Source organism: Meles meles, chromosome 1 (assembly GCF_922984935.1).
Source record: "Meles meles chromosome 1, mMelMel3.1 paternal haplotype, whole genome shotgun sequence".
Lineage (NCBI taxonomy): Eukaryota > Metazoa > Chordata > Mammalia > Carnivora > Mustelidae > Meles > Meles meles.
The window spans coordinates 18,501,256-18,573,344 of NC_060066.1; the positions used below are offsets into that span (position 1 = coordinate 18,501,256).

Genomic DNA, 72,089 nt, shown 5'->3' on the forward strand with positions numbered 1-72,089 from the left:
CTCATTTGTCTAAGCTGGTTTCAGATTACACATAGAAGGAACGCCTCTGTCAGATGACTGCTGATTTACCCAGAAACGAAACCTCAACTCTCACAGCTAGTTACCTTCCTGTTTGGTTTCACATTCTGTTACTAAGAAATGCATGTCTCCATACGTGTTAATCATGGCAAAGCGGATGGAAACTTGGCTGCCATGTCTAGACACTGGGTAAGCCTGGTTCTGGCTGAAGACCTGGTCCAGTTTGAACTTAGATTATTTCTTGACCCTGAATTGTCTCTTCCCACTTTCCAATTCTGAGACAGCCTGATACAGACAGGCTGCCTATTGTCTCAACTTCGACATCCGTGCATTATCAGTTAGGTGTGGAGGAGAGAAAGCAGACCACCCAGCGTCAGATTCTGCCCAGTAGATACGGAACGTCATGTTGGAATGCGGATTTCCGAGGAGCCCTAAGATGTGCACTTACGTGCCCTTCCGCAGATGAGCTTCTTAGAACTTTTTCTTATCTCTTAGGAAAAAGATAATTTTCTCTGTTGTGTTTCCGGTTTTCACATGTGATGATTTGTGAAGAAGCTAGAAAGCCATGAGATCCAACTTACTGTTTAGGACAGTAGTCAAACAGGGCAAATTGATAAGCTCATGAAGTTAGGGAGCATAAAGATACCCAGGAACTTGCATCTCACTCTTGAGCCTGAGAAGCCCTTTAAGCAGAGTCTCAAGGAAGAAAGGAGAAAAACCACCCTTGCAAACAGGAAAATGCTCCTTGATTTAGCCAAGTCTCCAGAAATCTCAAAAATCGAGAACACCTGATGGGTTGAGATGTTTGGTCCTGTGAACAATGGAAGATGGGAAGCAAAGAGTGAAAATATAACAGAGCTGCCCCATACCTTAGACTTCAAATTCAATACTCTTGTGTTCGAGATGGCGAAGCCAAGGCCTGGAGAGGTGAGGTCGGTGATTTCAAACCTAGTCCCAGGATAATGATGTGCTCACGAATCTAACACCTATCTGAGCATCTCAGTAAACTCAGTTATTTATGGCCACCATCAGCAGAAGACAGACTGCATGATAACTAATTTATTTGCTTTTGACTGGAGTTACATCAGCTCAGTGTGGGCCACTGGTTTCCCATGCTAAAATCAAATAATTCTAATGAATTCAAGATGGCCTAATGGAAGGAGTCTGAATTTAATCCTGTCTCTATTAATCTGTAGTAAACTGAACAAGTTACTCACTTTTTAAAAAAAGATTTTATTTATTTATTTGGCAGAGACACAGTGAGAGAGGGGGGAGTGGGAGAGGGAGAAGCAGGCTCCCCACCGAGCAGGGACACCCCCCACCCCCGGCCCCTGTTCCAGGATCATGATCAAGGCAGATACTTAACAACTGAGCCACCCAGGCACCCCTGAACAAGTTACTTAAACTCTGAGCCACAGTTTTTTCATCTATAAAACAGAGATAATTCTCACCTGCAGGGATAACAAAAAGATTTCAGATAATGTATGGAAAAGATCCATTATGGTGTTTGGCACTGTCTGTGCTCAATAAATGGCAATTATTATTATTGCTGTCTTTAAATAATAGACAAATTCCCAAGTTGAAGGTGAGAGGCCAGCTTATTGAATCATATCTCTACGAAGAGTCAAGTGACTCGTTGCCAACTTCTGCCAAGAAACTTTTATTCTGTTTATTAAAAGCCTTAGCTTTTCCACCTGGCAGTTCATAAGAAACCTCCACTTAAGCCCCTGAACCCCAGGAGGGGGTGCCCCTCAAACCTTCTTTTCCTAAATTACGCCGTGACCTTGGATATACTTCCGTCCCACATATATTTGTTGTGTTCTGAATACTTCTGCAGTTGCCATGGTTTCTAATACTCATTTCTAATCTGCAGCAGAATGTCTGAACCAAGAGGTTACCAAGTAAGGTAGGGAAGAGGCAGGCAAAGGTCATGCCACACTTTTTATATTATTTCATACAATGTGGTCTCAAATTACCGGTCCATCCTCGTGTTTTCTTTTTTTATTAAATGGGATCACTGTACCTATTTCACAAGTTGGCTGTAGGAATTACACGGACAAATGCATGTGGAGACATGTGGCTTGCCAACATATCTGTGTATTTATTCTTTATCCCCAGGCTGTCCCATTGTAAAGAGGACAATCCTACCGGTCTGGTAGGCAAACCTGTCCTTGGCACACAGACATCTTTTCCCCTTTCTTCTACTCTCCTCTCAAGTGGTTATGCCTCCCCTTCTTTTGAACTGCAGAATTATATGTAACTGTAGCAAGGAATAAGGGGCCTTTTATTTTTTTATTTGACAGGCAGAGATCACAAGTAGGCAGAGAGGGAGGCAGGGAGAGAGAGAGAGGTGGAAGCAGGCTCCCCGCTGAGCAGAGAGCCCGATGTGGGGATCAATCCCAGGACCCTGGGACCACGACTGGAGCCGAAGGCAGAGGCCTCAACCCACTGAGCTACCCAGGCGCCCCAAGGGGTCTTTTATACCTGGCTTTTTGCTCCATCTAATTGAAGCTGTTGAAATCCTTTGATGAGCAAGAGGAGGTCCCAGAGAGCAGGACTGTTGTCCCTTAGTCCCTTAACTCCAGAGCTGAGACAACGGTTCGGCATACGGTGGGCACTCCGTCTGTGTGGGGAGTCGGCCTGTGGCTCTAGAAACTGAATTTGCAATCCTAAGCTTTTCTTGCTATCCTTGGACTTGAGGCAAGTCACTTAACCTTTGTCTGTTCCATTTCTTCACCTGGAGACTGGAGATAGCTCCTTTGTGTTCTGTTGAGGATAAAATACAAAATGCCCATTTTATGTGTTCAATACATTTTACCTCTTTATTGACAGTTATAATGAAATAACTATTAAAATAGCACGTGAAGATCAAATAACTGGCAATCCACAAGTAATTTGATATTATTTAACCTGTAGATCGAGCGTTAGGATGATTAACGGTCTTGGGGACCTTTGACTCTTTTATCAAAGGGCACCCCAGCCAAATGACATTGTTCTCTGTCCCCGCAGGGTGTCCTTCATGCTACCATGACATTACCTTTGTTGGTGTACTTCATTCCATTTTGAACGCCTCTTCCTTTCCAGCTTTTAGACATTGTATCCTCCTTTCAACATACGAACCTGCACGCAGAGACCTGCTGATGGCTTCCCCGACCAGCTGCCTTCCAGGTCCCTTGAGCCCATTCTTTCCAAATGCTACAGGTCACAGGGCTCCCCATCCTCCGTTACTCCCAGCAACCCACGCACACCTCCCTCCCGGCACTGCAGGGACTTGCCGGATTGGCTTCGACGGCTTATCTCTATTAGATTGTGAACTTCCTGCCAACAGGGTTGACTTCATTTTTTATCTCCCGGAGTAGGGAACCTGGCAAGCCTCTGTTCCATTTGATGGGATCATATTAGATTGGATTAGTTGGAACTGACTGCTGTTTGTGAAATCATTTGCGGCTGAAGCTTCTTAAGTCCTTGTGGATGGTTTACTCTAATTACCTCTTACGGGAACTAGACTGTCAGTTTGGTTTCTTGAGAAGGGAAATTAAAACAACAAACAGGATCCAGGGGGGTGGGGCTGCCTTAAGGGTGATTAGAAAGGATTTGAAAGCCATACTGTAGAGACATGTAAATAAGAACCCTCCCCACCTTATTAGCACAGTTTTGCAGTTTCTAGACTTTTCTTTTGGGAGGAATCAGTCTGGCGCGTTGAGCACAAGGGCTGGTCTAACAACAAGCGGACTGGAAACATGTGTGAATTCCCTAACTCTTTGGATGAATTTAAATTGTGAAAGTGTCTTCTGGGAGACCCCAGCCTTATCCATAGGTTTGGTTTTGAAAATAAGCAGGAGGACGAGAAAGCTGTATTGTTCACATGTGTTTGAGTTTATGTGAGCTTAAACTTTTTTTTTTAAAGCATTTTATAAAGGAGATTTTAAGAACATAATCATTTTTTGTAAAAGGATACTTAAAAGGAAAATGCTTAATGATTAAGAAAAGCTTAGGAAGGGGTGCCTGGCTGGCGCATTTGGAGGAGCGTGCATTTCTTGATCTTCGGTTTTTGAGTTCAAGCTCCATGTGGGGTATAGAGATTACTTCAACAATTAAAAAAAAGCAGGGGGATGGGTAGTGCCTGGGTGGCTCAGTCAGTTAAGCATCTATCTTCAGCCCAGGTCATGATCCCAGGGTCCTAGGATCGAGCTCCGCATCAGGTTCCTTGCTCAGGAGTGAATCTGTTTCTCCCTCTTGCTTCTTCTCTCCACCTGCTTGTGCTCCCTCTCACGAATAAATAAATAAAATCTTAAAAAAATTTTTTTATGAAAAAAAAAAAAAAGGGACACCTGGGTGGCTCGCTCAGTTAGGCGTCAGCCTTCAGTTCTGTTCAGGATCTTAGGGTCCTGGGATCAAGCCCTACATAGGGCTCTCTGCTCAGCGGGGATCCCCTCTCCTTCCCACTCTGTGTTCTTTCTCACTCTCTGTCAAGTAAATAAATACACTCTTAAAAAAAAAAAAAAAACCCTCTGCCTTCAGCTCAGGTCCTGATCCCAGGGTCCTGTGATCAAACCCCACATTGGGCTCCCTGCTCAGTGGAGAGCCTGCTTCTCCCTCTCCCACTCCCCCTGCTTGTGTTTCCTCTCTTGCTGTATCTTTCTCTGTCAAATAAAAAATAAAATCTTTAAAAATAAAACAAAATTAAAATAAAGATTAATGTGCTACTTGTTCTGTAAATATGCAGTTTAGAGTATCATGTCTAACTATATTAATACATGTATCCTTATTACACATGTTGTTTGGCATTCACTAAGGATTGCCTCTTAAGGAACCTGAGAACTAGGTTTTAAGTCTGTCACTAATTATGTGACCCGGAGTATGTTGCTTAATCTCTAGAATTTTGTTTCTTTAGCTATAAAATACTAATTTGACTATGTAACTAAAAAGTTCTTTGGGGGCTCCCAAATTCTGAGTTTGTAATTGTAACATCATGTAAATTAAAACGTGCAGTTTTGTTCTCCCCTTATTTCATTTAATTAATTAATTTATTTTTTAAAGTAGCTCTAGGTCCAACATGGGGCTTGAACTCATGACCCTGAGATCAAAAGTCAGGTGCTCTACTGCCTGAGCCAGCCAGCCACCCCGACTTCTCTTTATTTCAAAAATTAGAAAAGCAGAGCTCAGAGAGTATTAGCACTCTTCATGGTATTTAGGAAACAGAGCGTGTTGTTTCAAGGGATGGGCTCTTGCGATGGAATGCCTCAGTTTGACTATCACTTTCCCTGCTTGCTGGCTCTGTGGTTTTAGGCAAGTTCTTGAAACGTTGGGTGCTTCTTATCTGTAAAGTGGGAGATGATAATATCTATGAGACAAGGTTGATATAAAGATTTATTAGTTGGCATATGTAAAGCGCTAAGAGCTGTGCCCAACTCATCAGAAGTATTAAAGGTCCGTTCCCACCCTTAGCCAACATCTCACACCAGTTAACAGAACATGGGGTCTAGGAACCCAAGTCTCCGGCCACACAAACAGCGCATTTTACGCGGTATCACGTGCTAACAGAGGGCTTGAATGAACGACCCACACAAGCACAGAGACTGAGTTCACTGTGTATTCTGTGCTGTGCTAAGCACCTTACTACATTTTCTCTTTATTTCTCACAGCGATCCTATAAGGTGAGTGTTATCAGTCTGCAGTACCTTTCCGGCAATTCCAAAATGAACTGAAAGTGTTTCATTAATCATTGGAAGACTAGACGTGAACTGCTTTAGAGGCAAAAATCTGACTTGAATTGACATAAAGCTATGAGTAGGCTTTCTTCCATTTAGTGTGAGCATGAGTATGATTCACTATAGAAATTTAATATTTTTTACAATGGAGTGCTGTCTCAAATCCCCTGAGGCTGTTAATATACATTATTAGGTTGTTAAGTAATATATAGTGTTTGTACTGCATTACATTTTATTATTCAAAACTTCTAAATTGTTTCTTTCTAGGATGATGGAAATGTTTTATAACTGGATTGTGAGGACAGTTGTACAATTCTGTCAATTTCCTTAAAAAAAATCATTGACTTGGGTACGCCTGGCTGGCTCAGTCAGTGGAGCATGCAACTACTCGTCTCGGGGTTTTAAATTCGAGCACAATGTTGGGTGTAGACATTACTGAAAAATAAAATATGAAAAAAAATAATTGCATTGTGCACATAAAACAGATCAATGTATATAATATATAAATCATACCTTCATAAAGCTATGTTCACAAGGCCATTACAAAAAGAAAAACATGTATCATTATTAGGAATATGAAAGTTAATTAAGGAACACCTGTAACAGCTGACTGTGGTGTTTGGGGTTTTAGACTGAAGTGGGATCTAGCTGCTAAAAATACTTGAGTGCTATTTACACAGGATTTAAATCTATAATGACATGTGAGTGAGTAGTGTAGCAGTTTTTGCAAAAGGGAAGGAAACCACACGCACATACACAAAATGAACTTGAGTAAAAATAATTAATGAAAAGTTAATTGAAATTGAAGAATAAGTCCAAATACAATCTCTTTTTATAATTTTTCTTGAATCACCACATTCCATCAGAATTCATTTTTCTCCCTCTGAGTTTCCTGAGACTTTTATGACTCTATAAGGAAACTTAATCATGCATTCTAGTCCATCTGCATTTGTTATACAGAATCCTAAGCCCCTAGACAGTGAGGATAGTTTCATCCATTTCTGTATTACTCATGGTGCATAAAAAATGCTTAACTAGGAGTCTAATGAATATCTGAATTATATTGAACCACTTCCTCAATAAAAGTTTATACATAAAGGGTTGCCTGAGTGGCTCAGGCAGTCATGACCTTGGGGTCCTGGAATCCAGCCCCTGTAGGGGTTTCCTGTTCAGCAGGGAGACTGCTTCTTCCTCTGCCTCTTCCTTTGTTTGTGCTCTCTCTCTCTCTGTGTCGAATAAATTAAATATTTTTTAAAGAAGTTTATACATAAAAACTATATATTTTACTTCTAAATTCACAGCTGATTCTGGGTTTTGGTTAAAAGATTATAAGCCATTATCACCACATCAGTTTTACAAAAATAAAAGGTTGTAAATGTTAAGTTACTTGCCCAAGATGACACAGCTATTACATGGTAGAGCTGGTATTCCAATCTGTGTCTGGTAAACTTAGAACTCAAACTTTCATCCGCTTCTCTTGAAGAAATTTCTAACTGTGTGTACAAAGCTAACAAAGAAGTTATCTCTTGATTTAAAAAAAAATCTCCTGTAATATATCAGTCAATGTTACAGAGATTTAAAATTTTGGGCGCCTGGGTGGCTCAGTGGGTTAAGCCGCTGCCTTCGGCTCAGGTCATGATCTCGGGGTCCTGGGATCGAGTCCCGCATCGGGCTCTTTGCTCAGCAGGGAGCCTGCTTCCCTCTCTCTCTCTCTCTCTCTCTGCCTGCCCCTCTATCTACTTGTGATCTCTCTCTGTCAAATAAATAAATAAAATCTTAAAAAAAAAATTTTTCTAAGAGTTGAAGATTTTCTTAATTTTTTTGGTTAGAACAGTGATCAACCTACTTTCTTCTCTTCAGAACCTACAGACTCTATCAGAATAGTCAAAACTACTTAGTCAGTATTCTTTTCTTTGTCGACTGTCTTCAAACCGTGCTAACCTCAACAGCCAGAATTAGAGAAGATAGTACAGAAAAAAAAAAAATTGAAACATTTATCACCAATTGGGTTTTCTTTTTTTAATCCAACTCTTAAATAAATTATCTCCCCAAGCCCATCTTCGCCTCATACAACTGTGTCCCTTACCATGATGTGAGGCCACAGGATGAACTGTCAGATTTGAAAAGCAATAAATACAGGACAGTCCAGTTTCCTGGGAAAGATCCAATGTTTTGAGTTTGACTTCCTCTCTATCCCTAAAAAACATTTCAGAAGAAAAATACTGATGGATTCCTCATTGGTCTTTTTCCTTTGTATGTTTTGTTAGATTTTTTTTTTTTTTAAGCCAAGCTGTGAAAAGTTGTTGTTCATTAATGAAACTCAGAAAGTCGTCAAGGCCCTTTGAAGTTTAAGACAGCATCTGTTCCACTGTCCAAAGAGAGTAGAGAAGTTAACGTCTCCATCACATGGGTTTCAATGTAATTCAAGTTATTACCACCCAGAAGTTGCAGGTGCAAGGATATAGCTAGCTTTGTTTTATGAAGCATTTCCGTGTGTGTGCATGTGTGTGTGCATACATGCACGCGTATGTGCACCCCTGTGCAACATAAGGACCACGTCTCATAAAAGAACAACTTTAAAAGGTAAGTTACAGATACATTCATATTAAGTTAAAATTGCTCTTTGGGTGGATTTTTCTCAGTTACCTGTAAAAGCCATTTACCGTTCAGGCAAGAATGATCTAGGTCTTGTAGGACAAATCTAAATTTTCTAAGGGACAACTTCACTTTTTCAGTCCGGCTAATTGAAAGGGATACATTTAAAGTGGGAAATCAAATTTGAGCAGCAAATAGAGAATTCTTATCTCACTTCTCCTTCCCAATCAAGATTTAAAAAGTTGAAGTATTAAAAAATTAAATAAATATTATATTTTAGTTTAACTTTGCATGTAAATGCACTTAATTTGTCAGTCTTTTGATGTATAGTTATGGCATTTTGGAGAAGAGAAGAAACATAAGTCAACTCATCTATACCATCTATCTTTTATGAGCCATAACAGTGATGCAACTTCTATAATTTCAGTTTTGGTTTCCATAGGCAGAGCAAGAACTCTAGAAACACTTGGAACATGATCTCAATGCAGAAACCTTCAAAACTTTTAGTAGCTTCTCATCCATACCTAATTTGATGGCCATTATTTCAAACAATGTTAGTTTTTATAGATCCATTTATTACCCCTGACATATACAATGGTCTGTTAATTTATGTATCATTTATTAAAGTAACCACAAAAATAACTGCCAAAATAGGGTAAGCTTCTACTTCTAAAAAAGATAAAGTAGATAAACTTTTCTTTATTTTTCCTATGATGTACAACTAAAAACCACTGAAATTATATGTAAGACAAACAAAAGAAGACCTTGAAAAGTCTGTTTCTGGAAAACAGAGGGAATATAGGCAGAAAAAAATAAAAAGAACAGAGACTTAGCAACCTGTGGGACTATCACAAAAGATTTAATATTTGTGAAGAGGAAATGTTTATGACAATTATAAAATGTGGAAGTTAAAGGGACACAAAGTAGAGGTAAAGCTTTTACATTTCACTCAAGCTGATAAAATTTCAACACCAGTATTCTGTGATAAAATTACACACACACACACACACACACACACACACATATATATATTCTAGTATCTACAACAACCGTATATAGATATGAACCAGGGCACCGGTGGCTTAGTCGGTTAAGCGTCTGCTTTCAGCTCAGGTCATGATCCTCCGGTCCTGGGATCCAAGCCCCTATCAGGCTCCTTGCTCAGTGGAGTGTCTGCTTCTCCCTCTCCCTCTGACTGCCACCCCTCCTGCTTGTGCTCTCTCTCTCTCTCTCAAATAAATAAATAAAATCTTTTTCAAAAAGATATAAACTGAAAGAACTATAAATGAATCAAAATGGAATTAAAAAAAATGTTTAAGCAATCCATAGGAAGGAAAGGAAAAAAGACAGAAGTGAAAAATAGAACAGGAAGATAAAAAAATTTCAAATGGTGGACTTTTAGCTCCACCATATCAATAATAACGTTAAATGTAAATGGTTTAAATACATCAATTATAAGATGCAAACAAGCAGAGTAGGTTAAAAAAAACATGGTGCAAGTATATGAACTGTATAAGAAACTTACTTCTAATATAATGATATGGGTAGGCTAAAATTAAATGGATGGAAAAAGATAAATCTTATAAATAGTAAAAGAAAGCATGGACACCTGGCTGGCTCAGTTGGTGGAGCACGCAACTCTGGATTTTGGCATTGTGTATGAGCTCCACACTGGGTAGAGATTACTTAAAAAAAAAAAAAAAAAAAAAAGGAAAGAAAGCAGAAATAGCTGCATAGATATCAACTAAAGTAGATTTCAAAGCAATAAAAATTACCATGTAGTAAGAGGTATATTACATAATGATAGGATCATAGAAGAAGAGAGGAAAAAATAAAACCAGAGGAAATCAGAGAGGGAGACAAACCATAAGAGACTCTTAAGCATAGGAAACAAACCTGGGTTGTTGGAGGGGAGATGCATGGGGGGATGGAGCATCCTAGTGACCAACATTAAGGAGGGCACGTGATGTAATGAGCACTAGGTATTATATAAGACTGATGAATCACTGACATCTACCTCTGAAACCAATGGTACATTACATGTTAATTGAGTGCAAATAAAAATAAATTTTTAATTATAAATAGGTCAATCTACACAAAAAAATTAATTCTAAATGTGCATGCATCGAACAACAGAGCTTCAAAATCTGTGAAGGAAGGAATAATAGCATTGAAAGGGGAAACCGACAAATTCACACAGAAACTTCCAATATTGCTCTCTCAACAACTGGGAGAACCAGACAGAAAGTCAGAGAAACAGTATAACTCAACAACACCATCAGCCGACACCATTCACACTCCATTCACCAAGAGTGGAACGTATTCGAGCGTCCACAAAAAGTATTGCTAGGTGGATCGTATCATGGGCCATTTAAAAGAAATGAAATCACACAGACTGTGTTTTTCTGCCACAGTAGAATCAAACTAGAAATTGATAACAGAAAGGAAAGAAAATCACCACATACTTTTAAATAATCCATGGGTCAAAGAGGAACTTCCAAAGTAAATAAGAAAATATACCAAATGGAATGAAAATAAAAATACAGCACATCAAAGCATGTGGGGAGTAGTTAAAACAGTGTTGAGAGGGAAATTTATAGTTCTACACGCCTGCTTTAGAAAAGAAGAAATATCTAAATAAGTATGAGAGAAATCTTGAAAAAAATTCTTACATATTAACTTAGATTCATTTGCATGTTCTTAAAATCCCACCAGTTGCTAATTTATTTTACTATTGCTACTGATTTACAAATTTGTATGACCAAGAGACAAAAAGGATATTATTAATTGCCACAATAAATAAAAAATATAGGGAATATAGAAGTAGCTACAATTTTACTACTAAATCGAATAAAGTAGCAACTGATATTAAATTGCTATTATGGCTTTCATTTGGTGTGTATTATCCATCATTTCCAAATTTCTATTAGTTTTCTTTCTTTCTTTATTGGGTTGGCTTTTTTTGGTGTCACTGAAAATAGGTCTGTTTCAGGAAAAAAGTGGTAGAGGTGTGTGTGTGTGTGTGTGTGTGTGTGTGTGTGTGTGTGTGATAGGCAAAATGGAAATCTGGCTTTTTATCCAAGTAAATCTAATACACTTATGTATACTATATTGCCATTATAATTGGACTTTTAAAAATATGATTGGATTTATTTTTAGCTCTAGTTTCATATGTTCTATTTGTCACACAATTTTATTTGTGAAAATAAAAGACCTATTTTTATAACACTTTTTAAAAAAATTTTTACTAAATCTAGTTGATTTTTTTTAAGTAAGCTCTATGCCCAGTATGAGGCTGAACTCATGACTCCATGATCAAGGGCCAGCCAGGTGCCCCAGAAAAATGACATTTTAGATCTGTGCACTTTGCATGCTTCACATTGGTGGCTATACATGGAATTCATCTATGATCGGAAGACCTGTTTGTAAGTACTGAGAACCTGAAGGAAAGGACCGGTAGGTGAGTTATAGAGGGGAGATTAGATCTGAGAAATGTCTAGAAGGGAAATGTATGAAATGAAAATAACTTGAGTGTTCATTGAGTGAGGGAAGTAGCAGACAAAAAGATGACTTTGTAAACTCTAGCTGGGAGGATGTACCAGATGGGATCACTGGAGTATACTTGCACCAAACGTTGCCATTCCTCTCCCTAGAGGTCCTGTCCTTTGGGAGGCTCCCTCCCTGTGGGAGAATTATACTTTCCACCCATCTGATGTCAGTTTTGTCCATGTGACTTGTCTAGACCAATGAATTATGAGCAAAAGCACTTCTGAGCAGAAGCTTCCAGAATCCAGCCTCCTCTGCCACCTTCTCTTTTTCCTTTAAATGTCCCAGGCAGGAGCACTTCTCTCAGCCTAGACACCAAAAATAAAAAGCCAAGAAGCAGAGCCTCAGTCAATGACACAAATACAGAGGGAAATAAACCTTGGTTTTCACAAGTTTCTTGTGATTTGGGGTTGTGTTTTGTACTGTAGTATAACTTAGTCTCAGGGGACTGATATATGCAAATGAGTTTACTTATTATCCTGTCGGAGCCTGTCATTTCTATCAGCTGTAGGTACTGACACGACTTTTCTCCTAGACTCAAGACTTGCATGAACTACCGGTATGATATGCATTAAGTGAATAAAGGTTAGAGTATTTGAAATGGGACTGCCTAGTAAGTTCTCCCTCTACAGTCAGTTTAGTTAAAGAATGTGGATACGTGTGTGGTTGGGGAGAAAAAAATCTCTATATATCTGTACATATTTCTTTATATATTATGTTTATATTGTTATACAAATTTATATTATTTATTATATAATTATATGTATTTCAACTTGATATTATTTTTATAGCAATAGAAAACATTTTTGTGTTAGTCTCTACAATGAATAAGAATATTTGTGAAATTCAGAAGAAGCACGATTTATGCCGATTTGCTTAAACAATCATTTTTAAACCACAATCATTTTTTCCCCACTGATCCTAATGTCACCATTTCCCCCAAAATAAAAACTCTTAGTCTTTTAGATTAGAGCCCCATATTTCAAAATATAAATAGGAGTATTTGGAGAGAGATAAAAGAACAAAGAACCTTTGAAGACTGATCTAATCTTACTTGGGTCAGTTACTATGGATATCTGGGAATGATGAAAATTTCATCTATCAAAATAAAAATAAACCAGTGACAGTTATTGTTAAAAAATAATATTTTGTAGAAGATATCAGCATTAGACTTCCTTTCTTCTTTGCTCCTTCCCTCCTTTTATATAAATATGTATATTTTTAGGATCTAACACATACCAGGCAGTATGCTAGATGCTAGGATTTAGTCAAAGAATAGGGCAGAATCTGTCCCTGCCTAAAATGAATTACATGTTTTTACTTAAAAACTAGTTTGGGGCGGGGGAGGGGGGCGGTGCGCCTGGGTGGCTCAGGCGTTAAGCTTCTGCGTTCAGCTCAGGTCATGATCCAGAGTCCTGGGATCGAGTCCCTCATCCAGGTCCCTGCTTGGCAGGAAGCCTGCTTCTCCCTCTCCCACTCCCTTCTTGGGTTTCCTCTCTCTCTCTCGCTGTCTCTCTCTCTTTCTCTCTCTGTCAAATAAGTGAATAAAAATAAACTCCTAGGGGGCACCTGGGTGGCTCAGTGGATTAAGCCGCTGCCTTTGGCTCAGGTCATCTCTGCTCTGTAGGGAGCCTGCTTCCTCCTCTCTCTCTGCCTGCCTCTCTGCCTACTTGTGATCTCTCTCTGTCAAATAAGTTAAAAAATCTTAAAAAAAAAAAAAAACTCCTAGTTAGGCAGCACACATTGCTTCCTCATCTGAACAAGTGACAAGATTTTCCACAAACTTGCAGTCTTCACCCACTGAAAAAAAGGAGTCGCCCTCAGGTGTAGCTGCTTATGTTAGAGGCCATGGAAGATACAGAAGGTTGTTTTCCAATTTGTGTTTCCCCACTGGCAAAAAGAGAGACCGCCTGTACAGAAACAGTGATTCTAAGAAGCCAGTGCCTGTTTTTCATTAAGTTGCAAAAATGGTGGAAAACCATTATTTAGTTAAAAGGCAAAGTGGTGTATTTGAGAAAACACTAGACTGGAGGGAAAACAGCGGTTGGGCAAGTCAGGTCACTGTGGGCAAATCCTTTCTTCTATCTGAATTCACGTTCTTCATCGGCAAAATAGAGGCAATGAGGTCAGCTTAATCTTTTCATAGCATTGGTAGGAAAAGCAAATAAACACAGGTAATGGGGACACCTGGGTGGCTCAGGCAGCTGCGTGTTTGACTCTTGGTTTCAGCTCAGGTCATGATCTCAGGTTCGTGAGGTGGAACCCTGAGCAGGAGTCTGCTTCTCTCGCTCTCCCTACCCCTGAACCTACACCCCCTTCCCCCTGGCTTGCCTGTTCTCCCCCCAACTCCAAATAAATAAATAAATCTAAAAAAAAAAACAAAAAAAAACCCAAAAAACAGCCCACAGGTAATGAAGTGTATCAGCAAAGTTACGTTGCTCTTTTGGTTTTAAGCCTTACTATTGCCTTTCTTTTCTTTCATTTATTCCCGTCTATGTAAACAAGTAGCATAAATCCAGATGGTTCCTCCCAGAACGTCCAATTACAGGACTGTATTAGGTCAGTTACATAAATAGATATATTAAGTAACCAATCACAATTTACTAATGAAGTTATGTATGTAGCCAATATTTATTTAATATCCATTATTTTTTAGGCTTCACATCGGGTGCTCTAAGAGATACAAAAATGAATGGCACAATTGCTTTGACAGGATAGAAACTCTAGTTTTAAGAATTTATCCAAGGGGATAATTGTACATGACTGGAACTGTTTAAAATGAAGAACATGTCTTATAATATATTTTATAATAGATAACAGAGCATAAATAAACAGTGAACAAGAGAGATTGGTTAAATCAATTCTCAAGTAATGCTAAAGCATAGAATAATAATTAGTCACTTAAATAGACTATGTAGATCTCTATCAATAGAAAAGAAAAGGCACAAAAGATCACCGTTCCTCTCTATACAACTTCTATACCTCAATCCATGATTCTACATGAAAAAACTGGCAACATTTCTGGGTTTTTATTTTCTTTATGCTCTCTGTTGTGGTGTGATTTGTTTACAACAAATAAGCATAATTTCTACAAAAACAAAAGAAGCTCTTTTCAAAGAACTGAAAGAAAGTGAACAGTATTGGACTAGTCTTTGACTTCACAACCAAACTGGTTGAAGCACACAACTAGAGACTTAGTAAGGGATGTCTGATGGAAAGAATAGCTTGGAGCCTCCTAAGGGGATAAAGAGGGATGAGTACGCGTATCAAGCCAGGTAGAGACGGAAAAAGTAGCCAGGAAGGACAAAGAGTAAGTTGCCATGATGGAAACTTGTTTACCATGAGTCCACTGGTGTTAAAAAACAAAAAGTCAGTGAGTACATTTAAAGATCTAATCGGATTTATTAAGTGACTCGTGAAATGGGGCAGCATCCCACCAGCAAGCAGAGGGGAGTTCTGGGGAGGTCTACAAAGCAGGATAAAGGGGCACCTGGGTGGCTCAGTGGGTTAAGCCTCTGCCTTCAGCTCAGGTCATGATCTCAGGGTCCTGGGATGGAGCCCTGCATAGGTCTCTCTGCTCAGCAGGGAGTCTGCTTCCCCCTCTCTCTCTGCCTGCCTATCTACCTACTTGAGATCCCTCTCTCTGTCAAATAGATAAATAAAATCTTAAAAAAAAAATAGGGAAGAGGCTGGGGTGAGAAATTATTAGGCAAAGAAAGGATTGTTCCAGGCAAGACCACATTCCCTTAGGGAGAAGGGCAGGGGTCAAAGGAATGATGCAGGGATGCCTGATGTTGGGAACTGTGGATGCACTTGGATGTGTAGTTCAAGGTCATTGTCACTACATAGTCTCCAGGACCTGACATTTACTGTCCGCCTGCTTGTAGCCACTAACACTTGTTCTACCTTTTTCCTTAAGATCTTGACAACCTACCTCTGAACTCAGGCAAATGAAACCCGAAACCCCCTCAGGTGATGGTGGACTGTCCCGACAAGACCTCCAGCGTGTCCCCCCCCCCCCCACCTTCTGAGCTATACCTGACTAGCACCTGTACAGAGGGACCATGGAGTGACCTCTGGAATGATCCACCCTTACCTTTACTTCATTATAATACTAAAATCTCCACCCAAGGAGAAGCCTCAGCCTCATTTACATAATAAAGAACGTAGGTATAGGCACGTTTTTCTAAGGTGCCTTCCGAACCTTCTGCCACCTCTATCTGCAAGGACAAGGCTTCCCTATCTAAATATTCATCCTCCCCCTGAACAAAAGGAACCCATTCCTCCTCTCTTGGGAACCCTTGGCTTTGGAAGCCATTCTGTGATCTCCTTATTTACTGCAAATAGAAGTTTTCTTTGTACGACTCAACCCAGGGCAGTTTCTGACTCACCAAAGAATGAACTCATATGGGTTCCGGTTCACGTCACATTAGAGAATGCAGCCTATAGTGGGAAAAAAGAAGTCACTTTGACTACAACTATTAGGCATTCAGACCTATGGCATGTAAGCCTGCCTTAGTACCCTCGCGCTGTCTTGCAAATGTTAGTGGCAAGACTTTACAATAGCCCATAGCAGATAATGAGACACTTTTGGGGAATGAATACTCAGCAACAATGATCACAGTAAACTCACAAACGGAGGAGTTAGACCGAATTAGACCAAATTGGCCAGAATTTCCAAGACAAACTCTTCTCCTATACTTTCAACTCAGTATAGTCAAACAGCATAAATTTAGTTATTTGGAAGATGGCTGGGAAGCCATGTTTGAGTTATTATATTTAGAAATATGTTTTTTAATTTTATTTAGAAATTTAAATTTAATAAAGACACAAAAAAATAGCAAATGTATCCTTTTTCTTTGCTCTAAAAACAGAAGTGTAAATATTTGTCTCAGTTAACCATTTATTTGTGGACACTCCTACCAAAGAAATTTACCAGAAGCTGGGGGATAAAAATCCTTGATTCAATCAGGCCTGAATCACTGACTCGTTGTGTGTGTGACCTGGGGCAAGTCACTTGACCCCTCAGCACCACAGAACATTCCGCTGGAAACATAGATGTAAAGCAAGGGTGTGCTGAAAACCAGATGCTCCCTCTGAACTGGCTTCTTTTGGTAAATATATCATGGGAGAAAAAGAACATTCAATTCTTTCACAGAAGTATTTTAAATTTGGCTTTCAATTCTTAAATGTGGGGCTTCAGATAATGTAGGTGGATTTGGTTAATACTTGCCTAGCAAATGCCTTAAGAACTGCATACTTCCTTCTGGTTCTCAGTCCCTTAAAAGGATTTTCTTCAGCAATTAAAAACCAAATCTACAGCTTTGAAATCTTCCAAGATTTGACCAGTTTTTAAATGTTTTGAATTCTGAGCAAATCTAGAAATAATACAGGAGCAGGAAGCCTACTAGGAGGGTATCTCCATACCAATGAAGGGACAAATTCTTGGCTACTTGTCTTTCAGCTTAAAACTGTTTTCCGGGGGCGCCTGGGTGGCTCAGTGGATTAAGCCGCTGCCTTCGGCTCAGGTCATGATCTCGATCTCAGGGATCCTGGGATCGAGCCTGGCATCGGGCTCTCTGCTCCGCAGGGAGCCTGCTTCCTCCTCTCTCTCTGCCTGCCTCTCTGCCTACTTGTGATCTTCTCTCTGTCAAATAAATAAATAAAATCTTAAAAAAAACAAAACCAAAACACTCTTTTCTGTGACACCAATAATCATGGTTAAAATTGCCTGCACACTGGGGCACCTGGGTGGCTCAGTGGGTTAAGCCTCTGCCTACGGCTCAGGTCATGATCTCAGGGTCCTGGGATCAAGCCCTGCATTGGGCTCTCTGCTCAGCAGGGAGCTTGCTTCCTCCTCTCTCTGCCTGCCTCTCTGCCTGCTTGTGATCTGTCAAATAAATAAATAAAATCTTAAAAAAAATTGCCTGCGCACTTATCAGAGCTTAAGATGGATAATTTTATTTACTTCCCACATGAACTTCTGAGGTAAAGTTTTACTACTATGCCTGTTTGACACGGAAACTGAGGCCAAGAGCGATTAAGCAGTTTGCCCTAGACTAGACAGTTTTGCCCCAGACAGGCAGTGTGAGGTTAGAACTCTCCCTTTGATACTCGATAATTGCCTCGATTGTGGTAGAAATCACTGGATTCAGACGCAAGTGGACGACATACGGATGATATAAACCTCTTGAAAGCCAAGATGCTGCCATTCAAAGAGAAATTCTTTGGAGTTCACAATTCAGTTGTATTCTGCAAGAGGCATTTTCACTCTTGTTATCCAAGGAGAGTTAGAGACAAAAATCTGAATCTTAAAGAGCTATGTGTACAAAGCCCAGGAAACGATCTCCCCACCTAACCACATCTCTAAAGCAGAAGCTTTCGAGAGTCAGAAGGTGCCAATACTTTTTGCCATCACCTTTGCAGTTTTCCAAATTAGGCACATTCCCAGCACTCGCTGCTATAGATTCGGATGAAGGAGGCCTGGGATTTGGATATGGAACCTACAGATATTTTAAAGATTTTATTTATTTATTTGACAGAGAGAAATCACAACTAAGCAGAGAGGCAGGCAGAGAGAGAGGAGGAAGCAGGCTCCCCGCGGAGCAGAGAGCCCGATGTGGGACTTGATCCCAGAACCCTGAAGTCATGACCTGAGCCCAAGGCAGCGGCTTAACCCACTGAGCCACCCAGACGCCCCCTACAGATATTTTAAAAGCAGCCAACTAAATGCCATGGAAGCCACCCTCTTAACCACATGTGCAGAGAGTTTTTAAAATTTTTTGTCACGTCAGACTCTCGGAGACACCTGCCTTTTCAAAATAAACAATAAGTCTACTTCCCAAATTGCCTAATTAGAAGCTTGACAAATTCGGTGCGAACAAACACCAGGTGCTATCTGCAAGAGGTGAGTCAGGACCCGAATCAAAATGTGTCCTGATTCTCGGTCTCAGGGTAATACACAGATGGAACCATGGCCTACTAAGTTCTCAAAACCGTAAGATCTAGGCTGAATGCCGTAACTTTAAAACTCTAGAGAGAAAATTCCGTGGGTGAAAACATTTGCATCATTCAGAAAAACGTGATTTTTTTCAGAGTAGCAGCTCCGGGGCTGGGTTTTATCCCCCAATTGTCGGATACCTACTGCAGGCAGGAAGTGACTAACTCCATGCGTGGAGTCACACCTCTTAATGGTATGTTTAGGCCTGATAGCAGCAGGACCAGCCCTCAGGTGCCATTGGGATGGTAATTCGGCTAATTGGGTCTTGGAGCTAACACCTCTCTTGGAGAAAGGTAGGAAGTCTCACTTCACTGAGTGGGTTCAGGGGTTTTCCTCCCAAAGATTCCAGCACCTCTATGGGAAGGCAGGCTTCTTATCAGGAAAGTCTGCAATCACTTTTGGGATGTTGTTGTTTTCCTAAAGATACAAAATCAGGTGTCAGTGCCTGAGGAAGGCTAGATGTGATGGATTCTTGAAAACCTTTGTATGTCCAGGTTCCTATTCCCTTGGAAGTGCTTTCTCCCAAATGCCCAAGATTCCTTTAACTTGAGACGTCCTCTCCCTGCAATTTATGATTTAAAAAGAATATGAGTGTGAATCATTAGAGAAAAGAAAGTTTGCTTAGTTTTTTTCCACCTTTGTCATCATTGTCAACTTTTAAATATAGGGTGTGGTTTACAATGAATAAGGAAAATGTATTTCCAAAGACTGAATAATACTTCGTTGGAAGAAGGGGATTTTCAGTTCCTCTATAAACCTGTTCATAGAGGAACTGAAAATCCCCTTCTTCCCCTTCTAGGAATCCCCTGAACTAGTATGAAAAATTTTAAGTGAATATTCACTTTTCTGGGAACAAAATCCCTTTCTTTTTATTACAAAAAAAAGGGGTCCCCTTACCTAGAAAACTTTAACTAGTAAGAAATAAATTAGTTTATAATAAATAAGAATAAAGAATAAGAAATAAATTAGTTTCTAGAAATTGAGCAAATCCGTTTAAAGATTTTTTTTTTTAAAGGCTGGGAAGTTTTTTAATCTTTTCAGGAATAAGTTGAAATCTCCAAGGCAGATAATTTAAATATTGTGACGACTTACTCTAATTCCACAATTAAGACTTTTAGCAACTGCTTGTGGACACAGACATTGTAACATCTTCTCGTTAGTCATTCTGATTAAGACTGCTAAAATATTGGGGCACCTGGGTGGCTCAGAGGGTTAAGCCTCTGCCTTTGGTTCAGGTCATGATCTCCGGGTCCTGGGATGGAGCCCTGCATGGGGCTCTCTGCTCAGAGGGGAGCCTGCTTCCCCCTCCCGCCTGTCTGCCTCTTTACCTACTTGTGATCTCGCTCTCTGTGTCAAATAAATGAATAAAATCTTAAAAGAAAAAAACAAAACCCTACATCCTCTTAAAAAAAAAAGCTACTAAAATATCAAAGGACAATTAGACCACAGATTTCCCCTTGTGTGGCACTTTCTGCTTTTATTGATTTGTCATGTAAATTACAAACCCCTGTTGACAGAAATCGTTGGCATTTACATCAAGGAGGTTAAATAGTTTTGTCCTTTTCTGTAACCCGAGTCAGAAAAATGCGAGTGATAAAAGTGTCCTTTAGGCTGTGGAAAAGAATTTGCTCCCCCTCTAATCTGAAATACATAGGAGTCTGGATGTAATTTTTAAAATTTAAATAGTCTAATAATAGGAAAGTAAAGCTCCCCCATATTCAGTGATTTAAGGTGAAGTTCCAAAATAGAAAGCTTTCCTTTTAATTAAAAAAAATGTGTATGTAAAAAAAAAAAAAAAAAAAAAAAAAAAAAAAAAAAAAAAATGTGTATGTAAACATATATTAAGTGAACTCCACACGTAATGTGGGGCTGGAAGTCACAACCCTGAGATTGGGAGTTGTGCGCTCTACTGACAGAGACTGCCTGGCACCCCTCTTTCTTTTCTTTTCTTTTCTTTTTCCTACCTCTCCCTCCCTTTTTCTTTTCTCTTCATTTCTTCCTTCCTCCCTCCTTTCCTTCCTTCATAAATCATCCAGATGGTTGTATTTGGGCGATTTTGTTGTCAATCAAATTGACAATCATTAATCTCAAGTACTTTGTTGAGTAGCCACCTTTCAAAGTGTAGACTAAGTCATATATTATTTTATTTTTTTAAAAGATGTTATTTATTTATTTGACAGACAGAGATCACAAGTAGGCGGAAAGGCAGGCAGAGAGATGGGGGGGAAGCATGTTCCCTGCTGAGCAGAGAGCCCAATGCAGGGCTCCATTCCAGGACCCTGGGATCATGACCTGAGGCTTAACGCGCTCTGCCACCCAGGCGCCCCAGTCATATAATATTTTAAAGCCAGTTTCCTCACCCGTGGAAAGAAATGCTAGAAGACAATTATAAATAGTGTCTGATGAGATACTTTTATCCCTTTTCTTTCATTTGAGTAATCCCTAAAGCATACTTCTATTAATAATTCAGTATCTAATCTAAAATCATCAACAATTGATAATTTACTACTCTGATATGGTGAGATAGCCAAAAGGTAAAATTATAATAAGAAATAAAGTATCCTCTTCTATATCAATGAATCAATAGGCATTTTGATCTCTTCCAATGTGTTCATTCTAAAACCTTGGGTGTCTGATAGATGATTCTGTATCTCCCTCTATCCACATCTTCAAATTTAGTCATTAGCGCAGATAACCATACCTTCTTCAAAAGGTGGTCTGAATTAATACTAGAACCTCAAGAGTTTAGCCTGGAATTAACACTGAAAGTAAGAAGTCCAATTTCTATGCGAGTACTGGAAACTCTTTCACATAATCCAAACAGGGATCTAGAAAACAAAATTTCAGGTCAATCTCCTTCCATCTTTGCACAACTCAGACTCACAGAGTTCCATTTCTCGTAAAGCTGAAAAAATGTTGTGTTTTAATCCCCACAGGGGTACAGTCTTAGGGTTTAGAGAAATGCTACATCTCACATGTACATGGAATAATGTAATATATCAACATCTGGAAAATCTGCATAACTCAGTGAAATGGTATTTTCCAAAGAATCAATTCAGGATATAAATTCATGAGTGGTTGTAAAGATGCGTTTAAGGTTTAAGATAAACCAAGATATTTTAATGGAACAGAGTACACACAGTTCATTCCTGTTGTTTTAGATACAACACTGCCAACTTGTCTTTATAAAATTACTGTGTTGGGGCAACTGGCTGGCTCAGCGACTCTCAGAATCATGAGTTTGAGCCCCATATTGAAGGTAGAGTTACTTTAAAAAAAATTAGTTTGTCAAGTAGCAAACTTGTCCTATTAAAAAGACTAGGAAGATACTTCTCCATTTTTCCATTACATACCTGTTTGAAGCCAGAATGTTTTTTTTAATATTTCAGTCAAAACAACTGATGATAAAGAAAATGTGAGAATCCTGCTGTCTTCTATTAAGCCAGCTAGTAGAGATTTGCAAAAATGGAAAACAATGTTACATTTCACGCAAGTGTTACTGACAGGCTATTGTGTTTGTTATTGTTTTAAATGAACTAATAAATGTTTTTAAACTTTTCAGTCAGCTTTTATTTCTAATGTAAATATTAATGGCTATAACCCATACAAACAACTTTGTGAAGTCCTCAATAATTTTTAGGAATGTAGAGGCCCTTGACACCAACAAGTTTGAGAACCACTTAGAATATATAGAATTGTGAAGGTACTAAATCCTTTTTCTGGAAACTGCCTCTCAGATGATGAGAACTTCTTTTGTGATGTGGGAACGAGGAGATGGGCAACACTTTACTGCTACCTTACCTTAACTGAAGTAACTCTTACCTCCCAAGCTCTTTGCCACATTGTCTTGTAGAGTTGAAAACGTTGGATAAGGTAGGAGTTAGGATGTCAAAACCTGAAACATCTGTCATCTTATGACCCATCCAAATGGCTCATGTTTAAAATAGAAATTAAAATTTAGGTTATCAAATGTTGTTCAATCAGTTGGTGTCATAGCTTGTTTGTGAAACTCGATCTCATGTCCCCTAACCTTTTGCTTGCAAATTAGTACTGGATGGCTGGTGGCCATAATGCAGGCCTGTGACTCAGAAAGGAATTCTGGTTAAATGTGAAGGTTTGGGTATATCCACAGGCACATAGAATAGGTCAGTCCAAGAGAGTCAGAGAGGGGACAGCGGAAAGCTGAAGTAGGTCAAATAAATGAACATGGGACAAAACCTCAGGGAATGCTTATCAAGAAAATATAAAGAATAGAAAGCCAGGAGAAGGTTACTAATGCTTTTTGAATACACACGGTGGTTCTGTGAAAAACCACTGGGTTACCCAATGGCTTACATTACCTCAGAGTAGATGTTGGGCCCTATGCTAATCTCCTATGAGTACTGAAGAAACTGTATCATCATAACTGTGTAAAGCAGGTATTTTCTTCATCTATCAACTAGGAAATACAGGTCTTGAGGGTGAGTACACTTCCAGGATCACACAAATGGATTCCACATCATCACACAATGCCACGTCAAAGATAGGGTTTGAATTTCAGGTGTCTCTTATCCTGGATCCTCTCTAAGAAAATCATTCATATATATATATATATATATATATATATATATACACACACACACACACACACATATATATGTAGATATATATGTATGTAAGTAAATACATATATATTTAAAATATATGTAAATAAAATATGTAAACATATATATGTATGTTTATATATATAATATATACATATATATGTATGTATGTATATATAATATCTACCCGCAAGAACTTTCATGTCTGGCTTTAAATTACACTGGCCTCTTTCCTGTTCTCTTGAGGTGGGGGAGCTCACAGAAATGCATGGATGTGTAATGAGCTTTTATAGTCATCCATAGGCAACATTCTACTTTTTTTTTTTTTTTAACATTTTACTTTTTCTTCATGGGCCATGAATTGCAAGTACAAGGGGACAAACAGCAACTGTGTTTGTTTAATAAAGAAACCCCATTTCACTAAATGCCCTCATTGCTGGAACTATTAGCACAGGGACAGCTAAATGTTACTAAGCAAGAATCCGCAATCCTGCATTACACATAATACCATGGAAATTCAGAGCCAAGGTTAAGTGCTCCTGTGGGGACCCACAGCTAGACATTTGACACCCACGATTTTCACCCTACCCCTAAATAAGGTTAATGTATAGTATATGCACGAGTGCGTAAGTTAGATAATATATTTTAAGTTACAACTTAGCATTTAAAAGCTACCATCCAACTAAAATTCAAGAAAGAGGAATCTAAGGGGATGAAATTGAGCTCTGGAAACTTAAGCCAGTTCCTCAAGAGCTGAATCACACCTAAGGCAGTGTTCAAACAAAGGCTGAAGCCTTGAGGGTGTGTAGGGGAAAATTAGTAAGTGGGTTTCCCCAGAGCAGTGTGAAGTCATCAGGCCAGGGTAATGCTTCCCAGAGGTGTAACCTCGTGGGGGTATGTGTGTGGTGGGGGGGGGGGGGGAGGTGTTGGCGGAAATGCGTGGTACTTTGCAGGTCTGCCCCTGGGGACTGTGTTGGCTGCCTACCTGGTACTGCCATAAAATTCTTGACCTCCAAGCACATCCCCTAACACCACACCCTGCGCGACTCCTTGAAAAGCACCGTTTCAAATTTCACTCGACTTTTCTGTTTTGACTTGTTCATTATTATCCAAAATATGTGATAAGGAGCAAAAACCCACTTTTTAAGGCCTAGCCGAGTTCCAAAGAAGTCCACACTTCAGAGAAACCTTGGAAGAGAAGGGAAAAAAAGAAATAAATCTCTTGTTCCCCTATAATAATTCCAGCGGAGCCGTCAATGGCCAAAGCGGTGCCTTTGTAAACTCACTCCCATTTTTTCCTAAACAGTGCCACCTACTGTCCATTTTAAGTCATCAGGAGCCGTGTTGGCGAGGACCAAACAAATAAAGGGGAGATCAACCGGGAAAAGTAACTCTTCCCAGCTTTAGGGCATTGGAGGAAAAAAAAAAAAAAAAAAAAAGATTGAGAAAAGAGCGCCTCGGAGCAAATGGAAACCTTCTGACTCGTCAGCTTCATAGAAGGCTCGCAAGAAGCAAAAGCCATTCATTCAAGCCATTCTCTTGGAAATGGCTTTTTCTCATGGCGCTGCCTCCGAGGTCTCCAGAGCACGGTTTTCATTTTATGCTTTGTTTATAATGCGTGCTGCTTGCGTATTTTTACATTAGGGGTTCAAGTTAGGAAAAAAAAAATACGATCATGTTTTCACTTTTTCCGTTATCCAATACGGAAACGTCTGTGTAAGGAAGCTCTGACACTTGACATCTGCCCAGAAACTTTTGAGCTCCTGGGAAGAAAGGGTTAACGTGCGGTAGACCTGTAGCTGATTTTACTTAGAGTCGCAGACGGCTTTCAGATTTCCAGGTGTGTGTACATACACACACCTCCCAGCTATCTCTCCCCTTGGCTGTTCCTTAGCCTAAGGGCACCATTTGGCCTTAAAGTGAATTAGCGGAACAGTGTGGGGAGTTCTTTCACGAAGAGGGAATCCTTGTAACTCACGCTGGAGTTCTGGGATGTCTGCAAAGCGCGACCTCCCCGCTGCACCGCTGGAGGGAAGGAAGGAATCAGGTGGTGACCAGCATCTGTGCAGTGAATTTCTCTGCACACGTTAGCAATCAAGTTAATTGAATTCATTGGAGTTTAGAACCGGCCTCTAGCTCAGAGAGGGCTTTGAATGGCCAATTTCACGTTCTTCCTCTCCCCCTCCCCGCCTCCCGCCCGCCCGCCCGCCCGCGCTCCCAGTTCCCTCCCCTCCGGGTTCCCCAGTCCGCACCTCCCTTCTCCACTCCCCTCACCCCCACTCCCTCCTCCGCCCTATTAAAACACCCACCAGCTCCCTTGTTAAGACCCCCTTAAGTTGGAGGAGGCAGAACGGCAACAACTGCGAGGAAGGAGAAGAGAATTACCCAGTCCTGGCTTCCAGCAGCCCGTTGAACCAGGGACTTGAACCAGCCCCAGCCAAAGACTTGCCCCTGATTCTGCGCTTTCTGGGTTCTTCTGAGTCTTCACCGGGCTTTTCTTGATCCGAATAAGAAAAGAGACTTTCCGATATCAGGGGAGGGGGAACTGGAGCAAAAAATAAAGTAAAATAAAATAAAGTTAATTTATTTTTAAAGGACAAATTTTTCTTTTAAGAACTAGACTGAAGTGCAACGTAGATATTAAAAAGAATAGTAGTGATATTTCCTTTTAAAGTGGGGGAGAACCAAACATTTAAGACTCCCCCATCCTTTTTAAATGTTGTTTTTAAATTTTTTATTTTTTTTGGCCGGTCGTCTCAAATTCATCTGATCTCTTATTACCTCAATTTTGGAAACTGCCCGCCACCAACCCTCCGGGACCACACAAACAGGCTGAAGACAACTTTATGACCAAGAGCCGAACAAGGTACGTTACACTGGCGCGATATGGTGAACCAGGAGGGCCCCCCGAATAGGCCAGGGAGAGGGAAGAAATTATCCACGTAAGTGTTAAAAAATTGTAAAGCTGGTTTTCGACAGATAAGTTTGAGGTCTGCCAATTTCTAACAGACTGAAAATCAGGGGCTATTTCAGATCACTGTCAGGCTTGGCAATATATTCCTGTCCTTTCTCATCCCTGCGGCGCTCGCCAGAAATCCGTTGCCTTTCTGGGAACACAGGTAACCTCTCGGCCTGGGAAAAGACTGCGTGTCCCGGGATGTACTTTTCCACTCCTCATCTTCCGGAGCCGCAGAGGGGCTCCCAAGTTGGGAAACAAGAATTTCCACTGTGCAAGGAAAATGCATTCCGCACAGCCCCCCCCCCCTTCCCAACCCCCACCCCCCAACCTCCCCACACTGTACGTGGGGAGGAAAACCCTGGAACAGCCCAGAGCCTTTTACTTTCAAGTGGGAAACCCGCTTCTTACTTGGAAAGCAAAGGGTTAAAGCGATCCGGGCTCCCAGCTCCGGAGAGCCGGGACCCCCGAGAAGGAGGGTCCTTTGCCACCTCCTCGCGGCTACCGGCCTCGCTCGGCCACTCCCACTTTCCCGGGCTTCCCTTCCTTTGCTCTCCTCCGACCCCAGGAAAGTGTCAGGCTGGGTCTGCCCGGGCTCTGCCCGGCTCCGGAAGCCTTACTCGGGTCGGGGGTCCCTGACGCGGACGGTGGCACTCAGGGATCCCTGAGGGAGGAGGGCGCGCGTCCCTCTCCCCGCCGCCGCCCGGGGGCAGGGCATGCGTGGGGACCGCGCGCTGCGGCGCAGGCAGCTGCAACGTCCCGGGAGCCAACTCCGACGTGGCACCGAGCACGCTGGCGCTTCTTTCCGCAGCTGCAGCGCGGGGCCGAGCGGGTGGGGGGCCTGGGGGTGCCGTCCCCAGCGACCGGCCGGGAGGTGGGAGCCGTGGGGGGGGGGGGCGCCGCGGGAGCCCGGGCGAAGTGGGAGGCGAGCCAGAGGTTGGGTCGTGATGCATAATCAACACCTTGGGCGGAATTCGTCACGCCGGTTCCCGCCCAGCGTGAGCGAGGGCTCCGAAGTGGGTCCCTGCGAGCGGGAGGGCGGGTCTGAAAGGAGGGTCTGTGTGCGGGCGGGATGGGATGGGGACAGAGCCTCTTCCCTCCGGCCAGGGAGACTCAGCTGAGGGGGAGCGGCGCTGAAAGAATAATTAAGGCTGGAAAGAGGGGCTGGGAGCGGAGAGGCGGTGCCTGGGGAGGAGGGTTTACGAGACCCGGGTCCTGTTACACCGGCTTAGGTGCCAGCGCCTCTCCCTGCATCCCCCACCCCCCCAACGCCCTCGCGGTGTACTCGGACTCAGCGGCCCTGCGCGCCTCCCGGCGAGCGACCAGCTACAGCCGTGCGCCCCGAAGGTGCGTGTCGGAGTCCTGGCGGCTCCTCCCTGGCCACTTCCCCCCGCCTGGGGACCGTTGCAGCTGGGCGTCTCCCGAGCAGCTGCCCAGAACCGCTGCACCCAACCCACGTGGTTGGCCTGGGATTGCCTTTGACGTCACACCCTGGGGGGTGTGACGCAATAGATTGGGAAGCTCTGATTGGCTACAAAGGGCTTCCCCGAACTGGCAGCCTGAGTATATATAGACTTTCAGCTCCGGGTTAGGAGTAAAGAGAAAGGGTATTGGTAGTTGGACTTTGATGGGGAAGTGAGAGTGACGATTAAGAGAGGGGTAGATTTCAGGCTTTTCTCCTCTTCGCAAGTTTTTCATTGCAGTGAAGGGGTAGGATAATGTATTTTGGGAAAGCGTTAAACAGGATTATGATTTTTTAGAAATCATAAGTTACCTTTCTTTAGAAAGGTGACTTTAACTTTTTAAAAGGTCACTATTCAGACACATTCAATGTTGAAAGGCTTAAAATTAAAAGGTGTATTTATATAAGTTTGGCTAGGACAAATATTTATGCCCATTAAACTATTGTAGATACGGTTTTAAATCTTGAGACTAGGATTGAAAAGAACACTTAAGTTCTAAACATTTTCTTTTCATTCCAATGTGTGCAAATTGACTCATTCATTGTATTTTCACTGAGTTTTTCTAGATGCTAAATAAGATTACTCAAACTACTGAGGTACTGCCCTTTTATGTTTACTTTTATTTTTATTATTTACTATTGATTGATTGTTACTGCATTTATAATACCCATCATGGCTCATTGCAGGTCTTTTCACTCCTTGGCTCTTTTACATTTTCAATAAAAGGTTAACTCTTTAAAGTTACCTGTTACAGTATTTATATTATGTCATGTGTGAGTTTGCAGTTTTGGAACAAGTATTCAGAATTCTAGGTCAACATTTTTCAATGATAGCATTGGAATTAGAATATGAACACTCCTACTCACTCTTTCTTAATGTTACTTCCTGAGGTGGGAGAGTGGGAAAATGTCTTGTAGATACATTGGCAAACGTATTATTACCTAGAGCTAAATCTTTACCAGAGAAAGTTCTGCAGTTTTGATAACTTAAGGTCTTAAATTGGTGATTAGCCTCAAATTTGAATGTCACCCTCCAAAGCAAAGGAAGTAGCTGCCTTCCTGGAACAGAGGAATTGAGCAACAAATGAATAAGAAACTTCCTAGAAAGTAAGTCAGATTGAAACTAACTGTTCTTGTTAGGTTTATAGAAGCGCCTCATAGTTTTGAATTTCGTAAACACTTTTATACATGGTTTCCGTACCAGCTTTCTTTTATTTTTTTTTTTTAAGATTTTATTTGTTTATTTGACAGAGAGATCACAAGTAGGCAGAGAGGGGTGGGGAGGAAGCAGGCTCCCTGCCGAGCAGAGAGCCCAATGCGGGGCTCGATCCCGGGACCCTGAGATCATGACCTGAGCCGAAGGCAGATGCTTTAACCCACTGAGCCCCCCAGGTGCCCCACCAGCTTTCTTTGAAAACATTTTTTAAAAAAAGATCTCACAGAGGGAGAGAGAGCGCGCGCGGCGAGCATGAGCTGTGGTGGGGGAGGGGTAGAGGGACAGAGAGAAGCAGACTCCCCTCTGAGCCGGAGCCTCATGTGGGAATCAGTCATAGGACCCTAAGATCATGACCTGAGCGGAAGGCAGACATTTAACCAACTGAGCTACCGAGGTGCCCTTAATTCTTTTTCTTGAAATTTTAGGCACAATCTGCTCACAAATTTATTTATTACCTATTATAGGAACTATGGGGAAAGCCCTTATGGATAATGTGTAGGACCCCTTTGGCCAAGTTATATTACAGTGTTACATTTTTTTAATTGAAGTGTGGTTCACACACAATGTTACATTAGTCTCGGGTGTCTAACACAGTGATGAAACAAGTTTGTTCTTCATGCTATGCTCTCCCCCAGTATAGCTACCCAACCCTCCTCATCATCCGACAGTATACAGTACCATGGACCGTTTTCCCTAGGCTGTGCCTTTTACCGCTTGACTTACACAGTTACATTTTTTTCAATCTAAGAACAAGTGGTTTGTTGAATTATTAGCTTCTTGACTTTTGTGTAATGTGGGAGTGCTGAGTTAATTAATGTTAATTGGAGAACAGAGCATAAACTCCACTATCTCTTTCTGGGTTCTGGTGTTTGTTTTAATTCAAATTCACTCAGGTTGTGTCCCCCCAGGAGGCTGCAAGGACCAAGCCAGTGGCAGCTGGTATGACAGTTGAATGGGAAGACAGCTCCTGCAGAAAAGTCATTTCTGCCCTAAATTGGTTTTAATCCTTTCCTCTCGAGGAGCGATCTGCATAGAATAAGTATCACCCAGGTGCATAGACCTTAAATTATTCAAGTATATTTTGAATGTCATCAGTGTATACAGATGTATAGAGTTTGTGTGTCTGTGTGTATATATATATGTCTGTGTATATACATATACATATATGGCCTTGTCTACAATCTGTCTTTCCAAGTTAGTCCCAAGGTGGGCCTTGAACTCATGACCCAGAGATCAAGAGTTGCATGCTCTGTTGGCTGAGCCAGCCAGGTGCCCCCTCAACAATCTAGGAAAATGTTACTGATAAAGGACTCAACATTAAATATAATGAGGTTACACTCTTGAATATTTTTTTTTAAGATTTATTTATTTAGGGGAGAGAGTGAGCATGAGTGAGCAGGAGCACAAGCTGTGGGGAGAGGCAGAGGGAGCAGCGGGTAGAAGAGGGAGAAGCAGGCTTCCCACCGAGTAGGGAGCCAGATGAGGGCTCAATCCCAGGACCCCAGGATCATGACCTGACCTGAAGGCAGACAGATACTTAACTGACTGAGCCACCCAGGTGCCCATCTTAAATATTTTTTTTAACTTAAATAACAAAATAGAAAAGAATGCCTCTTAAATGCATAATTTTTACTGCAAAGTTTTAAAAAACAAATAAGATGCAGTTTGCATTTTAATAGAATTTGTCATACAAAAAATACACTCAGAGAAGTCTTTATAAATAACCATAGTGTAAGGCAAAATATAATGGGGCCCATAAAAAAGTAAAATGATAGCTGCTATTTATTACATCTAATATGGATCAGGCACTGAATTAGATACTTTATATACATTATGTCTAATCCCAACCCCCCATAAAGAAGATTCTGTAATCAAAGGAACCTTGCCTCAGAATGATGAAGCAACTCAGTCAAAGTCACAGTGTTTAGAGAGGAGTGTGAATGTAATTTAACCCACTAATTCTTGGGTTCCTGGGTGGCTCAGTTGGCTAAGCGGCTGCCTTCGGCTCAGGTCATGATCCCAGAGTTCGGGTATCGAGTCCTGCATTGGGCTCCCAGCTCCATGGGGAATCTGCTTCCTGCTATGACCTTCTCCCCTCTCATGTTCTCTCTCACACTCTCAAGTAAACAAAACTTTTAAACAACAACAACAACAAAAAAATCCAATAATTCTTAAATATAAGGCCCCTGAACTGGACTATGCTGAAGTTGGACTAGTCAGATTTCATGGGGGCTAGCGTTGAGGAGAAACCACAGCTGAGAGAGAGGAGAAAAGATTTCCTGAGGACACTTGGCATTTGTGGTGCCTGGGGCTGCATGGGGTTCTGACTGGTGAAGATCGTGCCCAAGAGCCAGTGGGGGAGGAACACAGAGAACTAAGATTCCATGCCAAGTCTTTCTGCAAACTTTCCCCTTTGCCATGCTGAATTTCAGGATGACGTTTATGATGGTGAAGTTCAGGAACCAATAGGGCAGTTGGGAGAACCAGCATCTTGGGAGTGATCGATCAGTACTGATGGTACAGATGGAGAGAAATCTGAAACCCGGAGCTCTGGATCCAGAAACAGCTGGAGTGACAAGGCCTTTGAAAGGCCCGTTGCCTACCCTTGCAAGTGTGGCTCCAGGGTCTCTGCTAGGATCAATGCAGTGGGACTGGAGAGACAAAGGCCAACTTCAAAGCCAGAGAGGGAGAGGAGGTCAGAAGGGGACAAGATGAGGGTCATGTGCTCTAATACGTCCCAGAGGGGAATGTACTATAATGTGAAGTCTGTGGAGAGGCTCTATTTGGGCACTTGTTCCTCGATTTCTGGTTGAGGACAGTGGCAGAGGCAGTACAGGAGGGATGTGGATGGATGCAAACAAATCATCGAACTTTTCTTAGACTTTAACCCAGTGATTGCCAAACTTTGTTGCAATTAGAGTCACTTAAGGAGATTTGAAAATTACTGATGCGCTTTTAGCAGTCCATACCAGTGAACGCAGGATGTTGTGGAAGGCGCGCATGGGCAGTTCGTACAGACCCCCCAAGTGATGTGCATATACAGGAAAATTTGGGAATCCATGCTTTTTCTTTGCTCACTGTGCCTTCCTAACCCACCCTTAGCAGGCAAATGGCGAAAAGCAGGGTACTTCTTACATGACAAAGAAGCAGGTTTCCACGCTCCTCGCTAGGATCTCCTGCCCAAGTTAATATTCTTTTTTTTTTTTTAATATTTTATTTACTTGACAGAGTGGGATCACAAGTAGGCAGAGAGAGTGAGAGGGAAGCAGGCTCCCCGCCGAGCAGAGAGCCTGATGCGGGACTCGATCCCAGGACCCTGAGACCATGACCCGAGCCGAAGGCAGCGGCCCAAACCACTATTCTAATCATTCTACCTATGACTGCAGGCCTGGCCGCCCCCACCCCCTGCAATACAACAAGTTAGGGGTTAAGAAAACCTGTGTTCCAGAGCCAGTTCAGCTGTTTATGAGATGTGATTTTGAGCAGTGCATTCGCTAAAGAAATACTCTTTATGGATCTCCTTTTGGGCTCTATATGTGTAGGTATTGGCTACACATTAAAAAGACAGCAACCTAGTCTTCCGTGGGTTTTGGAATATGATGAGGAAGAGGGACCAGTGTACTTTATGATTTAAGTTACTCTTTCTTTACATTAGGACATTAAAGCTATTAGTATCCCACAGAAGCTGGGATATATATATATATTCCTTGCCTGCATACAGCAAGCCCACAAAAAGTTGCATTCCTATTTTGCAGATGAAGAAATAAGGGACAGGGAGTAGATAGATACCAAAAGGAATTTACTCTCTGTACTCTTCCCAGGTGAAGAGCACGTCCCCTTTGCAACATACATTCATCCTCATAGACACTCTGCTATGGGCAGTTGTGATAGGAAAATAAAGTTTCAACCCTGTCCCCAAAATGTGAAGTTCAGGGATATTGATTGTCTAAGGACACATGGCTCATTCACAGGAACCCTCAGGTGGTCAGAGAGCTAATATGAGGCAGAATTTGGGCTTCAGTGCATTTCTTCCCAGTCCAGCTGTGCTCACTGTGTCATGCTTACCCCTTAGTAACTAACAGTAGATCAGAGGGAAGGAGAGTCTGGCTGATGGGGTAGTTAGCGGAAGGACAACAAGTGGCCGAGGTTAGCTGAGCTCTGTTGGTCATTTTTTTTTTTTTAATATGCTTAACAGTGTTTTTTTTTTTAATTAAAAAATCTGTGAAATCAACATGATTATTCCCTTTTATCTTAGATGGAGGAACTGACGATGTCAGGTATTATGTAACTGGTTCAGTGTGTACCATGCCATTAAAAGGAAGAGCCCTGAATCTGGCCCAGTTCAGTCTGGTTCCAGAGACGTGTAAGCATGTGTGCAGCACACAAGTACACACACACACACACAAACACACACATTAGAACTAAACACCAAACAGTATATGGGTCAACGGACAGTAAGTAGTGTAAGAGTACCAGTATGCCCTGTGCCCCAGACTTGACTCCTGAATTCATAAGTTCTTCAGACTGTAACTTGGAATTTCTGGAAATGCTTTCAGAAGGCTATTTGCCCTTTTCTAACTTCATTATCATAAGGGCTTCTACAGCTGGTCTGGTACTCCCTAAAACCATTATATTTAGGTAGGTGGGCAAGAAATCATTCAAAAGTAAAGAAAAAAAAATTCTGCTGGATGAGGGGTACCCTTAAGGGTTCAACATATACCCATCGCCCCTGCAGCAAAGATAGCAGAGGGACCTGTTCTTATTTCTGCATTGACCGTCTGACTCCAAAAGGACTTACTCATTTACTCAGCATGCCTACTATGTGGCGGACCCTGTTTTGGGTACAAGAACACACAGTTGGCAGATCAAGTCCCTGTAGCCATAGAGTGTACACAGGGCTCGTTAGAAAGTCAAGTAGAATCTGGGGAGTGGGACACGGAGTAAAGAGAGGGAGGAATCATTTTAGAAGGAAGTGGTAGGCTAAGACCTCTCAGAAGAGGAATCCTTTGGCGCTTGTCTCTGTAGCCTTTCCCAGATGCTGACGACTCATTTGAACTCACTTCCTCTTCTCCCACATCTTCCACATAAGGACCCCTTTGTGAAGCTATGGGAACACAGTTCTTGCCACCGAGGTAGTGCTGTGGGAGCAGCTGTCATTCTCGCTCATCCCATGTTACTTTCTGGTTAATAACAGGTCAAGGGGGGGGGGGTAAAGGTTCTGATACCCAGTGACCTGTGGAGCTAACAGCAAAGCTGCTCTTTGCTCTACAGATGGAACAGTGAATGCAGGAGTGCCTTTCTCATGGGAAAGCAGGATTTGGGTTGCAGACATGAATGGATGCAACCACCAGCTTTCTTTGGGATAACAAATTTCTGTGACTTTTGGCTGCATCCACATAGTAGAGTATAGGAGCCCAGAAATCCTCCCGGAGTGTTGGTTGATCTTTTATCTGTCCCTGTCAGTTCCCCATTTTTCCATAATAGCAGGAAAAGAGTTTTTGAGGTTCATTGCTAAAATTTCTTTTCACAGCATGTTGTATTAGCCAGAGACAAAGGGACGGTGCCTGTTGCATCATGATGAATCATATCTATTCAGCAAATATTTACGGAGAATACTTGAATCTGGTATTATGCTACCCCGTGGGTCCTACCCCTGGTTTTGGGACCATTGACAAGTTACTTCTGTACTTGAGAGTCCTGGGTTTCCTTGTCCTTTGTGTATGTTACTTGTAACATGAGATTAAGAATACATGTACCATTTAAAGCTGTTAAGATTAAATAGGATCATGGTACTCAACAAAACAGACAAGACTTGCCCCGGTGCCTGGAACCGAGTGAATGGGGAATGTTAGCTGGTAGAACAATGATGCCAAGGACAATATTGATGGGTAAAGTTACAACCATTCGCTCAGCAAATATTTACTTAATACCACCCATAAGCCAGGCAGTGTTTTTATGCCCTTGGGGTACATTAGTGAAAATAGATTAAAAAAAAAAATGTGTTGACTTTGCGGAACTTACCTTATGGTACATCAAGATATTCGTTAACACTCGGCTTAGCTTAGAATTTACTGTGAAGACTAGTACTCAGTGAATTAACTGGTATGAGGTCTAATAGCAGCCTAAAAATCAATTAAAGTTTGATTTGGGCAAAAAAAAAAGAAATCCAAGTTTTATGTTTTAAATGCTTATGGAAGGTGATTTCTAAGTCCTTTTTCCATGTAGCAATAAACTCTTAGGATCCAGGATGGAACTAACCATATTTTCCAATTTAACAATAAAGCCGTATGTCTTACAAGGAGACTTTGCTTATGGAACAGAGTATCTGAATTGAGGATTGTCTCAGACTCAGAAAGTCTCACACATATGGTGCCCATATCTATGAAATTGCCCTGGGGGGCGGCGAGGGGGGGCGGATTATAAAGCAACACACACTGTGTGTCCCTCCTGGAGATCAATGCATCTCAGTAAAGCTGGCTCTGAAATGTGCCTTGTGCCCTCTGGCCCGGACCGACATGCTGCATGTATCATCACGGGCAGCAGTACAATACATTGCAGAAATAGAAAGGTTCGATTTTTAACTGTGTTGCTGCGGTTTACTAGCAACTTTTCCCAGGCTTCAAAGGGACATTCTGGAGACTGCTCTGATGTAAGAGGGTGTTCCCATTTCAGTTGTGGCCAGCAGATGCTCTGCAAACGCTCTTTGTCCGCGTGTGCTGATAAAAGCAAGGAAACTGTGAATAATGGAAAAGAATGGCAGGCAGTTCTTTTGCTGGCTCTGGCGATGTTAAACACAAGTGAAGCACACACTTCAGCTTCTCCCTGGCAGAGCGTTGTAGTCCCCTTGAAATTTTTCACTCTTGTGAGAATGACTCGCACCTTGGACATGACAAGTTCCAAGTCGGGGGCTCTGCTCACCTTTAGGCATTGGTTAAGGTGCCCAGTGGGAGTTTTCAGCATCCTGTCAGCTGTTTTAATTAACAAGGGATGCTGTGCTCTCTTGCCTTCCACTGGGAACTCACCGTTTCGCCACTCCCCAGCTCCGAGAATTTTCCATTGTGTCCGGATTACCTTTATCAGCCTCTGATGTCCTGCGTTAAGTGCCGGAAGGGGAACACGCATCTGTGTATGTTGTTTTAGCTTCCTTGTTAGCCAATACTTGAAACTGTCATGCTTTGGGTTTTTTAAAGCCCTTTCATAAGGGTTGGTTTTGATTTGGCTCCTCACTGCAGCTCTGTGAAGGGGCCTTGACAAATACTATTAATCTCCTCTTAACGGAAGAAAGTCATGTCCACAAGCTCCTGGTCTCCAGGCTGCTTTGCATTACCTGGGTTGTATTAGTTAGAGTGAAGTGAATTCAGAATTTGTAGTGGGTAAGCAAACAAACAAAACTCAGCAATTAATTCTTGCTAACAGAGCATCCAAGGCAGGTCTTCCTGATGGGTGGCTGGCTCCCTTCCATGTGGCAGTTCAAAAACCGAGATTCCTTGATCTCTGGCTCTGCAAACCCCGGGGACCTTGTTGGTATGAGCATCCAGCCTGTGGAAGGAAAAGAGAGATGGCAGGAGACCTGCCCTCAAGTCCCTGTCGGAAGTGGTCCATGTCAGGGTTCCGAAAGCTGGAACACCAGAGCCAGCCACCCTAAGCCATCTTGTGCTTAGGAGGGGAAACACAGTTGATGGAGAAGTCACACAAAGTTTCCCCAAACCACAATGTGTTTCCACTCAGGACCACCTCAGTGTGTAACGACAGGCACTGGACTGTGAATGATGCCTCTTGGATCTGGGAGACGTGTTGGCCACACGACGGGTAACAACCATCATCATACCAGGTGCTGGGTGGGCATTCAGTTTGAAGTCAACGTGGAATGGGAAATCAGAAAGAGACTTTGCAGAGATAACGGCTTACCCTAAGTTTCCACTTAAAATAGATTTATTTAGCTTTCAAAAGCTGGTCAAATTCAAGAAAAAGATCAAGTATTAATTATATATAGATATGACAAAAACCCTGAAGTCAGAGTGAATGGTGGGACGCCGTGTTTATAAGCACCAGTGACATCCTTCATTATAGTTCATTATTGAAAGAGGAAGACATAAACTTTGGGGTGGGGGATTGTTATCATGGCTTATAATAAGAAATACATATTTGGTTTTCGTCTTATTCCTGGCACAGAGCTTCTAAAAAACCCTTGTTTTGTTTTGTTTAAGATTTTATTTATTTATTTATTTGACACAGAGAGAGAGATCACAAGTAGGCAGAGAGGAAGGCAGAGAGAGGGAGAAGCAGGCTCAGCAGGGAGCCTGATGCGGGGCTCGATTCCAGGACCCTGAGATCATGGGGCTGGATCCCAGGACCCTGAGATCATGACCTGAGCCGAAGGCAGGAGCTTTAACCCACTGAGCCACCCAGGTGTCCCAAACCCTTGGTATTTTGAAGTGAGACAGATAGAGGTGTCTTTTATTATGTTAATGGGGTGACTTTTATTTATTTGATAGAGAAAGAGAGATCACAAGTAGGCAGAGAGGCAGGCTGAGAGGGAGGGGGAAGCAGACTACCGCCAAGCAGAGAGCCCCATGCAGGGCTCCATCCCAGGACCCTGAGATCATGACCTGAGCTGAAGGCAGAGGCTTAACCCACTGAGCCACCCAGGTGCCCCATGACAATGGGGTGACTTTTAGACAGTCTAAGTAAGGGTGGGGACTGGTTGCCTGCAGAGCTAACCATATGATTAGAGGATTGGAGTATCCAGTCCCACCCCCAGACCTCTGGGGAGTCTAGAAGGACTGGAGATTGAGTTCAATTGCCAGTGGCCAATGATTTAATCAGATACGCCTGTGTAATGAAGCCTCCATAAACACGCAGAAGGGGAGAGTTGAGAGGGCTTCTGGGCTGGTGAACACAATGAGATTGGGGGGAGTGGTGCTCTTGGAGAGGCATGGAAGTTCCGTGCCCTTCCTTCAGACCTTTTTTGCTGGCTGCTGCTCCTGGTAAAATAAACCAGGAATCTAGTGAGTAAACTGGTTTCCTGAGTTCTCTGTGAGCTGCTCTGCAAACTAATCAAACACAAGGTGGGTGGGTCTTGGGACCCTCTGATTTAGAACTGGTAGGTTGGAAGTACAGGTCACTCCCTGGGTTTGGGACTGGTTTCCGAAGTTGTGGAGATGGGGGCAGTCCTGTGGGACTGAATCCTTAACCTGTGGAGTCTGATGCTGTTGTGGGGGATGGTGTCAGAATTGAGTTAAATCGTGGGCCAACCACTGTTGCCCAGAGAATTGTTTGTTGGGTGTGTGGGAAACCTCCTTCCCGTCACATTACTAGAGTTGGGTCCAAGAACCCCAGAAGACAAACAAAATAACAAAAGTCTGCCAGGTAACTCTTCTACGTTCAGCTTTGGAGATACTCAAGGAAATTAAAAAAAAAAAAAAATACCCTCCTATACTCTGGTTGTTCAAAGCCTTATTAGGAGATAATACAAACCGTAGAGAGGAGTACACAACCGGCTACCATTAAAAGCTGAAATGTGTTTCAAGTCTAATATATTACGGTGTGTTGGTGTTTGTTCCTTAATTTATGAATGGTTTCTATAAACACTTACTGTGTGCTGACTGTGTTACAGTAAGATTTCTGATCCTCAGGATTTTTTGTGCTGGTGGTTGGAGGAAACAGACTTGTGAATAAAGGAGTGCAAATCAGAATTACAGGGACTGGAGAGATATATGTGCAGGATTCCCAGGCATAAAGAACTTTTAATGTCAACAGAGATTTGGAGTCTAAATTCCCTCAGGTAACGGATTAAAAAACCTGAGGCTCAGAGAGGTTAAGTGACTCAAGGTCACACACAGCTGATTGTTGGAAGAGTTAGTACTAGAATCCAGATCTCCAAACTCAGCTGGCTGCGTGGAGAAGGGTGTGAGCTGAGGGATTTGCATTGGAGAGGAGCAAAATCTCCAGTGCATTTTTCACTGAATCAGTATTGGGGGGTAGAGGGCCCTGTGGTATAGGAAGAAAGAATGCCTTGCTCTCTAGAACAGTTAGGTTCTACACCTAGCTGTGGCCTCCTATGTAGAGTGTATCCTTAGGTAAGAGATCTAACATGCTAAAAATAATACTTCCACATTCACATGTTTTTGACACATATGGTTTCCAGTAGTACCTCGCCACCATCATCTCAACTGATTCTTGAAACAGCCCTCTGGGGTCTACCAGTAGGGCATCCTTATCCCTATTTTGCAGATGAGAAAACTGAGGCATAGAAAGTCACGAAGCTGGTTAAGGGAGAAAGTGAGCTTGGAGCTCTCAGGTGCTTCTAGCCCAACACTCCCCATGATGACATGGTTGTAACAAGCAAGGGACAAGAGTGGTTAACCAGGAGTATCATTTGATTATCTTCCAGATGCATTGTGAGAGGTTTCTGTGTATCCTGAGAATAATTGGAACCACGCTTTTCGGAGTGTCTCTCCTCCTCGGAATCACCGCTGCTTATATCGTTGGCTACCAATTTATCCAAACAGATAATTACTATTTCTCTTTTGGACTGTACGGTGCCTTTTTAGCGTCCCACCTCATCATCCAAAGCCTGTTCGCCTTTTTGGAGCACCGAAAAATGAAAAAATCCCTAGAAACACCCATTAAGTTGAATAAAAGTGTCGCTCTTTGCATCGCTGCATATCAAGAAGATCCAGACTACTTACGAAAATGTTTGCAATCGGTGAAGAGGCTAACCTACCCGGGGATTAAAGTCGTCATGGTCATCGACGGGAACTCGGAAGATGACCTCTATATGATGGACATCTTCAGTGAAGTCATGGGCAGGGACAAATCAGCCACCTACATCTGGAAGAACAACTTCCATGAGAAAGGTCCTGGTGAGACGGAGGAGTCGCATAAAGAAAGCTCGCAACATGTCACCCAGTTGGTCCTGTCCAACAAAAGTATTTGCATCATGCAAAAATGGGGTGGAAAAAGAGAAGTCATGTACACGGCCTTCAGAGCTCTGGGACGCAGTGTGGATTATGTACAGGTGGGTTTCCGAATTCCTGCCAGGGCAAACATACATTTCAATAAAGCAGCTTTTGTATCTCTCCAGGCATGTGCTATATAGCCCATCCTTGTCTCTCTGAGCACAGTACTTCTTTCAGTTCATTTGAAAACAGCCTGACTGTTGAAAGCACATTTTGAAAGAGAGGGGAAAAAAAAAAAATCTTGTGTAACTGTTAAGACTATCTACGAAAATGCTTAACGTACGCAGTATTACGGGTTGGAAATCAAGATTATTTTGAACAGGAGACCCTTCCTTCCTTCTCCCTCCCTCCCTCACCTTCTCTGCCCCCTTGGTTCTGCCAAGTCAAATCCAACGTCATTTTCCACAGTCTTAAAATCTCCAGCCTGCTAAGAAAATAGTGTCTGCCGAGCAGAAGGGTCTTGAGAAAATCTGCAGGCTTGAGAGATGGCTATAAAAACGTTTTTCACAGAGACCGGACAAAATGGGGGTGGTGAGAACGATTTTGATTTAAAAGGGTAAGGAATCAAAACTGAGAGATGAAAAGAAAAGGAAAAGAAAGAAAGAGAGAAAAACAAACAGACCAAAAAAAAAAAAAAAAACCCTTCCCAGAGCAAAACCAAAGTAATGTTTATTTCACTCCCCAAACAGCATTACCTCACTCACTGCACTTGACCTTTGAAAGCATTTGTGATGGTGTTTGCTCTCATGAAAATGAGACAGGCTGTGTCTGTCATTAATTCCCTGACTGCTCGCCCTTGGGTTTCTCCCCTCTTGGTTCTCACTGAAGCTTTCTTCAGAATGTTGGTAGGGTCCCTGTGAATTTGCTGGTTGCAACTGTCTTGCAGATACTTTTGTTAGGTTTTTGGCCACGATGATATGGAAAAGGGAGATGTATCTCTGATTTAAGAAAATCCATTGGGACGCCCTTCTAGTCCTCTAATAGGTGAAATTCGACTTTCCAGAAGAACTGTCATACACTTTAGGGGCCTTGATTGCCACAAAGTCATGGGCAATGGGATGACAGGCTCTGTGTCATGGGTTGGGAATGGACACTGCCTTCAGAATCGGTTGATGCTAGCTGGACGACCTCGAGTGGGACCTCCCCAAGCCTCAGTTTCCTGCATAATAGAATAAACCAATGTCATAAGGAGTTTGGGATTCCATGGGGTAAATTTTGGTTAATAGCTAAAGAGTTTTGAGGCACTTTTTTTCTTTTTTTTCCAGTTCACACCAGTCTGCATATTACTATATTCTGGGGGGTTGATAGAGTTTCATTCCCTAGTTTCTCCTAATCTCCTAATTTCTGTAATGGTCACAGTTGAGGTACTTTTTAGTTTTTTATGTATTTTCATAATGCAACTTCAGGCCCAGATAGAGGAGGGCAATTATCCTTTTATTTACTTATTTTAATAAATATTTTTAGGGTTTTATTTATTTGATGCAGAAAGAGAGAGAGAGAGAGAGTGTACACAAGTAGGGGGAGCAGCAGGCAGGGATAGAGGGAGAAGGAGGGGAGCGAGACATGGGGCTCGATCCCAGGACCCTGGGATCATGACCCGACTGAAGGCAGATGCTTAACTGCCTTGAGCCAGCCAGGGCTCCTAAAATCCTTTTAAAGGAAGTGATGGGGTGGCTGGGGAATTTATAGAGGGTTTGAAGACTAAAGCTCTAAGTCCTAAAATGAGGAAGCATGTTTTGATATTTTGCCTTTAATTCTAGTTAAAACTATTGCTATGTTTGTCATTTCTAATCAAGATGTCATTGTGAGCGTTTTCTTTTTTTCTTTCTTTCTTTCCTTTTTTTTTTTTAAAGCCTGTTCTTCCTAAATCCCCGTCTCCCTTCATTCTGTTTGTTTGTATCCTTGACAACTTGACACTGTGCCTGACCAGGACAAAATAACACAAACTATGAAATGTTAGAGTAGGCTCCTTGCTAGAGCCCTAATCAGCTTCCATCAGGCCGAGGCCTCCATCCAGAGAGACTGACCTGAGCAGCAGCTGTTCCTTGGGTCCTGAATCCTGCTGGAATTCTCAGCCCATTCTAAGCACTCAAACAAGGGTAGAAAACATTTTGACATTCTGAATCCAGGTGATTCCATGTTGCCATCCCTTCACCCTCCCGGGATACTTAACCGTGTGTGTCCTATAAAAATGGAAATGTCCTATGGTTCAGACCAGTACATTCTCACCATCCATTCTGAGTGACCCAGGGTCCAAGCGTTGCAAAGCAGAAGCCACAGAAAGACACAGGAGAGGGGGTTAAATGAGGTTGGCTACTAAGCATTACAAGTGACTGAATGGGAAGAGCAGGTTGGCTCCAGAAAGGAGGAGTGAAGCTCAGGTGCTCACACACAAGAGAAGACCGGGTTGGGGCGGGCGTAGGACTATCGGCTCACAGGCTTGCTAACTTGGCTGAAGACACTGCTTAGCTGTGCAGACACAGCCAAGACGATTGGTGTCCTCTGGTTGCAGCTGGGTCTTGGGCACTGGTTAGCTCTCTTTCCACTTGACCTTGAGTAGTTGTCCTGCTTATGACCTATTATTTCATGCCTTCACCGCCTCCCCCAGGCACCTACCCAAACTTCCTCCTTAGCTATTAACACACAGCCCTGCCTCCTACAAGAGAAAATCAAAGGTACTGCTTCTGAATGCTGTCAAGGTCGTCTTCTCTCTTCCTTGTTTACAGTCGCAAAGGTTCCGAACTTCACTTCCTGTCTCAAAGTGAACCTTTCTGCATATGCGCCTGTGCACTCGGGGGCAGCTCCGTCTAATCTCCACCACTGCAAGGCTCTGCTGCCTGGTCCCTCCACCTGTCTCAGCTCTCCTGTCTGGTCTTCTCCGCCTAAAGCCTTTCAAATAATTAACACCGACCTAGAATCCAGAGAGCGAAGCTTTAGCCTGGGAGAAAGCCAGTGTGGTAGCAAATTCACCTAGGATGCTAGTGGCTGCTTTCAGAGATAAAGAATATAGGAAAACATGAATAATGAAGTGAGGAAAAAAGGAAATAAGAAATGAAAGAGGAGAATGGGGAAGATTTTCTGAATTTCGAATCAAAGTGTTTTCTAGAAAGAACTTTTCTTTTTTTCCAGAGAGACAGATCTGTCTCGTATGGCTTAAGTAAGGTAGGGCAAAGTCTGTCTTCCTTTTGCAAAACAATACTTCTTTAGCTTTTTAATTTACTATAGTAACACATGGTGGTGTGTTTAAAAATATGGAAAAGCACAATGAGCAAAATTAAAATCCTCTGCAGCAAATACTTGACCTGTACATTCTCAAATTTGATTCTTGACAGCATATACCTTTCTAGTTTTCCCCTAAATAGTTTTCAGATTATATTGTAGTTCCTTTTTTTTGTTTGTTTATTACTTCTTAACAATGTCAGAAGGTTTTTTGGTGTACTTTGATACTTAGATTATGTAATTTCTTTATTCTTACGTCTTTTTACTGAACGTGGATATTCCAACCTAAGTGGCCATTAGTAGCCATGTGACCAAGGTAACTTGGTCATTATCCCCTGCTGTGTGGTGTTAGAGATTGTGCAGGCACAAAATACAAAATAAGCATAAACATTTTATACCAGGGAAGATTAGAGGAGACAATTTTATGATTAATTTACCTTTTTTTAAAAGATTTTATCTATTTATTTGACAGAGAGAGAGATCACAAGTAGGCAGAGAGGCAGAGAGAGGGAAGCAGGCTCCCTGCTGAGCAGAGAGCCCCATGTGGGGCTCGATCCCAGGACCCTGGAATCATGACCTGAGCGGAAGGCAGAGGCGTAACCCACCGAACCACCCAGGCTCCCTGATTAATTACTCTTGACAGTATCCTTAGGTATTCATGTTCCCCGTTAGCAGGAGAAAAGTAAGAGTGAATTATTCGTAATTGTAGAGCTGACCTTCATTATTCATGGAGTCTGTATTTGTAAATGACCCCACTCGCTAAAATGTATTTGTAAGCTCCAAATCAGTACTTGCAGTGCCGTGGGGATCATTTGCAGACGTGGAGAACAGCATACAATTTGAGTCACCTGATGTGCATGTTCCCAACTGAGGTCAAAGAAGAGCATGCTCTCAACTGTCCTGTACATGGTACAGCACAGCATAAACAAGGAGCTTCATAATCTGCTTCGTATCATGTTTCTCACATTGTTGTGCCTTCTGTGGGTGATGCGGCTGTTTAAAGTGCCCCCCAAGTGTAGTGCTGAGTGCTGGCTAGTGGGACTGCCTCACGGAGGAGCTAGATTTGTTGCGGGGCTTGGTTCAGAGGTCGATAAAGTGCTGTCGGCCCTGAATTCAATGCTAATGACTCAAATTCACATTTTAAGATGTATTTAAACAGAAATGCAAATAAAACAGGATTTGGTATTGATCCATAGACAAAAATTTGCAACCAGAGGCTCAGAGGAACTGAACCCCATATTTGTGCCAGAGGCAATTGTCCTCGTATTCTCTAAGTCGGTGTTGGTGGAAGCTTGGTGGGACGTAACTGTCAAGGATTGGGAGAATCACCCGATGTCATATTTCCTTGGCTCCTCTTCTCTATGGGAAACCTAAGGAATTCAAATACTCCGAGGGCCAGTGTTGAGAATGTTGTGTCTTCTTGTATTGTTCTTACTAAGTCTGAGATTAGAGTATGTTGAAATAGGAATGGGGCAATCTGAATTCTAGACTTGACTCTTGTTTTCTTGCTATGGTAGAACAAATGATCTTCGAGATACATTCCGAGCTCAGAGCTCTAGCTCAGTATAGTTGGTTCTTCTTCTTCCCCTTCTTTTCCTTGTTCTTTAAAGGTTTTTTTTTTTTTTAATTTATTTGACAGAGGCAGAGAGAGCACAAGTAGGCAGGCAGGGGTGGGGGAGGGAGGAAGCAGGCTCCCTGCTGTGCAGAGAGCCTGATGGAGGACTCAATCCCAGAACCCTGAGATCATGGCCTGAGCTGAAGGCAGAGAGGCTTTAACCCACTGTGCCACCCAGGTGCCCCCTTCTTCTTCTTCTCTTTTTTTTTTTTTAATTTTTCCAGGATAATTTTAATTCCTCTGACATTCTAATTTCTTTCTGGCAATACACCTAGACTTTGCATGAGTGTAATCAAAAAACAAAGCCAAAAAATGGGGGGAGGGGGTTGCCAGAATTTGCTTTTCATTTAGCAGTTACTGTCCTGTTTTTCACTTTCATTTTTATTTTGTCATTTTTATTGTATTCTCTCTTTTTTTAAGATTTATTTTTGAGTAATCCCTGTACCCAACATGGGGCTCAAACTCAGAACCCTGAGATCAAGATTCGTACACTCTACTGGCTGAGCCAGCCAGCTTCCCCTCACTTTCATTTTTATTCTGCCCTTTGCCCCAAATTTGGATTCTTGAATGCAAACCCTGTGTTAAGTGGCACCATAATGGGATTTCCTGACTCCTTCTTTAGAATGAGAATTCCAACCATTTGGAATAAGGGTGTTTCAATGGCTTAAGCCTTAGAGGTGATAACATTTGGTTTCCCATGTTCCCAGCTGGCTTGGCACCTTTTTTTTTTTTTTTTGCACCTTCTGTGTAAGCCTTCCTAAAAAGAAAAGAGAATGACCAATGACTCCTTTTTTTAACCTTCATGTTTTGAAGAGATTCTAGGTTGACCAAAGTCAGTAATAATTTTACAATAGTTTGGATAATTCATTGTACCAAGAAATGCATATATCTTCCTTTTTTTTTTTTAAAGCAATAGAGAAGGGCCAAATTGCTTAGATGTCTATGATTGTCTTAGATGTTCTTGATTGTCTTAGATGTTCATTGACGAGATTTGAGCCCCTTGCCATAATCTCAATTGATGTAAGAAAATCTTACATCAAGATTTCTTTCTTTTTTTTTTTTTTTTTTTTTTTTTAAAGATTTTATTTATTTATTTGACAGCGAGAGAGAGATCACAAGTAGGCAGAGGGAGAGAGAGAGGGAAGCAGGCTCCCTGCTGAGCAGAGATCCCGATATGGGACTCGATCCCAGGACTCTGAGATCATGACCTGAGCCGAAGGCAGCGGCTTAACCCACTGAGCCACCCAGGCGCCCCAAGATTTCTTTCTTGAAAAGAAAATCTTTCTTTTACAAGAAAGTGATCTTCCTTATCCTTCCTCCCTCTCACAAAAGATTATTTTTCTTTATTTTATTTTTTATTTATTTTATTTATTTATTTAACAGATAGAGAGATCACAAGTAGGCAGAGAGGCAGGCAGAGAGAAAGGGGGAAGCAGGCTCCCCGCTGAGCAGAGAGAGCCTGATGTGGAGGAGCTGGATCCCAGGACCCTGAGATCATGACCCAAGCCAAAGACAGGCTTAACCCACTGAGCCACCCAGGCGCCCCTTAAAAAATAAAATTCTGTCCCATACATTCAGGTACTTAAAAAACCAAAGAGTATTTTCCTCTGTTAAATTGTGCCACATTCAGCAGGTTCAATGTCAACGAGGCATGAAGTCAAGATACAACAAACACTTCTATATAAACACTTTTATAAATAGGCCCAGGGTCTATCCTTTGCGAAAGGATGAACTTGCACACATTACACCCCAAGGGTACATTCAAGGTTATGAATGAATACTAATCAGCTGCAAACTACTCTTTTTTTTTTTTTTTTTTAATTTCTTTTCTCTAGTAAGTGACCCAGTCTTTTACATTGCCTGCCCAGGATTCAGTTTTCTTAACTTCATCTTAAGGAGTATTGGAGTAGACATCAGTTTACTCTCTCCCTGAGCCTTCACGTACTCACAGTAAGGGTATGAAAGACCCCTTCTCATTGGATGGGTGTCCTTAGCTGGGTCCTCTTTTTTGGTTTGTCACTTCTGGTTTGTCACTTTAGGTTTATCACTTTATGTCTTCCTTTTATTGAGCATTTACGATGACCTAGCCATTATTAAGTGCTTTACATGCGTTACCGAATTAACTTACCAACACAACAAACTTTAGGTGGATGGGATGGTCCATATTTTTCATCTGAGTGGTGAAGTCTTAGGAAGGTGAGGTGAGGGCACCATGGTCAAGAAACTAGTCCCAAGTTTATTATATAAACTTCTTGAGTGGTGGATTGAGACCGATCTGTTTGGTTCCAGTATTTGCATGGTGCTTTCTCTTCTACAGTAGTGTGTTTTTTCTGGTACTATACTGGTAAGAGTTCAAGGAGGAGGGCACCACCTTGTGTTTGCTAGTAAATAACTATATGTGATTTTTGGTGGTGGTTCTGGCCTATTCCTTTTTGCTAGAGAAATGTCCTCAGGGAAGGGAGGGGGAAAGGAGGGAGACTCCATTTACTTCATGGTAAAGCTGTGTTAGGAAAGCTGGTAGCAGGGTCATGACCAAGAGTAAATTCCACATAGTACAGAAAAAAATAGTTTCCCTGGGTCAAGGTTAAGATGAAGGGTCAAGCCTTTCAAGTAGGCAAAGGATAAAGGCAGTAGCAATAGAAGGGGTCCTGATTTATTTTCAACCTGTTAACTCATTGAAGGCAGCCAGAGTAATTAAGATTTTCTTTTAATCTGTGTAGCTCTCAATGGCCTTTGAAGCGGTGTGGGGGTGGAGGTGGGGGTGGGGAGATCCACCAGGCGGTCTGAGAGGAAACACGTAAAAAAAAAAAAAAAGTGAAACGTTTAAAAAAGTGAAACAGAGCTTTGCGCAGTGGCAGTATCGTAGCCAATGAGGTTTATCCGAGGCGCGATTATTGCTAATTGAAAAAAGTGAAACAGAGACTTAACATTTTATTTTAGTCTTGGGTCTTAGAATTTGAACAGCATTTGGTAGAATTGGTAACTATTTTTAAAGGAGAGTTTTGTTAGATTAAATTTAAGATCAGTGAGATAAGTTGGAATGAACTTATAGTCTAATGTATGTAATAGACTATAAACTAATAGTTTGTAACTGAATTACAGATAGTTGTAGACACATTGATTTTGTTCCCTGAGATAAGAGATCCTCAATATGTAATCAGTTCCTCTGGTCATTCTGGAGGTTCTCTGCTGAGCCATCCATTTGTGGTAAGGATTGTCATGATCCCTTAGGTTATGGGTTTACTTAGGGAGCACAAAAATGTAAAGATTATTAGCTCTTGCTAAAGGTGTACTTTTCTAAGGCCCTTTTCAGTTTACAAGGGACTTTGATATGCAGAATCTCACTCCAGTACCATTCAGATGGTAAATGACTTGTTAAAGTTCTCAGAAGTTGCAAGATACAGGCCCCAAGACTTCTTGACTCTGAAGGCATTTGTCCTTATAATGGGCAAATCTTGGCCACAGGAAAAAATCTACCTTACCTAATGTTTTACACCTTTTAAGCCTTTCCTGTTCCTTACAACACATAAAGATGGGGGCAATGTTTTAAAAAAATCCACTAGAATTAAAATTGGGTTTAGAACATACCTAATCTAAACTTTTTTTTTTTTTTTTATGAAAGAGAACCCTCCCCCTGCAACCAATTATTTTAGTCCCAGGGTTGGCAAACTTTGCTTGTAAAAGGCCTGATAGGAACTATTAGACTTGGCGGGCCATATGGTCTCTATTACAACTATTCCACTTTGCTGTTTTCATGTGAAAGCAGCCATAGATGCTATGACAATGAATGGATATGCTTGAGTCCCAGTACAGCTGTACTTACGGATACTGAAATTTGAATTTCACATAATTTGCAGGTCCCACAAAATAGTACTTTAAAATTTTTTTTTTCAGTTATTTTAAAAGGTAGAAACCACTATGACTCCATGGGTCATATCATAACAGGTGTCAGGCTGGACTTGGACTGAAGACCTTAGTTTGTGAAGCCCTGTTTTAGACCGGGAGAAGGTTGGGGGGTGGGGAGTGGGGAGTTGAAGGGGGGGGTGCCGGGGGGCCGGGGAGAAGGGAGGTTGCCCCCTCTTGACTGTGAAAGGGCAGGAGGAAGGAGGAAGAGAGCAGTGTTAGGCACTTCAGTTGATGATTCTGTGGCTGAGACTGAGGTGGCTGGTTCCTCCCGGAAGTGTCTTCGTCTTGACATTTCCTACTCATTTTAGTGAGATTTTGCTGACTTCACTTCATTTCCTATCTCCTAGTGAGAAATCTTATGACTCGTGATCATGGGGTTTAAACCAGTGACAGGGAGACACTCAAGTGTGGACAGAGAGACGTTTCGATTTGTTCTCTAATTGTTTTCCTGTGGGCAAATCTGGCCTGTAGTTTGTCCCCAGGTGAGGTCAAGCTCTATGTCAGCTGGTGTAGGTCCCTCACAGTCTCTATCCTAGAGCTAAATGGCCGACATTTATGAAATTACGTACTTGTTAGAATTGGTGGGGAGGCAACTAGAAATCCTGTTCCCACTATACAGACACTCAGGGGCTCAAGTCAAACTCTGTAGAGCGTAATGAATACATCCTAGTAGGTCCATGAACATACATGCTGACTGTCCCAGATGATGGCTTTCCAGCTGGCATTCTGTCACCAAAGAGCATCCAGAAATCCAGATTTTGAACTTCTTACTTCTTTTTTTCTTCTTTTTTTAAAAAAATACGGAATGCTCACAGCTTTGGACGTCGCCCATACCCAGGGGCCACGTGTGTCTAATCTGTATGGTTCCAAGTTGGAAGCCAGTCACAGAAACCGAGTTTCTCTAAAGCACTTTCATCTGGCTGATGCATATCCCTGCCCAGGAGACTTGTGGGAGCTTTTCCTTCTGACATAGCTCAACCCACCATGAGAACAGTCTCTCTCAGAGAACTGCTGGCGCTTCGCTGTTGGAAACTGGCAAGGACAGGACCCATTTAAATAATTCAGAATCTCAGAAATTTGGTTCACGGTTAGTCATTTCAAAGGGGCAGTTCCCTTGGCTTGCCTGTGCTTGCAAGGCGGAGTTACTTGAACATTAATTCTAGATTGCCCCCTTCCTGTTGTTTTTAGGCTTATTTTAGCTTTCTGTTTTACCTTTCCCAGCCTGAGTCAATAGAGGTGGGTGTGGCCACAGACTCAGGATCCTGGATGCTGAAGGTGGTTTGAACTCTTGCCTTCACAGCTTCTCCCCTCATGATGGGCGGACAAGCTTGCTGCCATCCATTTACAAACCGGTGAATAGACAAGGCACACGAGAGGCAAAAAGTCACTTCTGGAGAATTTTGTTTAGGCTTGAGGCTAGCGTAAGAACCCAAGCATTAGTAAAATCCTATTTTCTACGGTGAAAAACTAATGCCTTGCTGTTGTCTAAGTGAGATCATGCTGGACCAAAATAGAATGCTGAAAAATGAAGCGACATAAATGATTTTTATTTAGAAGATAAATGCTTCTAAACCAGTAAAATAAAATAAAAAAGTGGATTAAGCCACTGCCTTCGGCTCGGGTCATGATCTCAGGGTCCTGGGATCGAGCCCCGCATCGGGCTCTCTGCTCCGCAGGGAGCCTGCTTCCTCCTCTTTCTCTGCCTGCCTCTCTGCCTACTTGTGATCTCTCTCTCTGTCAAATAAATAAATAAAATCTTAAAAAAAAAAATCAGATGTTAACCCCAGAATTACTATGATTAGTTTAATCCAGAGAGTTTATAAGGTTACAACCGAATGCCCTGTATACTTTTAATTTACAGGTTTCAATAATGCATTTAAATTGCTCTTTTCACCAACATTACATTCATTAATATATATTAATATTTTTTCAAGAAAAATGTAGATGTTAGTAAAATGGAGACAGACACAGTTTTTAAAATGTTGAACTTCGGGGCGCCTGGGTGGCTCAGCGGGTTAAAGCCTCTGCCTTCGGCTCAGGTCATGATCCCAGGGTCCTGGGATCGAGCTCCACATCGGGCTCTCTGCTCTGCAGGGAGCCTGCTTCCTCCAATCTGCCTCTCTGCCCACTTGTGATCTCCATCTGTCCAAAAAAAAAAAAAAAAGTTGAACTTCCAGGGCACCTGGGTGGCTCAGTTGTTAGGCACTTGCCTTCGCCTAGGGTCGTGATTGAGCCCTCCATCAGCCCCGCATTGGGCTCCCTGCTCAGCAGGATGCCTGCTTCTCCCTTTTTCACTCCCCCTGCTTGTGTTCCCTCTTTACTGTCTCTTTCTCTGTCAGATGAATAAATAAAATTTTTAAAAATAAAATGTTGAAATTCCATAGCTATTTATGTGAGGGACTCATACTATATATGGGGGGGAGGGGCCCCTTAAACTCAGTTTATGCTTCTTAGTGTTTTTTTTTTAAACTGGTATATCAAACCCCTATTATTTTAATGAAGTAATATGGAGAACTGTAAAAAATAATTACTTTTGATACAAATAAATAGACTAATTTTTTTCCCTAAAGTTTTTATTTATTTATTTGCCAGAGAGAGAGAGAGATCACAAGTAAGCAGAGAGGCAGGCAGAGGAAGAGGGGGAAGCAGGCTTCCTGCTGACCAGAAAGCCATCCCAGGACCCTGACATCATGACCTGAGCTGAACGCAGAGGCTTAACCCACTGAACCACCCAGGCGCTCCATAGACTAAATCTCGATTAAGTCCATCTAGTGTAGTCAGAGTTGATGGCAAAATAATGGGAATTGCTGATAACACTCCAGTCCCTATCAGTTATGTTGTCATTTGGATGGGGATGTGAATGAAACTGGTTCATTACAGGCCAACTCTGATCAATTTTTATCTACTAGGCTTTGCTGCAGTGTCCAGAAAAGAATACTATGTCTTACTGGTATTAATCAGGGATGGAGAGCTGGGAGCACTTTTCCTACTTCTGATTTTCTTTGATCATGTGTTAGAAGGTCTGTTCACAGGTGTAACCCACCTGGGAGGAATAGCCTTTCTTAGCGGCCTCACTCTTTCCTCCCCAAATAATTTCATCTGATTAGTGAGTATAGGAGAAGGGTTTGCTGGCCCCTCCTTTCCCCTTTCTTCTGGGAGTGGGCTACCACCAAGGAGCTGGCATCTTCCATCTTTTAGAAGGGAATGCAGTTTCTCTGCAGGAAGAGGCTGACCCCCACTTAGATGTTACTTGGACTTGATAGGTCTGTCTAATACAGGAAAGTCTAATTACGAAGCCTGCTATTCCACAGGTAATTCTATCTGTCCCCTGTATTTGCTTTGGGATTATACAGGTAATATTTTGGTCTCTCATCTCCCTCATTTTTCTGTCTCATTTGCCAGTAGGCTCAGAAATCAGGCTGGAAAGAAAAGTATTTATAACCCTGCCCCCTTGGACCTCCAACAGAAGAGGCTCTCAGAGGTTCATTGGTAGAGACTAACCCCAATAATTTTCTTGAAGCTGTAGTTTGGTTTCGTTTCAGAATTAACTTTTTTGGACCCATAGAAAGATTGTTTTTAAGAAGAACTATTAGCATTTGTAGAATGGCTTATGATAATTTACATTATGTACAAAGGGCGAGATGAATACTTAATGTTTTAGAATAAGAAGGTGATCTGCAGATCACGCTAGTTCCCTTCCTGATGCTGTATCAGCAGCTAAGTCCAGCTCATATGGACATCTTGCTTCAAAAGTATACAACCAGACGTAAGAGAATTGCTTTCCTGTCTTTTAGTCACCATATTAAAATAGGGAGGGAAATTATTGTTAAACATGCTCCCTTTCAATAGTCTTCATAGGATTTTCTGACCATCATTCAGACCTGAGGGATAAGTTGCATAAAGGGCTTATCTAAGACAATAGCAACAACAATAAAAAAAGACCTCTGGTGACCAACCCAAGATGTTTACCAAGTCCTGGAAAACTGGGATGTTACCTGGGACATAGGACTTTTCATTGCCAAGATGAGGAACAGCCGTGGTAAACCCAGACAAGCTGGTTAGCCTGAAGGACACACTTAGCTCTGCGGCTGTTCCTTCCAGCTGTGCCATTTCCTTCAGCACTGAGCTTGCTGTTTGTATTGGTCATGACTAAACAGTCATCCCTGCCGTACTTGCTTATTGAGGCCCTGTGACAGTCAAGCTGAAGGCCTACCATGTGTGCCCCATTTGGACGGTAGTGACCACACTCATACTTCTTCCTTTTCTTTAACTCATTTCTACTTTCTTCTTTGCAGGTCTGTGATTCCGACACCATGCTTGACCCTGCCTCCTCTGTGGAGATGGTGAAAGTTTTAGAAGAAGACCCCATGGTTGGAGGTGTCGGGGGAGATGTCCAGGTGCATATGGCCTCCCTTCCCGCACGCCTCCCTTTTAGATACACTCTTACGCACTGATTCTTTGAATGTATATTCACTACACACCAAACTCTCTGCCAGATGTTGCTTTGGAGATAAGAGACACATGAGTATGTGCCTTGGACCCACTTTATTGCCTCTTTTCTTTTCTTTTTGTCTTTTTTAAAAAAGATTTTATTTATTTATTTGACAGAGATCACAGGCAGAGAGACAGGTGGGGGGGGGGACTCCCTGCTGAGCAGAGAGCCCAATACAAGGCTGGATCCCAGGACCCTGAGATCATGACCTGAGCTGAAAGCAGAGGCTTAACCCACTGAGCCACCCGGGCACCCGTCTCTTTTCTTTTCTACATTGGGAAAAAAAAAAAAAGAATTTTTTTTGTTTGTTTTTTTTTTTTTGTTTAACCCTGGAATGTAACCCTTGTTAGGTATGGCTGATAAATTATATATAATTAATTTAAATGTGTAATGATCTCCATATCTTCTTGAACCGTAACCTAATGTTCTGGTAAAATCTGATGTTGGAAGTCATTAGTTGTGAAGGTAAAAAAATGGAAGTGTTGTGGATGGATTCTATATTTATACCTCGGTATTTAAAAGATGATTAATATATGGTTGATTAAAAATTCAAATTGGAACACAAAAGAAGAGAAGAGAAATAGCAACTTAGATTTATTTATACTGGTAAGAAAGGCAAAGGAACAAATAAGTGGGTTTCCTGATTATGACTTATTTCCCACTTAAAATTATTTATTTCCCATTATTTGCTAAAAATGGAGAAATAAGTCAATGTTAATAAAGGCAACTTGGAATCTATGGGATGGGAAATGCATATATATGTGAATATGTGATAACATGTGAAGATTAAAATGAGTGCTTTGCAAATGCGTGGTGAAATTTTAGCAAAAGGTGAGAAGCCCACGGAAACTTGACTTTAAAAATTAGGTATTGTGGGGAGCCTGGGTGGCTCAGTTGGTTAAGCAACTGCCTTCGGCTCACGTCATGATCCCGGAATCCCTGGATTGAGTCCCACAAATGTGCTCCCAGCTCCCCAGGGAGTCTGCTTCTCCCTCTGACCTTCTCCCCTCTTCATGCTCTCTTTCACTGTCTCTCTCAAATAAATAAATAAAATCTTTTTTAAAAAATTGGGTATTGTGTTGCTATATAACCCATTTTATACGTGCACGGAGATAATGAAGGCAAAGACAATGCCTGGAGTAGACAAACAGCCTGGTGATAAAAGAGGAAGCATGCAAAATCTAGATGAGAACGTGCAAAACTGAGATGGAGGAAAGAATTTAGAAATACTGCCAAGAAAAAGCTGATAACTTTCAATAGCCTTTACATAGAGCATTATTTCAGGACTTAAGTTTTGGGGAGAGGCCAGAACAAACAGTTTAATCACTGGCATTGCATAAAGGAGGGCAAGAAGGAGAAAGAAAATTAATGGAATTGAATGAGTTGGAAATTAACCAGGAAGGAGAGAATAGGGCTTAAAAACCTTCAAATCTTAGATGGTCGGAAAGAGTGGGAAAACTTAGGATCTGAGAACTAGAGCCTAAAAACACGTTCAGTCGGGAGAGGGGGGTGGGGTTATGGACATTGGGGAGGGTATGAGCTATGGTGAGTGCTGTGAAGTGTGTAAACCTGGCGATTCACAGACCTGTACCCCTGGGGATAAAAATACATTATATGTCTATTTAAAAAAAAATAATAATTAAAAAACACGTTCAATATCACACCATAACAAGAACAACAACAAAAGCCCTGGGCAAAAAAGAGGACAGGGTCATGTAGGAGGAAAACTGTTGCTCATCCAGGAGTCCCAACACAGGCACACAATTTATCAGATTAATCCAGTAACACAGAATCAGAGAAAACAAAAAAACAATCATGTCAAAAATAAGAAGGATGCTAATAAAGAAGGATCAAACAACAAACCTCACTCTAGGTAGTAATCTCGCGATGATGCAGATTTTGTTGGTATTTTAGTGGGGGCTTATGTTTTATTTATTCGTTTTCTTTTTTTTTTTCCTTGCAGATTTTAAACAAGTACGATTCCTGGATCTCCTTCCTCAGCAGTGTGAGATACTGGATGGCTTTTAACATAGAAAGGGCCTGCCAGTCTTATTTTGGGTGTGTCCAGTGCATTAGTGGACCTCTGGGGATGTACAGAAACTCCTTGCTGCATGAATTTGTGGAAGACTGGTACAATCAGGAATTTATGGGCAGCCAGTGTAGTTTTGGTGATGACCGGCATTTAACGAACCGAGTGCTGAGCCTGGGCTATGCAACAAAATACACAGCTCGATCCAAGTGCCTTACGGAGACACCGATAGAATATCTCAGATGGTTAAACCAGCAGACCCGTTGGAGCAAGTCATACTTTCGAGAGTGGCTGTACAACGCGATGTGGTTTCATAAACATCACTTGTGGATGACCTACGAGGCCGTGATCACTGGATTCTTCCCTTTCTTTCTCATTGCTACAGTCATCCAGCTCTTCTACCGGGGTAAAATTTGGAACATCCTCCTCTTCTTGTTAACTGTCCAGTTAGTAGGTCTCATAAAATCGTCCTTTGCCAGCTGCCTTAGAGGAAATATTGTCATGGTCTTCATGTCCCTCTACTCAGTGTTATACATGTCAAGTTTACTTCCTGCCAAGATGTTTGCAATCGCAACGATAAACAAAGCTGGGTGGGGCACGTCTGGAAGGAAGACCATTGTTGTCAATTTCATAGGACTCATTCCAGTATCGGTGTGGTTTACAATCCTCCTGGGTGGTGTGATTTTCACCATTTATAAGGAATCTAAAAAGCCATTCTCAGAATCCAAGCAGACAGTCCTCATTGTTGGAACCTTGCTCTATGCGTGCTATTGGGTCATGCTTTTGACGCTTTATGTGGTTCTCATCAATAAATGTGGCAGGAGGAAGAAGGGACAACAGTATGACATGGTGCTTGATGTATGATCTTACGTTGTTTGACGTTTGCAGTCACACATGCAGACACACACAAAACCTTAGTTCCTTTCGGGACTGTTACAGTATTGTGGCATCCCATAATGCCACCAAAGGAGACACATCACTGCTGCTGGGACTTGAACTAAGACATGTCTCTATGGGTTTATTTTGATTCAGCCAAAGTGAAACAAGACATCAATGAGAAGAAACTCAGATTTAACCTGTTATTTCTATGAAAATGGGAAGCATTCTTTGTTTATGCACTTTTTCCTTACGTACATCTGCCTAACAGTGTTTGCCCTATATACCTCACTAGCCATGCTTTATGTGGGTTATCATGGAAGAAAAGGATTTTGGAAACTCAAGGAAAAGTTCTTTCAACGTATACAACCTAACTTATGGACTGTGTCGATAGCTAATTTTTTTTTTTAAAGAAAGGATTTTCTGTTTAACTCTACCAAATGAAATGCCAAAGGAAATTTCAAAGGCCGTTGGCTGTGCTGTATTTTTATATAATTGTACTGTGTTTTAAAATTTTGTATGCCGATTTTTAAAACAAATTTTGCGTATTCTATATTTTACTTCTCTGCCAAAATACACCTGTTCTTTTTTATTATTAAAATAAGTTCTGAAAAAATGCATACTTAAAAAAAAAAAACCTACCCAAAATGTGAAGCGTGGTTGACTAACGTTGTTCATGATAGAAAGAATAAAATGTTTCTCTCTCTCTCTACCTTTTAACATGGAATAGTTTATTTCTGTGAAAAATATTTAAACTTTCAATATTTTAACTTTTTTTTTTCCATTTCTTTTAGAAAAGGCCTTCACACTTTGGGAGTAGAAATACATACTTATGTGCACACACAAAAAAGGAAATCATTGAAAATCAAGGCCAAAGGGGGTAGAAAAGTGCAATTTTTCATAAGATTTTTAAAAAGGGGGGTAATGCTAGTCCTTGAAAGAAAACACTAGGCAAATATGGAGCTTCTGGCAGTGTTTTCTCAGGCTGAGTAAAAGGGAAAGTGGAAGAAATTACCTGTTATTTGGACAAGTACAATGCAGTTCATCGCTTGTTCTGTGGCCTGAATTCATCAGATCGTGTCGACAAACTGAACATCATTGACCTGTCTCTCAGCTTGCCAGTTCACTTTCCATGTTACTAGGACTTTTACACGGGTGAGTTGGCTACAATTGATAAGTGTAGAAGCTTATAGATTACAAAATTGGCGCATTAAACTCGTCTTCTCCTTCCCAGGGAGGATATATATATTTTTTTTGAATTCGTACAGATAATTGCTCCATTTGTCCTGTTACTGGCCTCCATAGATACGTTTACCTAATCAAAATAATACCCAGGTTTAAGAAGTGTATCAAGAATTGGCACATGAAAAAATGGATGAACCAGGTTCCCTTAACCCAGCTAATTTCACTACTCCCAAGGTCCTCAGTTACCTGGTTTGACTTTTGATGTGACCCATCTTGCCTTGTAGCTGGTGCTGTGTAGACCTGTGTTAGAAACAAACGCATGAGTCGTTGCATAAAATATGTGACGAAGAGGAGTGTGAATGTGGAGAAGTGTTCAACCACCTGCTTCTGCCATTCTGCTTCCCCTCCATGCAGACACCCTGTTCCATCTTTTCTGCCTAAGAAAAAGCTGCACGTTCTACCTTTGGACTTCAAAAAGGTACATAACCATTCTGCAACTCAGACTCACGGATGGGAGAGTTTGTGGGAAACAGAGCACAGCATGCCAATAAATGAAACTAAACCTTGAGTTCGCCTTTTTAACTATTTATGTTCTAAGTTAAGCTTTGATAACTTTCAAATGTCAAATTCTCTCATTCTTTTAAGAGATTGAATTAATTGCCTGTATTTATTTTAGCAATTATTCAATGTATTTCCAGTATAGGATGTATAGTATAATTGATTTTTTTTGTAAATAAAATATTTTTGATAAGAACATTGCCTTTTTTTCTAAGGGAAGCGGGCATTTCAAACAAAACAAAAGCTTTGTTTTCCTGATTTGTAGTGGAATAGATTTAAGAATGGGGTATGCAGAAAACAAACATGCCGGTCAAAGAAAATAAAAGTCACTTAATATTACTAATCATGAAGCAGAAATCCCCTAAATTGGTGTGGTTTGGAAATCTGGAAAACAGGAGATACAGAGAAAGACCCAATTCATATAACCTTTGTCTTTAATCTTAACCACCTACTTCCCTTGGAAACAGCTCAAATTTAGACAAACTGTTTTACTATAGTAATTTATCAGAGTGTCTGGGGGGGATACATTTCCAGAAAAGTCATAATCAAGTTTGTTTAATATTTATAAATAATAGCAACATCTTAAAGTAACTTCAAAACCAATAGAGAGCAATAATTAAGTGAATTTGGGCATTTCCAAACAATGGGACATTATTACCCATTAAAATATTCTCAGAAGATAAGAGAAATTGGACAAATGTTACATTAAAAATATATAACCATTTTGTACAGTAACATCCTGATTTTGTAAAAATACAAATGTCTAAATGTGGTTATCTCTATTATTGGGAATATCACCAATTTTTATGCTTATACATTTTTGTATTTTCCAAATACCATGATCCTGTATTATTTTGATAATCAGAAAAAGGACAGTAAGTATTGCCTTTTTTTTTTTTTAAGTGGCTTGGGATGTCTAATAGCATTTCCTGTTTTGAGGAGCTTTCATGGTAATCCAATTTGCCACTCATCCCTCAAATTCATCTTATTTCCAAATTCTCTTATTTGGTTCCTAAGGCTCCCTTGTTACTTGGGTACAGTTAAATTATCTGTCTATAGACATATAAATTATATACATATATACAAGCAGCATATAAATTATATAAACAGTATATGTATAAACAGTTTATGAATACACATACAGTAGCCACTGAATATTATTGCGATCTAGTGATGGTTCTAATCCCAATTGACTGGTAAAGTCACTTGGTGCTTTTTAAGAGGTTGGCTAACTTCATGGAAAGGGCCAGTGAGTGTGTGTTGTAGGCTTTCCTAGCCATGTGGTCAGTCATGGGACTACTCACTCTGCTTTTGCAGCACAAAAAGTGTCCACAGGCATTATACGAATGAATGCATGTGTCCCTGTTCCAATAACCCTTTACGGACATCGAAATTTGAAATTGTAATTTTCATGCGTTATGAAATCTCTCATATTTTTTAGTCATTTAAGTATTTTTAAACCATACCAAGTTTGTCTGAGTAAAGGTTTGGCAGGACGGCCCTCGTTCAATGGCCCTTGTTGAACTGACTTATTTATACCATTAAATACTCAAACCAACATCTAGTTTTTGTGCACCTACCAGGTGTCAGGGACTGCCAGGAGCACATTGTATATAGTGGCTATCAGTCTGAAGAAGGGGTTCCACTATGATTGCTGTTTACGGGTGAGAAATCACAAGCTTAAAGAGAATTGGTACCTTGAGCTCAAACAGCTAGTAAATCCTGATGGAACTTAGGGGCAGGTGTTCTGATGTCAGACTTACCCTTTGAATAGGTCATTATTCAGTGTGCCATTCATGGTCCAGCAACACCAGCATCTCCTGGGCATTTGTTAGAAATGCAAAGGCATGACCCTGCTCCAGACCCACCGAATCAAAATTCCAGGGTGGCCCCCACAACTTGTTCAATGAAATCCCCTGGATGACTTCCTCACCCTGAATCTGAGAAGCATTGCTCTAATTTAGTATCTTCTGTTTTCCTCAGACGAAGCATCGTCTCTGTGACAACTGTCTGTCAAATATTAGCATTTCCCTTTTGAGCTATTCCAATATGGGTGTTGACAGACACCTGGTTTTAAGGAAGCTTACTGAACACCTGTCTTGAGCAAGAAATCAAAAGGTGGACTCAAAGAGCTTATAACTGAGTAAGAGGGATATGATAATTACACAAACATTTGGTGCAAAATGGAATAATAAAGGTGTGAAGAATGGCATGGGGATATATAAGGAAGGAATGGAGTGGATGATTAGCTCTGTTAAGATAGCCTTCAAGGTGGTGTGGTTTTGGGGTGATTCTTTAAGGAGGTACAGATTTTACGGGAACTAAGAACTTTCCAGATGAAAATATGGGTAAAGTAATAAAGGTATGATTTTGGTATATATTCTTTTCACAGAATTAACAAGTTTAATTAAGGTGGGGTTGGTATTTAACCAAGAGGGCAGACTAAGCTACAGAAAATATGTTTGAGGGACACCTGGATGGCTCAGTTGGTAGAGCGTGTGATCAAGAGATCAAGAGATCTCGGCATTGTAAGTTCGAGCCCCACATTGGGCATAGAGTTTGCTTAAAAATAAAATCTTAAAAAAAAAAATACAATTGAAGGGTATCTCCCATAATCCAAGTACTGGGAGAAGTACTAGAATGAGATGTTTCAATTTGATAGGGCACAGAGCATGTAGATAATTTTGAATGGGGTGCTAACAATACCATGAACCAAACTACATGATGGAGGTTTGGATTTGAGTGTCACATAAACGAATATGATTTCGTTCAAGTTTGCTCTTCCAGGCACTTGACTGCTTTGATCCCATTCCCTCCAAGTCTCCCTCCAGTTGCCCAAACACCATCTTCAGCTTCTTTTACATACCCTGTAACCAGCGGGTTGCAAAAACTATTTGATTCCCTGCTTGCCATGACTCTCAAATTCCTCTCTCACCCAAGTTAAGACAATCTGTATCTCTTGCCTGAATAGTGACCAGAGCTCCTAACTACCTCTGTTCCTCATTTCTGTTCCATCTAATGGATTCTCTACATTTCTGTTGCAATTCTCCTTCTAAGACCTCACTCTGAATACAAAGGTTTAATTTCATCTCATTGTCAACAAGATAAAACCATTCAATCTCTTCAAGAGCCTTCAAGCCTAATGATGGATCTGTTTCTACCCTTTCTTGGCAGGCCTTAATCCTACTCTTTTTGCAGTCCTGCTAAAGTAGATTGCTTTGCTCCCCCTTGCACACACTTTGCCCTTTACTTTAGTCAGCTTTCTTTCCTGCAGAAATTTTCAGAAACCTCAACATGCTGATGATGTTTTATGAATCTGTAAGGAAGGCCGATCACATACAGAAATTTCTACACTTAGACGACTAGGGTGTCCGTGCCACAGGGAAGTGAGGTCACATCTGGATTAACATTGTTACCCTGCAGAATATAGTTTAGGTAACACTAGTATATAATTCCTGACACCGCAAGTTGGAATTGTTTTCACTCAAATCTAGGAAAAACATGCAACGCTTAAGCTCCTTATTTCTTGAGTAATCAGCTCCAGGTGCGGAGACCACAGGAGTGAAGGGGGGAGGAGCCTTCAGGTTCCTTCCACTTGGCCTTTGAGCCACAGACACAGGCTCCTCTCAAGGAGCTCAGTTTGCCCATTTGCTGTCACAAAGCTCTCCCCACTCTGGCTTCAGCAAACCTAGGTGACTTGTTTTAGCTCTGCTGTTCAGGGCAACCAGGAGTTCAATCCCGGTATGTTGGGGAAATGTGCAAAGACTTGGTGAACCTAACCTTTGAAACAACTTGGCATCATAAAGGGCACTGACTGAGAAGCCCAACTGTTTCACAAACTGAAGAAAAAGTTGTCTTTTATCTTGGGTTGAGTTGGGTGGTCGAGTCGAAAAATCAAATACAATCATTTTTTAACTAGATCAGGAGAGGATCACAATTGTACATGTTCACTCAGAAAGAAGGGAGGCGGGATTGTGTCATGTAAGGACACATCCCACTTTTGTAGACAACACGTGGTATGTCTCTTCCAGTAAAACACAAAGAACACTGACGAAAGTTTAAAGGAAATAAAAATCTAGGAAGAAGGATTTCTGGGATCAAAGTTGAAGGGCTGTTTAAATGAAACTATCAGTATCATCACTGCACAAAGGAACTTTGAAGTTCACAGGAGTCCAATTCAGCTGCCTCAAATCCTTGCTGGAATGAGTCAAGACCTAAAGAAAGAAAGGGAGAGCGAAGGCTCCTTATCTCAAAGGAATCAACTGCAAACCAGTTGATTTTAGCACCGAGCTCAAGGTTGCACAGCTGGCTACAAACCCTGAGGCTAGCATCTGAGTCTCTTTTATCCAGATGTTTTGGCCTGCTTTATAATGCAGAAAACCTCAAATTAGCAATTTCTGGGCAGCTACTCTCTTAAATCTGACAGATGAGGCTGTGCTTAAATCCATTCCCCTCAAAAAGAGTTGTAAATTATAAGCTTTTCAGGTTTATGGGTCTTTGATATTTAGAATTTAAATAAAAAACCACCCGGGGTTGTCTACAACAATACCTGAAATTTTCAGTACCATGAAGAAATCTCACAACCTATCAAAAATGGATCTTCTAAGTTCTTGCCCTCAAACAAATCATTGCCATACTACCCACTTTGGAAGTGCACAAGGCCAGAACAAGTTCAGAGGTCTCATTTATTTTATATCTGGGCTTTGGTTGGAGATTGATTTAAACTGGAAATTACCCCACTTCTTTGAGCCTTATTTTCCTCGTCTGAATAATAATGGAGATGCCACATCTCAAAGTTACTGTGCAATCAAGGTAGCCTATGCAATGATCCTATGCAAGATATTTGCCACATAATAGAAGTTTAATAAAATTTTATTTTCTTTCCCCCTCCTTCCTAAGCAACTAACCTCATTTATGTTCCTTTCTCCTTCTCCTCCTTCATCTTCGTCTTCGTCTTTGTTTTCGTTTTCGTCTTCATCTCTGTCTTCTTTCATTTGTTCCTTCCTTCTTAAAATTTCTTTCTGTAGCAATTTCTGGACCAAGGGCTGAGACATTTAACTCAAATGCCGAGGAATTTTACTTCTTAGAAATGCATTTTATCCTAACTCCTCCCCCCGCCCCAGGTTCATAATGTATTGTACAAATCACTATCACATGATGAGCTACCATTAGCTTCTCCAGGCCTGGGGAACTCAACAGCTGTTGTAAGGTATAAAACTCATTTATGCTGCTTTCACAGGTAATGTGTTTTTAGACTTTAACGTGAAGTCTAAGACCATCACAGCAATGCCCCCATATGTGTCCAGTACACAATTCATTCTACTTATGAAAGTATAAGAGTTAAATTTTTTCGGATACCAGTGAAATGGAAGGGGACAGCAGTCTGGACCTGCCATGATTTCAGTCTTGCAAAAGGCACCAATTCCACCAGTTGTGTCCTTCAATGTACCTCAAAAATGCATTTTAAATCACCTTTTTGGTGGCTTCTAATACATCCTGAAGACTTTTTTTTCTAGGAATAGGGGGCCTTCTTTTCCTTTAGATACAAAGCAAGTAAGCTGTTATAATTTTCTAGTATGTTCTGACTTAGAGAAGAGCACTTAACTCAATATAATTTTGTGTCTGACAAAGTAAATGTTACAAAGCTCATAGAGCTGCTGACAGGCTCAGTAAAAATAAGAGAAGGGAAAGGCCAATGGAAATTCAGAAAAATCGTTCAGATTTGAGTTCCTGTTATGAGTTCTGAGCATTAGGAGACATTTATATATGTACTATGGCAGAAGTCAGATTGGGGCCCCAAGTCCTCATGGGTACTTATTGTGACCACCCAGCCACATTGCCTACCATCTTGTCCCTGTTTTCACAGACATCCGTCCTTCCCTCCACTCTTGCTCCTCTTCATTTTTCCGTGGCATAATCAGTGTGAGATCATGTCATTCACCTGCATAGAAGCCTTTAAGTGTCTTCTTCTCTTGGGATACCATGCTCCACAAGGTTCCACAGGATTTGCCTTCTGTTTTCATGACCTCTGTGAAACTCCTATCTTTCTTCCTTATTACACTACACACTGGCACTCTTCTGCCCCTCAGCCAAGACAAGCTTGTTTCTACTTCAGGATCACTACCTGTTGCTATTTATTTGCTATGTAGTTCACCTCCTCAGAGAGACCTTATCTCTAATAACCAAGTTCTCTAAAGAGACATCCCCATTCCCAGGCACTTTCCAACACAGTATCCTGTGATTTTTCTCAACACATCTATCATTAGTGGAAACAATAATACGTATTTATGTTTATTTGGCTGTTGTCTCTCTCCGTACCTGGAGTATCAATAAAACCCAGAGAGTAGGGCGAATAGTCTAGATTTCAGAGCCTAGAACAGTGCTTGTTAGATAGAATGTGCCCAACGAACATTACTGAATGCATGCAGGTCCAAAATAATGGGGCTAAAGGTTCAACTTTTGTAAATCTTGTACCTGCCTACCCAAAATCAAATTTTGAAAAGGGATTTTCCTCTTCTCTGCTATTCATTTCCACAAATCAACTTACTCAAGGGACACCCAAGGAAATACTTAAAACTGTGTGACATGGTTATATATAGACTGTGGATCCAAAATTGTTTTTATCTGTGTTTTAATCAATATTGCATGAAAGTGTATTTAAGCACACAAATCAGGGTTTTAAATTTTTTTACTGTCTTTGATGGCTGGCAACTTTTTTTTTTTTTATGTCTGGGTATCTGGAGAAGATAATTTTAGTAAGGAAAATACACTAATTCTGTGTGCATTGATGACCACAGCTATCTCTTGCCTAATTTTCAGCTCCACCCAGGGAAAGTCCCACCCAGCATTGCCAAGAATCTAGGCATTGGATGGCAATTTGGAACTAGTAATAGTTTTCCATAAGTATATTTTTAGCAGAAGAAACAGCTAGAGATTAGAGAGCGTAAAGAGGGCTGAAAGCTTCCATTGACCTTCTGGGACCTTGACTGAGGCTGCTTATGTGCTGTGACCCCCATTAGATGGCCACTTTCCAAACTGTTCAGAACATTACTTCTGGGCATATAGAGCTGATATCTCACTGCATGGACAGACACCCAGGCTGGACAAGGTCCAGTTAAGAAAGCATCTCCATTGGAATGATACTCTCTGGCAAGGGACAAATCCAATGATGCCATAGGTATTATCTGTCTTTCCTTTCTGTGCCTGAGTCATTTCCTTAATAGACCAGATAATGGGCAGTCTACAGAAATATAACTGGGTGAGAATTCATATATAAACACTGAAATATTTTTTCAGAGTTGATCTAGTCCAGCTGAACTTCTGGAGTCAGATGGATATGGGCCCCAGCTATAACCTCATTCTCTTTCTACTATCATGAATGAGAACATATGGACCAGTTGTTTTGTTTGTTTTGTTTTTACTCTAAACCCACTGATAAAATCTTTTCATTTTTATCCTGTCTAAACTAAGTTGACAGGTGTGAATGGTACAGCTGGATGAAGACTTAGATTTGCAGTAAAAATAGTGGATAATCACTTTAATCATAGATAATCACTTTAATTCAACTGATCCTTATCCAAGACTAGTTCACCAGTCCTGGGTTAGTTCCCTCAATCTATTATGTCATCCTTTAAGGTCCACATGAAGTAACAACTTCCTCTGTGAAGACTTTGGATAGTGACAAAGCAAGAGTCAGTGACTCCATCTTTTGTTTCCATACCGCACTTATATTTTCCAGTAATAATGCCCTTAATATACTATATTTAGTTATGTAAAAGTTTCTCTCTTTTTCTAACAGACTGTGATATGCACAAGGAGGAGGGCTATGTCTTACTCATCTTTGCAAACATATCTTACCAACATGAAATGCTTATCAACTGAAGACTTTGTATTTGCTGAAGTGAATAATAATTGATCAAGTGAGTGAACAAAAGTATTTTACCTTAGTTTAGCAAAAAATACAGGACCTTTAAGTCAATTACAAGTACATTTTGGTTGAGTGCTTACGAAGTGAGAGTTTTGAAGATATGATTTCATTAACACTAAACAAGCCTATAAATTAAATATTAATACCCTTCCATTTTTTGGTAAGGAAGATGTCAAGAAACATGGTTGAGGGAGTAAGTGGCGACTTCAAGATCTAAGGAGAAAATTGTCTCACTTAAAAAGAATTTGTTCACCATGTGGCCAAACTTGTATTTTATTGAACTTAATTAATAGAAATCAAGCTAAGTGACATCAACAGAGATATCCCTCAGAATAATGACATTTGCTGTTCAACTTTTTCATCTTCCATAATAACCCTATTGTATAGATGAAGAAATTGGGACTCAGTGGTATAAAAACTTTTAAAAAGTCTGTAATGAGGCAGAATTAATTTTAAAAAGTTTTGCTTTCTTCAAGTTTGATGCTCTCTCCAATTTCTCATAACCTCCTTACATTGTTGCTTTTCCCCCCCCATAAATTCTAATAGCATTACATCAAGTCATATCTCAATAAACACATTTTTTGGAGGGTGTTAAAATAACGGAGTCCATTTATGTTACTCCAATTACCAAAAGAAAAAAGGACATCTGTTTATCTAACAATATGGAGCTTAGAGAATCTAAAAGAATCCAAGATTGGAATGGTTAAAAACACTGGTTTGGGCTAAAGGTGTGAATTAGAATCCTACTCTGCCATTCATACCTCCCCATGGGTAACCCTGGGTAGGTTACACAGATTCAATGAGGCTGCATTTTCTCAATTTTAACTAATCCTTCTCTTGAATGCAATAGTACATGACTGGCTAATCAGAGGAGAGAAGGAATGTACTGGAGTTTCTAATGAAGAAAGATCAGAGAGCCCGGTAAAGAAGAGGGTAGGTACATAGCAGTTCTAGATAACTAAAGGAGAATTCTCCTCCTGATTCCTACTCTTTCCCATGCTCACCTCCCACATGGAGTGAGCTTTAGCCCAGGTTCTGTCTTTGTTTAAATTCTCACAAGGGAGATTCTGATTGGTCCACAGGTCCATTCTGATAGGTCCTATGACTACCCTTTGGCTAAGATTGGACAGAACTCTTCAACAGCCACGGCCATTAATTCTGTACACAGTAAAAAGGAGGTAATTCTCCAAAAGGTAACAGAAATCCCCTTACCCCACAAACCCACGAGTCCAGCAAACCACAGACATCTATGCAACTCCTTCATGGGGTTATTCTGAAGATGGCAATGGAAGGACCAGAACTCAAAGGAGGGGAAGAGAAAGGCAGAGATCTTTGGTCTTCGAGTCACAGACTGCTTGATTAACACCAGTATTAATGATTAGGGTTTCACGATTTTATAATCAATTTTCGATACTTAAAATTTTAAAAAGTCCTATGTAAATGATCATTCGTTGGGGAATCAGGAATTGTAAGAACTTGACCTTGCCTGCTATGTTTCTATATTTATAATACTTCCTCTGTGAGGTTAAGGAAGCTGCTTTGTAGAAGGGGGATACTAAAAAATGAATCGGAAACATAATTACAGATCAAAAGAAACATTGGACATAGTCAAGCCCATCTTCCTCAGAGAGAAAAGCTGAAGCTCAGAAGAGAAAAGGGGCTTGTGAAGTGTGTTTTGAAGTCAGAGGTCTTTATCAGTTATATGGAGAACTGGGAACAAAAGGCCAAATGAATGAATGAGGTAACCTATAAAATCCCTTTTTCATACTGAGATTCTTAAAGTCAATGTGTGCCTGGCTGTTCTGTGGGTCTGAGTCATGACTTGTACATTCTGAAGATGAGCTCTATGTCAGGGGTCAGAACTCCAGAAGCAGTGGTCAAACATACCAGTTCCCGGAATAAAAAGCCAAACGGTCTGGTCTTTGAGCTGGGTAAAGGAAGTCCAGGAGAGAGATGGGGATCTGGTCTGAGGAAAGGACTAACGCTTTCTGACTTACCTCCTGCAGACAGGGGATTCATTTATTCAGAGCTCACTGCTTTGACAAAGAGTTTTCTTAAAGATGCCTCGCTCTCTGTCTTCTTTTTTGAAAAGAAAAAAATTTAAAAAAAAATAAATAAATAAAGGATCCATATGCCCTGCATACAGCTTTTTGGAAGTTTAGCAGAGAACATGGTATTCTGGAACATGTAACTACCCGAGCTCCTTGTAACAAAGAAGAAGGTCCCTGGCAACCAGCCCCCATGACAAAGCTTGTGCTCAAACTTTAGGGTCCCCTAGGGTTGGTGATGGTGGTTTTCATTTAGGTCTGGTTGGGCCCCCCAAGTAGAAGTTTCCAAGACTGATTCTGATTCAACTCTGTCATGTAGTACTTGTGGTGCCAGATTTGAGAAGGAAGGGGGAAAAAAAAAAAGCAAAACAAAAAACACTCTCCAAGTCCAGAAAAGTTTGGCTCAAGACTGCCTATAATCAAAAAATAGCGAAGAGGAAAAGACTGTGTGCTTGTTCTTATAAAATATGGAGTCAGTGCTTTTATGTATCATCAGACTTCAGTGTCAGACCTCTGTCACAGCTGCGGCTAAATGCATCTGAGAAAGAACTGGAAGGTGAGTGCCTGGGATGGGATCCTTGTGCCTAGGGCATTGCCTTGCCTGACAAATCTGTGGATTTCAACAGCCCTGCTAATTACAGGGCCGGGCAGCCCAAGCCTTGGCTCTGATAGAGAGACTGGGTTCCACATTCAGTGTAGTAACTTAAGCCACCCTGGGTGTCCCAACTTCTGCTCTCAATCTACCCTCAGAACAGGCTGTCCTCGGGCTTCGTCTACGGAACCCAAGAGGAAAGGGAAGGCAAAGAGGAATTTTTGTGTGCATCCCTCTTGAAACTGCAGCCGACTTCAGGCTTCAAAAGGCCAATGAGAGTTTCCCATATCCCTGCTCCTGACCTTTCCCACAATTCAATCTCTAGGATTTGAAGGGTTTTAAGCCGGTGTGTCTCCACCCTGTTTGGAGGGTGTCATGGGAATCTCCAAACAGAGCCATATTTCACTTTTACTCCAGCCTGTGGGAATGTGGTGTGAGCCTCGATCAGCTGTGCCAGTCCCCAGCCCTTAGGTTTGCATGGCTCCGTGCCAGCTCTCTGATGGCCAAGGGCTTTTCGTGATTAAACTCAATTTAGCTGCGGAGCGTCGAGGTTTTGAATGCGAGCGGCAGAATCGCATTACCCGTGGTCAGATTTCAGGGCCACTATTTAAAAATGGCATCAGCTCTGTCTAGTCGGTTAAACTCCGAGTCTGTTCCTCCATCTAAAAGAGAGAGATGAGAATAGCAAGCATTGGCTGAATTCTTACCCTGTGAAATATGTTCAAAGCACGATATGCTTCCAACTCATGTTATCTTCATAATATTCCTACAACGCAGGTGCTCTTGTCATCATTGTCACCCCTGGTTTATTGAGAATAACAGGGCACTGAGTGATTAAATAGGGCCCCGTGGGAGGCAGACTTACACACAGCAGACAGGGATTTAAACCTAGCAAGTTCAGTTCTGGTGACACGGTACCTACTTGCTATGCTGCATTGCTTCTCCAGCTTTGCTGGAAAGTACGTAAGTCAAAGAGTTCTGGTGATACGAAATGAGCCCTATATTAACAGGTTGCAGCGCAGTGTCTGGACCATAGTAGACACTTCATAAACGCTAATGATTATTGACAATGATGACGGCAGCGTGACGGTTATGGGACCGTGACGATGCTAACAATGATGAAGTTTGAGAAAACGTATATCCATCCTCCTCAACCACGTGTCACCTTCTTGAGGACAGGAATCCAGGACAGTAGAGTTTCTTATCCCCTTGAACGGGTGGAAAGGGAATGAAGCTCCCACCTCTTTAGAAAGAAAGCCCTACCATCTTAAAATAAAATCCACCCCCTTCCCCCCCAAAAAGTGTTCCCACTGTCCCTGGGAAAGATGAAAGAAAGGAAAAGAGTCAAAGTAAGAATTTCTCTGCCCTCCTTCCCCAAATCAGGCTCTCCCCTAGGTGACCACGACCACAGATTTGTTGGGTGGATCTTATTTTACAATTTCACCAATTAAGTCATTCTGGCATGAAAGAGGTTATGAATCCTGCTGCGAAACCTCACCCACACCCACGAACTCTGGGCCAGTTTCATCCTTGACCACGGCGCCATGCTGCTGTAGCGCACATCAGTCACTCTAGGTAGAAACTAACCGAAATAAACCTTACAGCATCCCCAAGGCAAGCATCATCCCTGACTCTTCACAGCGTTCTTTCACGTGACAAACGTTTATTGAGCATCTTGTCGATGTGAAGTCTACACTGCCTGATGGCTTCCGCCAGCCCCGCCACGGGCCATTCAGAAAGTGTATGGTCAGTGGAAAGCAGGACTCCAGAGCCATTAAAGCAGGAGGCAGCTGTCCAGAAAGATATTAAACAAGGACACAGACTCATAATTCCCAACAGTTGGGAATCTGTTGTTTTAAATACTCTTCAGCTCCTCTTTAGTTCTCTGTAGGCAAAAATAGCTCAGTTGCCAAGAAACCTATGTGTGGTGGTGACTTCGCACTAAACAGTTGTACAAATCCATTGTTAAATGAAATTCTGAAAGATTGCTCTTTAAAGCTTTAACTTATGTTTGTGAATATAAGATGGGTTCATCATTAACACCCTAAACATATGTTTTCATGATTAAATAACGTGAATTAGGACAAGAACACACTGATCACAGAAATATAGGGACTAAATACTTTCGACCTTATCTCAGAGACTGGGTAGTTCAATGTAGGTTGAGAAAATTGTTTCTTGGGGCACTCAGTGACTCATACAGATAAGTGTCTGCCTTGGGCTAAGGTCATGATTCCGGGATCCTGGGATTGAACCCTGCATCGGACTCCCTGCTCAGGATGGGGAGAAGCTATCCCTTTGACTTCCCCCAACTTGTGCTCTCTCTCTAAGAAATAAATAAAATCTTAAAAAAAAAAAAAGAAAAAGGGAAAAGGAAATTGTTCCTGAGGCAAAGCTGTCATATTTCTAAGTTAGCCAAACCCAAGGCATACATTTTATGGAAGTAATTTATTTTTAGAATCAGTTTTCTTATGGGTTGAATTGTGTTCCCCCCAAAGCTATAGTGAACTCTTAACCCTCAATACTCCAGAATATGAGGTTATTTGGAAATAGGACCATTGTAGATGTAATGAAATTAAGAAAATGCCATTCTGGAGTAGAGTGAGTCCTTGGTTCAGTACACCTGGTGGCCTTATAAAAAGAGAAGAGGGACACAGGGAGAAGATGGCCATGTGACAAGAGAGGCAGAGATCACAGGCTATAAAGCAAAGAGTTACTAAGTAGCGTCAGCAACCATGAGAAACTAGAAGGAGGCAAGAAGCATTCTTTCCCCCTGCCATTAGAGAGAGCATGGTTTTGTCATCAACTTGATTTCAGACTTCTAGCCTTCAGAACTGAAAGAGAATACATTTCTCTTGTTCTAAGGGGCTCAGCTTGTGCTACTTTGTTAGAACAGCCTTGGGAAAAGAATACACAGGTCATTCTAAGAATAAAGATGAACTTGATTTAAGATAGAAGAAAAGTTTTCCCTGGGCTAGGTATCATGCAGGATTTTATTAGTCATATTGATTTTGCCTGATTTATTTACCTTGCATCCACAGTGTTTAACAAGAATTCAGTGAATGAATGAAGGAATGCATGCATTTTTTAAAAGATTTATTTTTTTTTTTGAGAGAGAGAGTGAGGAATAGAATCTCAAGCAGACTGCCTCCTGAGTGGGGAGGCCAATGTAGGGCTCAATCTCATGACCCTGAGATCATGACCTAAGCAGAAACTAAGAGTCAGATGTACAACAGACTGAGCCACCCGGGTGCCCCATGAATGTATTTACTTAAGTGATATCTTTGTCTGGATGTCTTCACTCCCTGACTTCTCCACTTCCTCTACCTGGAAGATTTTCCCTCATCCTTCCTATAACACTTTGTAACTTTTTGAAGATATCACTTTGTTTTCTAGATAGGAGAGACTCTGTTATCAACCTTCAAATCATCCAAAATGCTGAACAGTACTTTGTAGAAAACAAATGTTCAATTCCTTAGTAAATATCCATTAGTTTGAATTAAGTTAGTTGAATTTTCACTATTACCCCCATGTTCTCCTTTTCAATCAAGTCTGTCCCACATTCTGCTTCATAATTTATCTGATTACACTCCC

At 41.4% G+C, this 72,089-nt stretch overlaps 1 protein-coding gene and 1 non-coding gene across 2 annotated transcripts; both read left to right on the plus strand.

Moving 5' to 3' along the window:
* The first annotated feature begins 25,816 nt into the window (after positions 1–25,816).
* Positions 25,817–58,036, plus strand: HAS2 (hyaluronan synthase 2). The gene is made up of 4 exons (XM_046013835.1): positions 25,817–26,319; positions 39,481–40,107; positions 53,084–53,185; positions 55,244–58,036. Exons 2-4 carry the CDS (start codon positions 39,481–39,483, stop codon positions 56,171–56,173), a joined length of 1,659 nt encoding a protein of 552 aa, XP_045869791.1. The 5' UTR covers positions 25,817–26,319; the 3' UTR covers positions 56,174–58,036.
* On the plus strand, positions 47,723–47,859 carry LOC123927753. Its single transcript, XR_006815537.1, has one exon. It is a non-coding gene; the product is annotated as a U4 spliceosomal RNA (small nuclear RNA).
* Positions 58,037–72,089: the final 14,053 nt, after the last annotated feature.

Excerpts from the sequence above, each read along its gene's own strand:
- HAS2 (XM_046013835.1), top strand. The coding sequence starts at position 39,481 with ATGCATTGTGAGAGGTTTCTGTGTATCCTGAGAATAATTGGAACCACG. Across the intron at positions 40,108-53,083 it reads GCAGTGTGGATTATGTACAG|GTCTGTGATTCCGACACCAT; the intron begins GTGGGTTTCCGA and ends TCTTCTTTGCAG. Across the intron at positions 53,186-55,243 it reads GTGTCGGGGGAGATGTCCAG|ATTTTAAACAAGTACGATTC; the intron begins GTGCATATGGCC and ends TTTTCCTTGCAG.